The sequence below is a fragment of the Armigeres subalbatus genome, chromosome 1 (assembly GCF_024139115.2).
Source record: "Armigeres subalbatus isolate Guangzhou_Male chromosome 1, GZ_Asu_2, whole genome shotgun sequence".
Classification (NCBI taxonomy): Eukaryota; Metazoa; Arthropoda; class Insecta; order Diptera; family Culicidae; genus Armigeres; species Armigeres subalbatus.
In genome coordinates this window covers 122,098,466-122,161,240 of record NC_085139.1, presented here as the reverse complement: position 1 = coordinate 122,161,240, position 62,775 = coordinate 122,098,466, and the positions used below count along the sequence as shown (strand labels likewise).

At 41.3% G+C, this 62,775-nt stretch overlaps 5 protein-coding genes across 9 annotated transcripts; 4 read left to right on the top strand and 1 right to left on the bottom strand.

Annotated features, from left to right (window-relative positions):
- The first annotated feature begins 3,247 nt into the window (after nt 1-3,247).
- On the top strand, nt 3,248-8,189 carry LOC134205074 (sphingosine-1-phosphate lyase). Of its 4 annotated transcripts, none has more exons than XM_062679967.1 (6): nt 3,248-3,389; nt 3,709-3,891; nt 6,422-7,284; nt 7,344-7,582; nt 7,654-7,800; nt 7,859-8,189. In XM_062679967.1, exons 2-6 carry the CDS (start codon nt 3,750-3,752, stop codon nt 8,082-8,084), a joined length of 1,617 nt encoding a protein of 538 aa, XP_062535951.1. In that variant the 5' UTR covers nt 3,248-3,389; nt 3,709-3,749; the 3' UTR covers nt 8,085-8,189. The 4 variants fall into 4 exon arrangements, with proteins under 4 accessions (XP_062535951.1, XP_062535953.1, XP_062535952.1 ...); XM_062679969.1 differs by having other exon boundaries at nt 3,376-3,398; XM_062679968.1 differs by lacking the exon at nt 3,248-3,389 and adding an exon at nt 3,398-3,535.
- A 13,675-nt stretch (nt 8,190-21,864) lies between these two features.
- On the top strand, nt 21,865-42,578 carry LOC134205069 (esterase E4-like). 2 transcript variants are annotated; one of them, XM_062679963.1, is made up of 2 exons: nt 21,865-21,963; nt 40,890-42,578. In XM_062679963.1, exons 1-2 carry the CDS (start codon nt 21,940-21,942, stop codon nt 42,519-42,521), a joined length of 1,656 nt encoding a protein of 551 aa, XP_062535947.1. In that variant the 5' UTR covers nt 21,865-21,939; the 3' UTR covers nt 42,522-42,578. The 2 variants fall into 2 exon arrangements, with proteins under 2 accessions (XP_062535947.1, XP_062535946.1); XM_062679962.1 differs by lacking the exon at nt 21,865-21,963 and adding an exon at nt 31,778-31,851.
- Nucleotides 24,161-25,917, bottom strand: LOC134205071 (carboxylesterase 4A-like). The gene is made up of 2 exons (XM_062679965.1): nt 24,434-25,917; nt 24,161-24,378 (listed from the first exon to the last, which is right to left on the bottom strand). The coding sequence occupies exons 1-2, from the start codon at nt 25,915-25,917 to the stop codon at nt 24,192-24,194; spliced, it is 1,671 nt and encodes a 556-aa protein (XP_062535949.1). The 3' UTR covers nt 24,161-24,191.
- Nucleotides 24,910-31,589, top strand: LOC134205070 (acylcarnitine hydrolase-like). The gene is made up of 3 exons (XM_062679964.1): nt 24,910-25,027; nt 29,590-29,685; nt 29,747-31,589. Exons 2-3 carry the CDS (start codon nt 29,629-29,631, stop codon nt 31,376-31,378), a joined length of 1,689 nt encoding a protein of 562 aa, XP_062535948.1. The 5' UTR covers nt 24,910-25,027; nt 29,590-29,628; the 3' UTR covers nt 31,379-31,589.
- A 135-nt stretch (nt 42,579-42,713) lies between the features above and the next one.
- Nucleotides 42,714-44,452, top strand: LOC134205908 (juvenile hormone esterase-like). Its single transcript, XM_062681619.1, has 2 exons — nt 42,714-42,773; nt 42,833-44,452. Exons 1-2 carry the CDS (start codon nt 42,714-42,716, stop codon nt 44,450-44,452), a joined length of 1,680 nt encoding a protein of 559 aa, XP_062537603.1.
- Nucleotides 44,453-62,775: the final 18,323 nt, after the last annotated feature.

Here is a 62,775-nt window from a genome sequence, read left to right as displayed (position 1 = left end):
TATGGGAGTCGATCCATGGAGCGGTGAGCACAACAGCACGAGAAGTTGTAGGCACTGCACAGAGGCGACCCAGGACGGGTTGGTTCGATGTGAAGTGTCAGAGAGTGACAGACGAGAAGAACGTTGCCAGAAGCCGGATGTTGGTGTCGGATACCCGATCGAATAGAGATCGGCACAAGGAAGCAAGAGCAGCCGAAAAACGAACCCACCGCAGGAAGAAAAAATAGTACGAATTTATTAGTGAGGCGCAGGAAAAAATGGAGCAGAACGATATGCGGAGGTTTTATGAGTCAGTCAATGGCGTGCGGAGAAAGACAGCGCCATCTCCCGTCATGTGCAACGACCAACAAGGTAATTTGCTGACAGATAAAACTGAAGTGGCTGCCAGGTGGAAGCAACACTTCGAGACTTTGTTGAATGGAGGAAGTGACGGTGCATCGGTGAACAGAATAAATATTAGCGACGATGGACAAGCTGAGGAGTCACCTACACTAGATGAGGTTAAAAAAGCTGTTAAAGAGCTGAAAAACAATAAGGCTGCGGGGAAGGACAGCTCCCGGCTGAACTTCTCAAAAATGGCAGTGAGCAGCTTTATGAAGTTCTGCACCATATTATGTCGAAAATATGAGAAGACGAGGAAATGCCTGCTAGCTGGTTGGACGGCCTCATTTGCCCTCTCTTTAAGAAAGGGTACAGGCTGGAGTGCGCCAATTACCGAGGAATAACCCTCCTTAATTCGGCGTACAAAATTATGTCCCGTATTCTGTTCAACAGATTGAGACCGATTGAAGAGTCCTTCGTCGGTGAATACCAAGCAGGTTTTCGTGAGGGCCGATCAACGACGGATCAAATGATTACCCTAAGACATATACTTGATAAATTCCGGGAGTACAACTTGCAGACACATCATCTGCTTATTGATTTCAAGGAGGCGTACTATTCAGTGAAACGGAATGAATTATGGCAAATTAGACAAAATCGGGGAGTGACAAAATCGGGTCAACACTGTACTAATATTGTCCGTTTACACAGATTAGTTCATGTATTTTGTTGATTGATATGATGATTCGGAAAAAAATAATAAAAATGCGTTTTCCCAACATCGATGGTGCTGGTTGTTATGTCAACTATGAAATCATGGGCAGTGTACTGTCACACAATCTTAGACCCCCTCCCCCTCTGAAACCTGTGACGTCATTTTGGAATGACCCCTTAGCTAATCTGTCTAAACAGAATAGCAGTGTCTTAGTCAAGGCCTTGACAGATCACTGCCGACTCAACTATCACATGGCAAATATTCAACGTGTTGAATCATTTGTCTGTGATGGTTGTGAATCCAATTATGGAACTTATTGTCGGCGTAGCACCAACTTAGAATTCGGAAGTCGGGACTCCCGAAGTTTTATCTGTCAAACTAATTGATGCGTTGTTTAGCGTATCTTTAGGCGAATCTAGCGCACTACTTCCGACTTCGGTATAAAAAGCGTTCTAACTTTTTTTGGATAGACAATATCATCTGATATGTAACTGCCCAGTTTATGCGCAACTGCGTTTCCAAATATTTGGTAAACTTACTAACTAAGGAGCTATGACCTTTTGTACGTGTTGTATACGTTGTATGCCCTCTTCAAGGGTCCCTTTCCCAAACTTCCCATTTTTCTCCCATCCACATTCCTTTCCTTTTGGTTCACTTCCTTTTCCGTCAGGTGCGTGATGAGAAAGGCTGTGAAGGCGGTTGCACAAATCTACCAAATTGAAGTGAACGTGTCCCTGGAGCCGACGTTCTGATACCTGCCCTGTCAAAACGTAGCATAACATAAGGGTTTGGAGCAGGATTGCGACACTCGCATGGAATCTTTATAATAATACTAGGCTGACGATTCATTTTGTCGATGGTAGTTGAAAAATAAAGACTGTAAGTTAGCCTGTTATCCAACATGATGCCAAAATCTTTAACATGATTAGGCACCACTGCTAATCGAAATCCACAGTATCGGCAGTACCATGAAAGCCTATTACAAAGCACTTCGGAACGAATCCGCATAACATAGAAAGGAGCGATTCAAATATGACGTCTGCTACTTTTTGAGATTTCAAGACCCACCCTCCCCCTCTGTCACGCTTTTTTGTGTACCTAGTATATGTACTGTCACAAAATTGCATACACCCTCCCCCTAAAACCTGTGACGTCATTTTTGAACGACCCCAAACGGCTGAATGGATTTGCTTCATTCCTTCAGCAAGTCTGTTGCATATAATCTCTGATGGGTTTATAGAATGTTTCTCATGTAAAAATTACGAGTAAAATTGAGATAATTGTAAGAAGTTAAAATTAAGATTTGTATGGGGATTTTGCATGAACAGTTCACAACGTACATTCTCGCGTACTATGCAGAATAACGTCTGTCGGACCAACTGGTTACAGTCGACACTCTACATCTCGATGCACCGTATCTCGATATCTCTCCCTATTTCGGTGGTTCCCTCTGTCCCTTCAGTCTACGTACATTTGGGCATTCTACATCTCGATAACCTCCCTATCTCGATATCTCTCTATCTTGATGTGTTCTGATCATATTTTGTTCTGGATTTACTCTCCTTATGTCGATATGTTAAAATTTTTAGGCTACTAGACCATCTTTGGAAAATATCGAACATATCAACAATCAGATGATGACATTTGGTGTGTATTTTTTATTTAATAAAAATATGACATCCCAAATTGTACGTCGGCGAAGCCTTTATACATCAATCCAAAGAGGTTGTACCTACCTACTTTATTTTGTGCAGTAATCACCATCGGGTGTTCAGTACCACCACAGCACTCAACAGCTTGTGTGTATTTGAACCATGGGGCGTTTCCTTCATCAGTGCTGCCACCTGGAAAAGTCTCAAGAAAAAGTAGAATCATGGAAATATGGCATGGCATGATATAGAAAATGAGAATTAAAATGCCACTAGAACGTTATAAAAAAAATAAGTCAAACCATTTTTAGTTTGTGGGGTTAGAAATTCAACAATCTTAAGCATTAACTGCTTATTCGAATAAAAATATAAAAATCGAGATATCATGTCTATTTTGTGTGCTTTTAAAATTCTAACCCCTTAAACCAATATTTTTTTGAAAAACATCTTTAATTTTTGTTTGATAACAAAAATATACTTCATTTCCTATACCACACCGTGTAAATTTCAATGATTCTACTTTTTTTCTCGATTACAGCTGGCGGTCTTCTCCCCTATTTGAACACACAAAAGCGACTGCCAGTAATGTGTTCGTGCATGAGGATTTGTTTATCATCAAAATTCCGAAGGTGCAGTCTGTCCAGTTAGTAATTTTGACAGTCGTTGTTCACTCGTTCCATTGCACATTGCCGAAAAGTTGAAAGGTAATAGCTGTAAGTGATACAACAGCTGACTGGTACACTACCCTCTATTACACTACGTTTTTAAAAATATTTTCAAAAAATAATTGAAAATGTGATGTGCCTTTGTACTAGGAGAACAAAGAATTTTATACTCGTGATATTTTAAGGTCAGGTAAATTCCAGCATCATATAGAGACGGTAGTCAAATAAGTTATAAACAGTTCAGTTATCGCACACCAAACTCTGCTTATCAATCAGCCCACACTGAAGAACGGCTATCTTCTATCGCGACATGAAGGCGTAGGTATTTAATTCAGTTTTATTTTTGTTCTCTTCGTAGGAAGACCATTTTACGCATTCCAAGGTGCTCCTTTGTTTGTCATGTTGAAGGCGCATTTACAACTGGTGACTGCACCAGTGGATCGTGCATTTGCCGGCAAAGCACCCTGGCAGATTGTGGCCATTACAACTAGCTCCGTGCTGGGGGTAATCTGGTTGTGGGAATTACTGAGTGAGGATGAAAGTAAGTAGAATCATTAAGTGATTGTGGTCATGTCGATAAGATAAACTTGCTAAAAATGCTTATCATTGCAAGTTGAGGGCTTTGGATTAAATAGCTTATGGCGTTAGTCGTTAGGCAGACATTCCAAAACATTTTATACAAAATCTATCATAACAAATTATGATAACTTTTAGTTTCATACAGTGATGTTCGGAATAATAGTAGCAAAACAATATGTTTTGTTTTAAGAATATCTAAAAAAAAACAATTGAGTAAACAGCAACTACATTCTTCTCATTTTTCAACCAGCTGTTCAAAAAAATGGTATGCCAATAAAATAATATGTCAATTTTAATATATGTTTAGTTTAGTGCTAAAATTTCAGCTCAATTGGTCATAGGGGAACAAAGTTACAGCCTTTCAAAGTTAGGTATTTTATATGAAAATCTTCCTGTTATTTCGGTTATTATTTCGAACACCACTGTACATAAATACGAGAGGTGATTTTTGTCTATTTGACAAGCGTTGAGAAATAATCGCCAAATAGGCAGGGCTGGTAGCGATCAATGTCGTTCAAAATAGTGACTTTAATTTATTTATTTTATTTCGTCAACCAACGTAGACTAGTACATATACATATACATGTTTGTTTTTGTAATGCTATAGTTTAATTAAATAATAAGTTTTTTTTTAGTAAAGTGGTGTATAATTTTGATTTTGAATTTATATTGCTGAATTTGTAATGTTTGTTCTTTGAAAATACTGTCTAATGTTATGCCGAGACATTGTTAAGTCAATATATAGTTTCGCAGTGTTGATTGTTAACAGCCATCATTCGGTTGAGAGGCCCAAATTTGGCGTAATTTGTTCGGCAGTGGTTGGTTAAAAATAATGTTCTATGTCGAAGTAGCCGAGAAGGTATGTAAAAGTTAAATTTCGATAAAATTTCAGTTGAATCAACACGTTGAGAAACTATATCGTTAACAAATGAAACCGTTGCACATTCTCGACGTTCTTTCAAAGTTTGTATATTTATAAGCATGCAACGTGCTTCATAAGATGGAAGAGGAAATGACGTCCAACCTAATTTACGAAGAGCGTATAATAAAAATTGTTTTTGTACTGACTCTATTCTTTCTTCATGTGTGGTTGTATAAGGCGACCATACAATGCTACATATATAGTGTTTTGATTGTGTAGGGATCCTGAAAGTTGAAGCAAAAACGCTTGATAAAGCCTAGCATATTATTAGCTTTGTGGATGATTGTGTTATAGTGATCAACAAGAGTTAGTTTCGAATCTAAAATCACTCCTAAATCCCTAAATTTTTCATTTCTTTCTACAGTATTGTTCCCTAATACAATTTGTGTACTTGGTGTTATTCTTTTTCTGCTGAATGATATTATGTTGCATTTCTTAACATTCAGTGACCGATGACCCACGTGGATGAAAAAAGAACCAAAGTAGGGGAAGAGTACCGGTTTTAGTCACCTTAGTGCCTAATTTGGCGAACCCTGAAAAATGCATGTTTTCCTAAAAATATCGATCAGTTTCAACAGCGAAGAAAGATAAGGGATATATCTCTGTGTGTTACCCTAGTGACTTTCAGTTGCAGAAAAAGTGACCATATAGTGACTTTCAGTCAGTGTTGAGAGAAACTCAAAAATCATGTATGATTTGAATCAAAGCAAATTCTTGCATTATTCGAAACATCCAGTTGACAAGGATTTTCTAATAAATGAGTGAAACTAAGCGATTTTGCATTGACCTCTCAAGCGCAATGCTTTCCAAATAAGTGCTCGTGTGAGGACATGATGATTTAGATTTGGAATGATTTTACCATTATTACATGTGTTACAAACTGTACAACAAAATGTTTGTAATTAAAATCATAATTTTGAAGTAAGCTCAACAGCATTACGGGGAATAACGTTTAGTATAAGATCGAGATTATTCCTTCAACCCCTGTATATAATAATAATATTTTAATAGCTTATTGAATACAGCACGCAAACCTTTTATAATATTTGTTTCAGTGAGGTCAAAGAAGTATATAAAAATGATATTTTTTGTTTGTGAAAATGAAATACATACGAAAGTGTAATGGTTGTTACGTCAACTATGAAATCTCGGGCAGCATGGGCCTATTCTACTTATCTTTCAACAAAATTCATGAACCCCTCCAACAAGCTTCTGTTGAAATGGTAATATAACACCGAGTGTGAAGGTTAAACGGTTTTAGCGGAAACATGCAGGCTCGAAGAAGTTAAGACTTTCGGGCCAACAAACTCTAAGCGTTCATTCTATCTAGATCCACCATTTCACTATTAAGCGACGGGTACATAAACTTTACATAATCTTTTCCTATGCCAGAACGATTCAATTTACGAAGCTTGGATTTTGATCGACACTTGGTTCTTTATTTTATACAACCTAAGTTTGTAGTCATGACTTGCATGGCGTAGCATTGTTACTGCATTCTTGGACAAGACTAACACAAAAATTATAAAACATGTGATAACTACTATAACTAATGTGATTTTCATTATAGGTCTTTATTCTCGCCTGAAGCGACGATTTTTCCGACTAGCGCGCCTGGTTCCTTCGGTTCGTCAGAAAATCGACACAGAAATAGCCAAAATAAATGCTAGTTTCACAAAGGACGCTGCCCAGTATGGGCAGTTTACCACTGTCCTACCACAAGATGGGCTCCGATCAGAACAAATCTTGGAAAAAGTCGACGAATACCTTGCGCTTGGTCACTACCAATGGAAGGAAGGCTTTATTTCAGGGGCGGTATATTATTTCAATCCGGAACTGGTAAAACTGGTAACGGAAGTGTATGGAAAGGCTTCCTACACGAACCCCCTGCATGTGGATGTATTTCCCGGTATTTGCAAAATGGAAGCCGAGGTGATACGCATGACAGCTACGCTGTTCAATGGTAGTGCAAAGGCATGTGGAACCATGACCACTGGGGGAACGGAATCTATTATGATGGCTTGCAAAGCGTACCGGGACTACGGGCGAGACGTGAAAGGCATCACGAAACCCAACATCGTTTTACCAGTAACAGCTCATACTGCCTTCGATAAGTCAGCTAAGTATTTTTCGATGTTTTCCAAAACAGTGAAAGTCGATCCTGTAACCAGAAAAGTTGATATTGAGGCTATGGAACGGGCCATCAATGGTAATACAGTTATGTTGGTCGGCTCAGCTCCTAACTACCCATATGGTACCATGGATGATATCGAGGCGATCGCCAAGCTTGGCAAGAAATACAACATCCCAGTTCACGTGGACGCCTGCCTGGGCGGATTTTTAATAATCTTCATGAAACGAGCTGGTTATCACGTTCCACCGTTTGATTTCAGCGTAGATGGAGTTACTAGTATTTCCGCGGATACTCACAAAGTACATCGCGCAACTAAGCATGTTGACATATGCATCATCCACTCTTTTATTTCTTTTAGTATGGCTTCAGTCCCAAGGGATCGTCGGTGATTTTGTACTCGGAGAAAAAGTATCGTCACTATCAGTACACGGTGACGACAGAATGGCCTGGAGGGGTCTACGGTTCGCCGACAGTCAATGGATCTCGTGCCGGTGGAATTATTGCAGCTACTTGGGCCACTATGATGAATTTTGGCCTGGATGGTTATGTAGAAGCCACTAAACGGATAATTGACACTTCCAGATACATTGAAACACAGTGAGTAAACGATTGCTGACTTTAAGATCGAATAAACCTTCCACATATGTTATCGCTTGCTATATTTTCAGGCTCCGAACAATTGATAATATTTTTATCTTCGGTACTCCAGCCACTAGCGTGGTTGCTATTGGATCAAAGGACTTCGATATTTTCCGTCTATCTGCTGAATTAAGTACTCTAGGATGGAATCTGAATTCTCTGCAGTTCCCTTCGGGGTAAAAGCTTGTAAATATTCTAGACATATGCAAGTTATTGAAAACATGATTATTACAGGATTCACATATGTGTAACGCACATGCACACCCGAGACGGAATTGCGGATAAGTTTGTCAATGATGTTCGAACAAAGGTCGCCCTGGTTATGAAAAATCCCGAAAAGCCAGTTGAAGGGAAAATGGCTATCTATGGGGTAGCGCAGACTGTGCCGGATCGGGAAGTGATCGGAGATTTCACCAAATGTTTTATTGACTCAATGTACTATACACCAGAGAGCGAATGAGCAGCTCTTGACGAATGTAAAATTTTGTTGCATAATGTGTGAATAATTTCAATTGGCTAACAAATATATTTATAAAAGTTGCAGATATAGACAACACTGCTGTAATAGATTCTATATCATTCCCTAAAAATCAAAACATTATTATTGGCATTCCGAAATTTCGTTGAATTCAAATTCTCCATGACAGTGTCGCTCAGTAAAACGGAATTAGAACAGACGTGGCGCAACACAATGCTGTGACAGATTGTCTGAACATGGTTTTCCGGTAAAACTGATTAGGCTGATACGTGCAACGCTTGATGGCTCTAAATCAAGTATTCGGATTGCAGACGAAGTGTCAACCTTGTTTGTGACTTTATATGATCTGATCGTGCAGAGCTTAGGTCCCGCAGCATGCAGACGGAAAGGAAATTTACTTTGCATTTAACTACCAGTGGCCCTTTACGGACATGAAACGTGAACATTAAAAGAAGCGAACCGGATAGATTTCGGTGTGATCGATAGTTTTATTCCGCCAACGACACTCGGCATCGAAGAATAAAGTGAAGCGCTGACGTCGAGGAAACAAGCAAGCGTGAAGAGTACGTCGCGGAAAAAAAAGAGAAAGCCGCAGCAATGATGGCTCTAAGATATCTCACGACACCTAAGCGAGCAGAACATGAATGCAACTAGAAAGACGCAACTGACCAGCTGAAACGCTGGTCAGAGCACTTTGAACTACTTTTCCAAGTATCAGCCAGGACAAGTCCTTGTAAAAATCATTGGTCACATCGATTCCATCCTTATCGTAGCAGTTAACAATGTATATATTTTCATAACTAAGATTCCACATCATTCGATGATCATGAACCGAACCTATAATAACCATGAGGCCAGTACTGCAAAAGGTTGGTATGGAAGGCAGTGATGAAAGGATGTTGTGCTATGCTTTAAAACTAAAATGTCTAAATTATTTTAATAGATATATGCAAATCAATAATGATTGATCGATAAATTAATTATATTACTTTCATCCACCGAGTTGAAAGTGGTAATAGACACAAAAATAAGGTAGATGTTGCACACTTTCATGCCCTGTCATGGAATAAAAATTGTTGAGAGTTTTGTAGCATACCTTTTCTCCTTCGCATTTCTATAGAGATTGATAGAGGGCAGATATGTAAACATCGCATGACATCTCTAACTGAAATTGAGAAATGACTGTTCTGTATGGGGCCCTCAACGACTTCGAATTCTGAATACGTTGCACTCGTAGCTTAGCGTGATTGACTGTACACTTCGTAATTGCTAGCCGTGATTGGCCGAGAAGGGCTACGAAATGGTGAATTGAAATCTGGGAAGGGGCAGCAAACTTAGCCATGGCCTCACAAGTTCCAATTCTCACGCTTCTATGAGTCTGCCAATGACAATAGACCACCAGTTAAGGGCTGTGTACTTCGCTGCTAATGAAACATGGGCACCGTTGTCCTTCTGGCATCAGCTAAAGTTAGAGTGCGACCCGCGGGCTGCCTAGTATGTGGTGGGGTTTGACAGTGGAGTCTGTTTAACTTCTATAAAAAGCTGCAAGTGTCTGCAAAAGCAGGCCTTATCAGAGCGACCGTGTGCCGCTCAAATCGCACTAGCCTAGTGCTTGATAAATCACGTTAATAAAGATATTAAAAAAAAAAATAAAAAATAGCCTAGTGCTGGAGGGACTTTAATAAACCCTGCATGAGCGTTTATTCCCCATGTTAGGAGCGGCCCAAAACAGCGTCTGACCCGTATCGGGTGGCGCAACAAAAAATGCGGTCTCACGTCTGATATTCCTAAGATGGCTGCCCCATCACTTGGAACCTGTACGAATTGCCCAACTTGCTAGAGACCTGCAAAAAGTGAAGGTGGAGGTTGCACCACTTCAGGAGGTTCAATGGCTAGGAGAACGGTAATTCCGCGCAGTTGATCCAATTGTGGGTACCCCATTTAAGTATCACATCTACTACAGCGGGGGCGAGAAGGCGGATCATGGAATTGGTCTCGTAGTGCTTGGTAAGCAGCAGCGTCGAATCACTAGATGCAGGCCGGTAAGTGATCGCATCTGCGTATTGAGAATTAAGGGCAAGTTCTTCAACTATTGAGAATTAAGGGCATGTTCTTCAACTACAGCTTATTTAATGCATACGCACCAACTAACGACAAGATGCCATAGATGTGAGGACCTTCCGAGGCCCAAATATCGACTCTGACCACTATCTGGTGATATGTAAGATATGTGCAAGGCTGTCCCGTATCACCGGTTCTAGGCGTTAGAGAACCATGCGGCTGAACATACAGCGACTGTCGGGCGAGGGCGTTGCGGAGAAATTCACTCATAAACTCGACGAAAGATTCGAAGGACACCCAACTGGAGAAAATTTGAACGCATTGTCTCAACAAGTCCACGAGGCGGTCAGTACAATAACCATAGAGGTGCTCGGAACCACATAAGGGAACCAACGGAAAGGCTTGTTTGATGTGGAGTGCCAAAAAGCGACAGATGAGAATAACCAGGCCAGGAGCATATAGAAAACGATATAAATAACTAAGGGCAGCAGATAAAAAAACACCCAGCGTAAGAAACGGAAGTATGACGAAAAAGTACTCTCGGAAGCAGAAGCTTTGTCAGAAACAAGACACGGAGGTTCTTCAAAACATGCGCAAAAAAGCACACCGGCGCCAGCCATAATTAATGACTGCTCCAGAAATCTGTTGACCGACCGAGCATGGGTGGCTGCTAAGTGGAAGGAGCACTTTGAGTTATTGTGAGGGTTTGAATCAAAAGTAGGATGAGAAAATCTCTCACTTATCATGTCCGTATACCATCTCGATAGGTAGCATACCGTGAGAGACGTTTTTCGGTAGCTGTTACGATAATGAACTGATTCGGGGGGCTACATACAACCCATGATAAATTTCTTTTAAGGTCACTCCTGACGGAATCCAAAAAAGTGCTCGCGTTTTTGGGGGCACACCACTCGATACGGAAACAACGGACAACTGTCATTTTTATTATTTCACGCATGCTGCGACGCAGTAAGGCTAAATCAACAAAAATGACAGTTGTGCGCCGCCTCTGAACCAAGTGGTGTGCCCCCGAAAACGCGAGCACTTTGGAACTTGGATTCCGTCAGGAGTGACCTTAATGAGCTCCAATTGCGGGGGGCATCGGTTCTGATGATGCATTTCAACTTGGTGGGGTGGGGACCGCCTATCCGAATCAGTTTATTTTTCAACTTGTATACAAGTGCGATAGTTTTGTTTTCATGGCTTGTTATGATTCGAAGAGGTTTTTGCCTCTTTTTTATCGTTGTTTGTTATCTATTGAGAGCGATTTCTGCAATCCCTGGTTATTGTTAATTGGACAATCGGACAGAGAAAGCACAAACAAAATCAGGATTGGGAATAATGGTCAGCATTGAAGCCACCAACGCTAGAGAGTGGAAAGTGAGAAAAGCTGATCGAGAGCTAAAGAACGGTGCTGTTGCTGGGAAGAACGGAATCCCGGCCGAGCTTCAAAAACTTGGGTGTGACCGGCTGAATGAAAATTGTACCAAGTGATTAGAATGATTTAGGAGGAAGAAGAAATGCCTTCGAGATGGCTTGATGGCCTCATCTACAAGAAATGGCACATACTCTATTAGCGTTAGCGTTGTTACGGTATTCTTCGTAGATTGGACACTAGTGATACTCATGTGTCTTTTGAAATCCTTATCCAGATTGCTATCAGAAATCAAGGTGGGGAGTAATCCTTGATTTCAATCGATAAAAATAACAAAAGCATGAGGATTACTACTCCCGGCCACGCCCATCTTTACCGTAACTAGAGACAGGGAAGGAAATGTTGATGCAGAACTTTCTTAGCGAGGGGCTCCGACTTGGCGACGCGCTCATAAGATCTACGGAGTTTGTTGTTGGGTAGGGTTAGGTAGGCCAAGGACGTTTGCCCCAAGCTGACAACTCGACCCATTACATATGTTGTTTATGTGTTTATAATTAAAACTCTTGCCAGCCGACTGTCGAAATAGTTTATAGTAATCTTTATTTTATTTATATTTTTGTTCTTTAAATGTTCATGAACCGAATACTCCTTAGTTTGAAACGCGCGCAACGATAACGAGCTAACTAAGCAAGACGAATAGACAACACCAACGCTCTGGGGTGATGGTACCACGCCGGTGAAGAAATCGCGCCCCTACTTTTCAGCACGGCCGCACACTGAACTCGACAGTCGGTAAACGAAAACAAAAAAAATGGGAAAATTTTCACCGCACTTGCTATGTACTGGGACCGGTCAGCCGAATGACGTCACCATCCGGAACGAAAAATCCGGATCTCCAGTCACCTCGGACCGAAAGGGCTGATTCTTTGGCCACATGATAAGGGTCCCCACCCTGGATGCACTGTCCAGAAGCACCAAACGCTACGGGAAGTCCACTTTTCGCGCACTAAAAAAAAAACGCCTTACCCGCCGACTGAACGATCCTAAAAAATATCCGAATCTAGGGCAAATCGGGGCTGTTTTCACTGTACGGTCCTGTACGGAAACCTGGTCCCTGACGCACTGGCCAAATATCACCCAACGGACGCTAGAAAATGGCAGGTAACTTTTTGGCCGAAAATCCACTAAAGGACTGACTACCAGCCGAAACTAGGAAAACACGCGACCGAAAAGTAAAACACGTCCGAACTAGTTGCTTGTTTGATCTGAACTCAAGAAATGGCACATACTCTATTCTGCTAATTATCGAGATATAACACCCCTCAATACCGATTACAAGGTAATTTCCATAAGTCTGTTTTGCAATCTGCGTCCTTTTGCGGAGACCTTTGTCGGCGAATATCAAAACGGTTTTCGAAAAGGACGATCAACAACGGACCAGATGTCTGACAAATCCTTGATAAATTTCGGGAATACAACTTACAAACTTATCATTTGTTTGTAGATTTCAAGGCAGCGTATGACTCGGTGAAACGGAATGAACTGTGGCATATAATGCTTGAACATGGATTTCCGGCAAAGCTTATTAAGCTCATTCGTGCGACGCTGGATGGGATCCAAATCGAGAGTCAGTTAGATGGATTGAAGCAGGGCTATGCGCACTCTAAGCTGCTATTCAACATAGCTCTGGGAGGTGCAGTTCGAAATTCTGGTGTGCAAAGAAACGGAACCGTCATCAACAAGTCTTACATGCTCCTTGGTTTCGCGAATGACATCGATATCATTGGTGAGCGATTCCAAGCAACAGCATCAAAATTTAAGAAAATTTTTAATTCATGATTTTCTATTGAGTTGAAACTTTGCACAGTTTTTCAATTTCATCTAAATCGTCATTTTTCGATATCAAATCTTCATATTGAGTCACGACTAACTTTTCAAAAGGGTGTATGTGAAAATGGTTCAAAAATATTTAAAAAGCTGCACAGCAAAAACGGAATGTTCGATTGTTATGATTTTTCAGCAAAGTTAGACAACTAAATGGTGATTCTTAAGAAAATGTGCACAGTAAAAAAATTTTTTGCCTTTAAAAATATCATTTTGTCACAAAACTCAAATATCTCAAAACCCTATCTTTTTTCGAACGTAATTTTTTAGGGAAAACGGTCCATTATATTAGCTATCTACCATAGAAATTTGGTGATGGTAAACTAAAAAACAAATAAGTTATGACATTTCAAACATTTCACAATTTTCACATATAGTAAACAAAAAAAAATTTCCGTGTATTTTTTTTTTTTTTCAAGAATCGCAGTTTGATGCTGATTTTATTGTTAAGGGCCTTGCGTGAGTTAAACAAGTTGTTTGTATGATATTCCATATTTATGTATTCATCGATATTATGTATATTATATGTATAAATATTATATGTATAAATAAATAAAAATGAATTAATATTATCCTAAGTATTAAATTAAATGTGGCAGTTACACAATGTTGTTATAGAAACTCTAAGAGTTTTGGGTTTGAATTTTGGTATGGGTTATGATATCATGAAAACAGTTTATTAATACTTATTTTTTATTTATTTTTATTCAAATGTTTTAAAATATCGAACACTTTTGAATTATTATCAGCACAGTTTGAGTATAGTTTTGCTTTAATTTTATTTTCCGACAATGGAATGAAACAGTGAAATTCTTGGGTTCCTTGGATCGTTTTCGCGTTATTAAATTGCTCGCTGAGCTCTGAAGCCTTTATTTCGTACTCTTCAGTAGTAGTAAAACAAAATGATAATTTGGTTAAATCTTTTTCTTTTCTACGATTTGCCCAATCAAAAAGTTCTTTCGCAGTTTTAATTGGATGCTCACGTTCTTTGGCTAAACTTGCTCTTGTGGCCATGCGCTTTATTGTTCCTCCAATAGCATCACAAGGACCTTTGCCATGTGATGTAGCAAAAAAATACCATTCTGCATCAATTCCGTACATTGATTTAAATTGACATAGGCTCAAAAAATTCTTACGATTTTTGTACTGCGACGCTGCTCCATCAGACATGAAATATATCTTTTTGACTTCTTTATGCTTATCAACGCGTAAAAAGTTAATCATTTTTTCAATGAACAAGTTTACGGATACTGAATCGTGTCTTAAATCTTCGGAAATTATAATAAAACTTAAGTGTTCAATTTGCGTACTTCCATTAAAATAAATAACGAATGGATGAATTGTAGCTTGTTGTACGTTCCAGTGATGGGACTGCACTTCATCTTGCAATACAAAGCTGTAATTTTCAGAAAAATCACAAATGACTAAAAATTCACCATTTTGTAATGTATTTTTCGTATTTTTTAAAAAGCTGGATTGTTCTGTTTTAATGAAATCGTGAGGGATTAAACTTTCTAATTTCAAGCAAAAATATGACACAAACTCATCTACAGGTTTTACAATAGTTTCTATGTCACACCTATCCGTGGTCACCCATTGCTCAAATGATAACTGATCAATATATTTTTCTTCAAACTCAGCGAATAAAGTATTTTCCAATGATGAAGAATCTGGACAATCCGAACAAGATCGTAGATAGCAATTTGATGTTGTATTTTCACACAAAAGACTACCAGTAAACATTTTAATATCCTTTGTTAAATTGATTCTTTTCAAACTACACAGGATTTTGTTTTTACACGATTTTTTTTCGCTCGTATTTTTGATCGTGTGACTTCAATTTGTCACCAAACTCTTCGCAACATGTTTCAAAAAATCCAGAATAAATCAAAGAAAAATCACATGATAATTAATATAGGTACGTTAAACATTTAGGATGAGTGAAAAATTGAGAAAATGTAAATCGTGTAAAAACAAAATCCAGTGTATGTAAAATAAGATTAATATTCTCATGGGTTGTGCACACACACACATTATGTGTTCCTGAATTGGAAAGAAGCTTACATTGCCTTGGCCGAAGGCTTGCAAATGAGGAAAAACCTATTTTAATATTATCGTGAATTTCCTTGAAGCGTGTGTACGCTTCTTTCAAAGTCGTCATCATTAATCGTTTTTGGATTGCTTGACGCTTTCCATCTTTTTTTACTGATACATAATCTTTTTGACCAGGCATAGCTCGACTTACTTCATCATCTTCAAAATATTGAACTACTATTTCTTTTGTCTCATCTGTTAATGCAGTACTAGACCTAGTATTTTTGGTTGAAAGACAGTTATTCTTCAATTGTTTTGCCTCTTTTACTGTATTTCTATTGGTTTTGAACTCATCAATGGCATCCTGAATAGACCACGAACTTGGCAGCATCGACAAAATCAATAATTTTTCTTTTCTTGTCGTGGCTGCATTCGAGAACCTTTCCTTCATATTTATAATTACCTCATCGTAGTCTGTATTTTCCACATCATCAGGTCCTAATTTGAAGAGGTTTCTTCGTACAGCTTCGTTTATTTCACGGTATTTTTTCTCCAGGTAATATACGTAGTCCATCTTACTCCATTTAATCGGAGTCACTTTTATCCCAGCTATGCCCTCGTTAAAGCGTTCGATGTTGACCTTTGGGATACACTCATCTTCCGATTGATTTGTTGAAACAGATTTCGCTGATGGTACGGTGGCAAGGCTCTCAGCACTTAATACTTCTGGTAATTCCTCAGTTGTTGTCGATACATCTGGCAATTCCTCAGTTGCTGTCGTTTTCAAACTTCCTGCGCTCTGCTCAACCGATGATATACAGATTGCTCTTTTGTCAACGTTTAGACGGCAGGACGTGCAAATGAGTAAATTTGTATTCAATGTGGACATTGGAGCATAACCAGTCGCTTTCAGTTTATCGATGGTGCTTTCGGTGAGATTTCGTAACTCTTTTGAACACTTTTTTCCATCAAACGGCCTACAACAGTTGAGAAAGCGGCTACTCATGTTGTTCGTAATATTTCAATAAACAAAATCACTTTTAAGTTTTTACTGACTAGTTTGGTGTCATTTGCTTGACTGAAGAAAAAAATTACTATAAGATCTTTAACAACCTTAGTAGTAGTAATTTTTTGCTTTTTTCGTGAGCATTGTCATGGTATGTACCTATCATGCATTTGTTGTTGTTGAAGATACCCGTTTCCTCCCGATCATAAAGTCTATTCTCTAAGAGGTATATTTTTGCAGGTAAACTATAGACGTACACGTGTATATAAATCTTTGATTTTGCAGCTTTTGTCTTAAAATAACATTTCTGTTATGTTTCTATCAACGTTATTATCAACAGGTTTCAACACTATTAAAAGAATTTTTCGCCAGTCACGTGCAATGAAAATTATGACACTATCAATACTTTTGATCACAACACTGGATCGTGTCTAAGTTTCTTATAGATGCTATGAATAATTAAATCAAAATATCATGAAAACAACTTGTTTAAATCACGTCCCTTAACAATAAAATCTGCATCAAACTGCAATTCTCGAAATAACTTACACAGAAAAAATTTTTTTTACTAAATGTGAAAATTGTGAAATGTTTGAAATGTCATAACTTTTTGTTTATTAGTTTACCATCACCAAATTTTTATGGTAGATAGCTAATATAATGGACCGTTTTCCCTAAAAAATTACGTTCGAAAAAAGATAGGGTTTTGAGATATTTGAGTTTTGTGACAAAATGATATTTTTAAAGGCAAAAAATTTTTTTTACTGTGCACATTTTCTTAAGAATCACCATTTAGTTGTCTAACTTTGCTGAAAAAATCATAACAATCGAACATTCCGTTTTTGCTGTGCAGCTTTTTAAATATTTTTGAACCATTTTCACATACACCCTTTTGAAAAGTTAGTCGTGACTCAATATGAAGATTTGATATCGAAAAATGACGATTTAGATGAAATTGAAAAACTGTGCAGAGTTTCAAATATTTTCGAAATGGTCGCTCAGGATCGACTGACATGCCCCCGTGGAATGCCTCTGGTGTAGATAGGCGATCAGTGGAAGAGGCTTTCTCGCCTTTCAAACGGAAGACTGTTACAATAGGACTGATCATAAACTCTGTTAAAACTAAGTACCTGGTGGCTTACAGAGACCGTGGCAGTCCAAACGGTGCTGGTCCAGAGGTGGAAATGGATGAAGGTTGTCAACGAATTCATATATTTTGAAACACATGTGATAATGACGTTAGCCGCGAGTCGAAAAGACGTGTTGCGACTGCAAGTAGGACTTTTGACGGCTTGCGTAGTCCGCTAAAGTCTCGTAGCAATTGGCGGCGCCAGCTATTGTTATTTGATGAGGCACCACATAGCGCAAGAACAATAGCCTATGAGAACAAAGGTGTGATTGCATTATGTGGTCTCCACCTCTGTCTCCGCCAGTGCTCGTAGCCTACAGGCACAGACAAAATTAGCTCTGTACACGTAGTTAATTCATCCTGTCGCCCTGTACAGCCATGAAGCATGGACGTTAAAAGATGCAGACTGTCGAATTCTCGGAAAAAAATACTCGTGGAAAATATTCTGTTCAATACTAGGCGGCGTGGTGGAAAATGGTGAATGGTCCAGACGCAAGAAACACGAGTTGTACCAAGTGTACAAAACTGCAGAGATGAGCAGTCTAATAAAACACGACAGATTACAGTGGGCTGGACATGTAGTGCGTATCCCGATAGAGACCTACAAAAGTCATGTTTAGCAGAGAACCTGGAAGACGCCGTCGGCTCCGGAGTAGATCCCGCTCTAGCTGGCTGTGTGCAATCGAGGAAGATGCGCGTGCGGCCGGAGTGCGGAGAAACAAAACATTACATCCGGTATTGCTCCGGACAACACGAAGTTGTACGACCATCATAAGTATAAGTAGGTAGGTAGGATTGGCCGAGAAACAACAAATTTGCGCAACTCACCAATTGTTTATTTGTTTGTTACATTTACACTGATTGTTACAAGTGACCGAGGAATCCTCTGCATTTCCGTGAGCGCCATGGAAAGGGATAGTTAGTTAGATGAGAAGGTAATCTATAGGAAGTCGCCTAGGAAAGCGACTAAATAAACATTTTTAACGAAGTGTCAAAGTGATTTACCGATCCGCACAATCTGGTTATATATGAGTAATATAAACTTTATTACAACACGTATGCTGCTCTGGAAAAGCGAACCAATTACTTCGATGATCCCGCGATCGTTCCACGTCTCAAAACACGAACAAACGCGCACTGAAGCCTCTACTTTCTTGTTGCTCACCCGGCAGTTACGAGAAGGCGTGGAGCGCAGCGAGCGAGAAGGTCTGGTCAGATTTTTTTTTTTATAATAAGATTTATTGATCTAGTGTGGATAAAAGCTATTTACATAATTGTTTTAATTTTCACAATTTAAATGAAATTCTAGTGCTGCAATATCAATTACATAATTACAGGTATCAATATAGGAGATATAAAGAGTAAACAATTTTAGCAATTTTATTCTGTTATGAGAACTGATGTTTTGAAGAACCGGTCTCAGTAGGTCATTGAAGCTGAGCTGTCGCCAGCCATTTAAGATCGCTGATATTTTGTTCTGCAAAAAGGTCCATGCATCCACAACTCTTGGACACTCGCTGAATTTGTGAACTAAAGTCTCAACAGCCGCTCCGCAATGGTTGCAATTTTCTGTATCCGCTCGCCCGATGTGATGGTATAGTTGACGATGTTCTGATTTTTCATTCACGATCAGGAATAGTTCACTCCGTATTGCAGTGGTTAATTTGCCTGTAGATACGTTAAGCCAGATCGATTCCAGTTGGTGTTTGGACTGTTCCGTTCCACTCTGGGTGTATCCGTTTGTTCTAGGAAGAACCGATGAATTTGTTCATTTGATGGACTACGAAGAATTTGTACTGGGAGTAATCTGTGTTGTTGTTTTATCAATTTGAGGTCTGGAAGATCTGCAGGAATTGGTGTCTGGATATTGTTAACCGGAAAAATGTACGATTTGTAGAACGGAAGAGATTCAATATCCTGTAGATGTCGATTCAGGATCAATGAACGACATTTTATAGCAGGGATCTGCAATTTTAAACCACCTTTGGAAGAATCACGTGCTAGCTGGAGAATCGGCATGCGTGCTGGGATTCTACACCATAGAAATGTACCTATTGTTGAGGTTATTTTTGCAGTGTGGGCCGCAAATGGACTCAAATTGGAGGCAACATACCATATTCTTGATGAAATGAAAGTGTTCAGTAGGATCACTTTTTGGCAAAGATTTAGAGATCGCATAGAGTGGAGCCAAGTGAGTTGAGCGAATTTTCTTACCACTTCATTCCAGTTTAACGTTACCATCAGTCGAATGGAATTTGAAAAAACCACTCCTAGAACCTTCGCTGTATTGGTAGTGCTGAGCCATGGGATGTTCATTGGGTTCCCGTCGATGTATCCAACGTCAAGAGAGTGTGTCTTTTGTATGTTGAGCTTTGCACCGGACACGTGCTCAAAGCGATCGAACAGTTCTTTCATGGTGTGAATCCTTGGTATCGATGTGCTGATTACGGTAATGTCGTCTGCGTAGGCAACGACGAGATCTTCTCTACACATTCTCTCGAGCCTACTAAGTTGTGGATGTAAGTAGAGCACGAAGAGCAGCATGCTCAAGGGGCACCCTTGACGAACAGACCGTTGGATCGGAAAGGTAGATGAAAGATGACCGTTGACTAGTAACCGAGAAGTGGAGAGAGTAGCTATTCGCGAGAGTAGCTTTACCAGTCCACGATTTATTCCGAGCGAGCACATGGTTTGATGAAGGAAAGGGCGATGAACACGATCGAAGGCTTGTTCCAGGTCGAAGGAAATGAATTTGCCTCTTTGCTTTCTCTGTTTTAGTTGAGCTATTCTATCTTTTAGAGAAAGAGTGGCTTGGAATATGTTCCGATTCGGGTTGGCACATTTCTGACTGTCACTCAAAATCTGGTGGACTCGTACTACGTTTTCCAATCGCGCCTTCTGTATCCGTGAGAGTATTTTATAGTCAAAATTTAATAGTGAAATCGGACGGTACGAGTGGGGAGAGTCGTCCGAACCTTTTTTTTTGACTAACACCACAACTCCGTTAACGAATTCTTGAGGAAAGTTGCCTGCAAGTGCTTCGTTTAGTAATAGATTCAGCTCCCTGTGAATAATATTAAAGGTTATTTGGTAGAATTCCTTAGGTATTCCATCTGATCCCGGAGATTTTCTCGAAGCGCTGGTTCTGATAGCATTCAGTATTTCCGATGTATTTATTTCATTCATGCATTCGTCGTTAACTTCGTCATTCTCGGGAATGATTCGATCACAATCGAAGCTTCTCTCGCCGTTTCCATCTAACCTGTCATCAGCTGAGTAGAGTTCGCGGTAGTAGTGTAGCATGTGTTGTTCGATGTCTGATGAGTTGTCCAGAGTTTCATTTCCCACCCGTAGACGCGTGATTGTTGTTCGCTTTCTCCTTCGCTCGCCCAGCTGGAAGGTCGATAATGCTTCTCCTGCAACGTAGGTTTCGTTGATGCGAACAAACATTTGAGTGAAGCTACGTTGCAAGGTCAGCATTTGTCCTTTGATGCGATTGATCGTCGTCAATACTGCTGCATTTGCGTAATACTGGTCATACGCAGTCCGAAGCTGTGCGTATAGGTGTTGATACTGGTCGTGGAAGTGGTCAAAAGCTAGTTTTGTTTTCCATCTAAAAAAAGATTTTATTTTTGGCTTTACAAATGTTATCCGCCATGAGATCCACGACGGAAAGTTTTGCCGTTGTCGAGTCCATCTTTGCCAGTGTTGTTGGAACTCATTGATGTGATCAGCTGTTAGCAAGTGAGGACGTAGGCTCCAAAATCCACGGCCGGGCTCTCTTCCGAGATTTGGTAAAAATAATCGTGTTGTTACAGCTTTGTGGTCTGTAAAAGAACATACATGTGTGTCTGCCGATTGAATATGCTGTTGCAGATTTGTGTTGACGTAGATGCGGTCGATTCTTGACATTGAATTTGAGGTGATGTATGTATGACCAGGCGTACGTGGATGTAGTTTCTCCCATACATCGCAAAGTTGCAACTGTTGAACAACCGCCCGAAGGGCAGGACTAGAGTTAGTACCAGTAGCATCGACTTGCCGTATGACACAGTTGAAGTCACCAGCAAGGATCGTGTTCTGGGTGTCATATCGGAGGTAGTATGCGAGTGTGTTATTGAACAGTCTTTCTCTCTCGCTGCGCAGTTGTGTTCCGCTGTGTGCGTAGATGCTAACAAGTGTGGTGTTATTGATTCGAACCGCTACTATTCGACCATCAAGGCTTTTCTCTACATGGGAGAATTTGATGTATTCTTTTAGTGCAATTGCAGTGCCTCTACGTGCTTGATCTACGTTGCTGACGATGTTGTAGCCCGGGATACTGAGATGTTCGTTTTCAACCTCTTGGATGAAGATAATATCCAGGTCCATGGTACGCGCAAAAGAGCGAAGTGCATTTATTTTAGTCTCGTTTGATATTGTGTTGATGTTTATAGTTGCAAGGTTATAGCTAGTGTTCTCCATTATTTATTTTGAGTCAGTGCAACCGTCTTCGGGTAAATGCCGCATTTTTGCCTTTCTCGTACAACTAAGTTGTACCGAAAGGCTATCATTTCACTCCAAATTCGAACTTTTGATAGAAGTCCCGGAGACCCATAGTGTTATATACCATTCGACTCAGCTCGATGAGCTGAACAAATGTCTGTCTGTCCGTGTGTGCGTGTGTGTGTGTGTATGTGTGTGCGTGTGTGTGTGCACAAAATGCCATAAAAAACATTAGCCAAATTTTCACATAGAAACTCTTAACCGATTTTCTTGCAACAAGTTGCATCCGACAGAGACTAAAACGCTGTTGATCATTATTGAATTTCATAATAATTGAAAATTGCAAAAAATAGATAATATTAAAATAGTGATAAGGCATAGTCACATAGAACAATAATGTGTTATGAAAAATGCCTTGCATCTATGAATATTTTTAAAGTTTATCCGTGGCTTGCTCCCATTAAGAGTTTCATCGTACTATAAAGATGCTCGTGTTGCACGCATTTAGGCGTAGGTATGCTCTTCGTTCAGTTCCATAGTACTATGAAATTGTCCGAAAGTCAAAATTCGAACATAGGAAATTCGAGAAACTTTTGGCAGCGCCATCTGTCGTCTACTAGTGTAAATTTTCTATCATAACATTAGACGGTGTAACTGTTTTGCCTTTCTTGTACATCATCGAGGTGTAGACGTAAAGGCTACATTTATTACCTTTTTGCGCGAGAAAGGCGCCATCACCGCTAGGTGGATTAATCTGGGTTTTTTTTGCGTGAGGTCGCCCACGGGTACGCCTGCTGGATGTCGTTGAATCGTCCGTATCGTGACCGTCGCCACGCTGAGAGTCTTCAGGTCGTGTTTGTTGGAGTCGATGTTGTTGATGTTGATTTGTTGATTCAGGTAGGAGTGTTGTGGAAGGCATCTTGCTTGATGATGGGAACGCCGGCGGGGGCATTAGAAAAGCTTTCGGTTCTGTTCTGGATGTAGAAGTGGTTGTGTTGCCGTGAGTTTGCATCTCATTTGCCGGTGGAGCCGGGTCATTGTTAAGTGGTAATGCCGATGTGTTAGTTGCAGAAGATGATGTTGCTGATATCGAGGGTAGTGGAGCTGAGCCGCCGCTTTTTGGGAAATTGGATGTGTGTTTTCTTGCAGGTGCTGACTGCTTCGCAACGTTTGCGTAAGACGGATTTGCTTGATCAGCTGCCAGTTTCTGAATAAGTAGCTTATTATTCTGAATGCAGGATATGCCATTGTGGGTGGACTCACTGCAGTGACGACACGTGGTAATCTGGCCATTGAAAGACAAGCATGTGGTTTCACCGTCAATAGTGACGAAAGATGGAATGTTTCGTTTCACTATCATTCTTGCCACGCGAACTCCGGATGATACTCCCATGAACAAGTATTTATCGTCCCATGGTTGGTCACGAATCTATAGTACATCGCCGAAGCTTGATAGGAAATCGATAATTGCCTGGTCTTGTATGTCCTCGGATAGGTCGTACAATTTAACGTCAATGTCTCTATCTTCCATCTGAATGCGGATTGGATAGCGCTTATTGTCGATAACAAGTTCGTGTTTACCATCGTGATTGTCCACAATTCGTTGGGCAATTGAAATTCCATTAGTTTTTACAAACACACAGCCAAGGTATTTGCTACACTGAATGCGTTGTATTTCTTCTCGCTTCAAGCCTAGCTGTTCACCGATGAAATTATGTAGCTCCTCGAAGGATGGTTTTTTTGGTACATTGGCGTACTCGATGCGAAAAGTATTCTCGCGGCGGTTCATCGAGATGCCGGAGCCGTTATTAAACGAACACGCGGGCGCGAAATGGATAAACTTCTCGAAGAACTCGTGAAAAGAAGCCGACTTTTGAGTTTGTATATAAACGCGTCTTCCTCGCTCAGAAGTTGAGCGCTAACTTCGTCAGATAGAGAACGACTTGACGCGCAACCAATGGAGAGATGTGACCTCAAACCGTGTATTGTGGCGTCAAATGGTTGATTCTGTGTTATCTGTTTAGATGTTAACTAAGTAAATGAAATGATAGGCACTATAAAAAGTTCGGTCTTTCTAAATTAGTTCCTAAAATATATTGCATTACTATTCGACTGTTACAAGAATGGATTCGTTGCATATTGATCTTGAAGTTGGTGCCACAGCATGAATACATCTGATTTTGATGCATCCGTTATCACCAGATTCTGTCCAATGTCCAACATTGTAACCCCATTAGCACCTTCCTGTATCGTAGGCCAGATCGTGTTCTGCAATAGGGAATCCGAACTAGGCGTGGGATTACTGCAAAGAAAGAAGTTTAATTTACCAACCAAACAGTTTAGTTTATAACTCTTACCCGTGCTTTGCAAAATTAGTCCACATTCGAATCATTCGATCACTGACAGTGCGTGCATGACTGTTCGACGGTATATCGGCACCCATTTGATATGCCATCTCAAAGAAATATGGTAACTCGTCGGTGTGAGTCGCTCCGGGGTCTGTTATGGCGAGCAGTTTTTTAAACAAGTTCAAATCTCCATCGTACGAAAACTGGTAGTAGTAAACCGGTGCCTGACCCTGGGCATGAATTTGAGCTGTGTAGTGAATCGGGAATAGGAATAAATGATCCCCGTAGTAATGACTCCATTCGAAGAACAGGTTAAGAGACAATGGCTGATAATTGAAATAATGTCGACTGAATGCATTGCTCACTGCCGCAGAAGTTGGTGATCCGGCGTTGATGTTCCAGTAAAATGGTACAAACAAATCAGTATTTGCATTGAACTGATTAAGAACGGTTTGGTCAACCAAAAACTCCACTACAGTGAAGAAGGAACCTTCAAAGTCGTTATATCCAACGAGGAAGGGGACAGTGTGCTGTCGTGATCGCATTAAAGTCATTGGATCTGTTGTCAATGCCCTTGGTTCAGGAGCGCTGGCAGGTTCGGCTGTAGGTGCAAAATCCAAAGGTCGTAAATATCTCGGAACAGGAATTGTGTACAAGAGCTCTTGAAATGGAACAAAACTTTCTGCTGGCAGGCTTCTCAGCTGGTCTACGTAAACTGCACTGTCACTCGAGAAGCCGAAAATATTTGCCATCCTTTGCGCATAGAACTTGGGGTTAGCTTGGAAAGCAAACGTGGCCAATGCGGTTCCACTTTGAGATATCGCTTTGTGAAATAATCCATCTGCCATATTAGAAAGATACAGGAAGTGTACCAATGAACCTCCAGCGGAGTTTCCAAATATGGTCACTTCGCTTGGGTTGCCACCATATGCAGCAATGTTTTTTTGCACCCAACGCAATGCTTCAATGCAATCCTTTAGACCCCAATTTCCTTGAGCATGTTCATCGCCAGTACTGAGAAAACCTAATGCTCCAAGCCTGTAGTTAATGGTCACAACAACTACACCTTCTCTGACCAGTTTCTGTGGATCGAAAACATCAGAGTCACCAAACCCAGAACTATAGGCACCACCATGAATCCAAAACATCACCGGACGTTGTCCAATCAATTCCTGCGTATACACATTCAGGAACAGGCAGTCTTCTTCCCCGACTGTGGTGAAGGTCTGTTGATCGAAATGGAGGCAAAAAGAGCCGTGCTTGCTCGCATCGCGCACTCCGCTCCATCCTGGGTGCGCAACTGGGTTCCGGAAACGAAGAGCTCCCACAGGTGGGCTCGCGTAGGGAATACCTTTGAAGGAATAGTACGAACAAAATGTACCGCACGACTCTACAGTGCCTTGTATCTGACCGGAGGGAGTAGTTAAGGTTGGCCGAGTTTGAGCGGTTACTCCCGTGAGGAATATTAAGCAAAACAACAGAAACGCGTTCATTTTTCGGTCAATTTGAAGCTAAACTAAAACAGTAATCATCAGATATGGCTTAGACACAGATAAGACAATGAAATCGATTTTCGGGTGCGTATGAAAAGGATTATCATTGATTTGAGGCGTTCCTTATTTAGTGATTTGATTAGCTGTGCTTGCTACCGTCATCATCGCGCGACTTCCAGCTTATGATATTTTCAAACCGTATAATAAATTTGCTCGATAAGATTTCTACCCTTGGAAATCCCAAATCATGTACCACCGTGGTTGATGGTCACTTACCCCCTACATACGGCATTCGAATCAAAATAAAATTTCTCTGTTGTTGACCAACTTATCTCAGATGTCATGGTGCAACAAAATTTTTGCATTTCTATAGTTATTTTTTTTTTACTTAAAAGTCATAATTCCCTGAATTAAATGCTTATTTTTGCAAGCGCGATTTTCAAGTGGAGGTTGATTGTGTGCGATTTTTTACAAACAGCAGATATCTTCGAATTTTCTTTGGAACATTTTTTTACTTATTCTGCATATAGGTTTGTCACTGTTTTCAAAACCAGTAAATAAGCATTTAGACTATAAACCAGTAACGTGTCCACTAAAAAGATTACTTGAGAACAGCGATTGTGACGGTCATTGATAATTTGAACATGTAGATCGCTCAAAACTTCGCCTTAATCGATCAAAAGAGAGCAGAATAACACCATGTTGAAGTTGGTCATTTTGTATGATAAAATCCGCTTTAACTGCTATTGTTCCAAACACAGGTGTACATTTAGATTCCCCATGTCCGATATTTGTTGCTGGATTATATTATCTAGCTTTAAGGCACAGGTGGAGCTGGAGGATTGTAGAACAATCAAGCGATGATTATGCGATAGGGATTTTGGCGATATAGCAGAAACTTAGTGTAAATAAAAAATGGAAAGTGCACGTAAGCTGGATATTACAATCTTCTATAGACATTTCAGATGTTCCAGTGAATTATTCGCCCCTTATTTCGAAGATGGACCATACCAAAACCAAATAGAGCATTGGACTCGAATCCAGTAAGTTGGAACGCCATTCTATTTAGGTCAAAAAGTTCACAAAAGGTTTAGGAAACAACTTTAATGTTTATTTTCTCTTAAGCAGGCGCTTAAAATCCATTTTTTACTTATTAATTACTGACTAATCGGACCCTGCGTTGCCTAGACTGGCTGTTTTGCTTTTCAAATGTCAAATATTGCAGCACCACACTCTCTATATCGATTTATGCACAATCGTTTTAAATTTCTTTACTACTCACCAACTTTTTTGCATTTTCGATATTTTTCAACTATTCCAGGGAAATTTTATGTATTTTTCTATTGTAAATTATTTTATTGGACATTTGTTACAGTGTCTCAATATTAGAATTTCTATGAAGTTCGTTGGTACTATGCCAGGGAGGCAATTTCAGAATCATTACAAAAAAGTTCATTTTACGAGACGAGCCAGCCTTGGGCTGAACTGAAAGTCTCGTTTATGAAAATAAAAAAAAGTTTATTTTGAGTCCTACGGAGGGCAAAAATTTGTTTGTAAATAAAAAATGTGTTCTTAGGGCGTAGTTTTGATTTTTTGATTATAAGTGGATATAGACAAATCATGAGATGAGCTCGGTGGTCTAATGGTTACCGCTTCTGCCTTATCAGCAGAAGGTCGTGGGTTCAATTCCAGACTAGTATCATTCATACTTTGCAGTTATATCTTAGTTCTTTTTTGTCTATCATGTTGTACCAAAACTATTCCTACTGTTATTAACTTTCCACACTAACAATTCCAAAAACCTCCGGTGGCACCTTATAAGAGGTCGTATAGTTCTCGGCATCTTTCTTAAATAGGTGTCCAACAAAACATCCTTTCCTTTTCTCAGCACTCGCAACCAAGTGGCCAGAACGGAACCTCGACTATTGCAGAGTACATTGCTTCCATCTGAAACAGCGGTTTTCAACTTTTTTCTTGAGAGGTACCCCATCGAACTGTCTGCAATTTTCGTTATTCCGTGGAACTTTCGAATTAAAAATTATGTTTATACATAAAGCTTCCCACAAGACTTTGTGGAATTTTGGAGGCTTCCGAGCCTTTTAAAAGCAAGATTCCGAGTCTTTTGAGAAGGAGGTTTCTAAGCGTCTTGAAAGGAGACATATGACCCACTTCCGAGCCACTTGAAAGGAGGCTTCCGGGCCTCTTGAAAGGAGGCTTCCGGGCCTCTTGAAAGGAGGCTTCCGGGCCTCTTGAAAGGAGGCTTCCGGGCCTCTTGAAAGGAGGCTTCCGGGCCTCTTGAAAGGAGGCTTCCGGGCCTCTTGAAAGGAGGCTTCCGGGCCTCTTGAAAGGAGGCTTCCGGGCCTCTTGAAAGGAGGCTTCCGGGCCTCTTGAAAGGAGGCTTTCGGGCCTCTTGAAAGGAGGCTTCCTGGCCTCTTGAAAGGAGGCTTCCTGGCCTCTTGAAAGGAGGCTTCCGGGCCTCTTGAAAGGAGGCTTCCGGGCCTCTTGAAAGGAGGCTTCCGGGCCTCTTGAAAGGAGGCTTCCGGCCTCTTGAAAGGAGGCTTCCGGGCCTCTTGAAAGGAGGCTTCCGGGCCTCTTGAAAGGAGGCTTCCGGGCCTCTTGAAAGGAGGCTTCCGGGCCTCTTGAAAGGAGGCTTCCGGGCCTCTTGAAAGGAGGCTTCCGGGCCTCTTGAAAGGAGGCTTCCGGGCCTCTTGAAAGGAGGCTTCCGGGCCTCTTGAAAGGAGGCTTCTGAGCCTCTTGAAAGGAGGCTTCCGAGCCTCTTGAAAGGAGGCTTCCGAGCCTCTTGAAAGGAGGCTTCCGGGCCTCTTGAAAGGAGGCTTCCGGGCCTCTTGAAAGGAGGCTCCTGGCCTCTTGAAAGGAGGCTTCCGGGCCTCTTGAAAGGAGGCTTCCGGGCCTCTTGAAAGGAGGCTTCCGGGCCTCTTGAAAGGAGGCTTCCGGGCCTCTTGAAAGGAGGCTTCCGGGCCTCTTGAAAGGAGGCTTCCGGGCCTCTTGAAAGGAGGCTTCCGGGCCTCTTGAAAGGAGGCTTCCGGGCCTCTTGAAAGGAGGCTTCCGGGCCTCTTGAAAGGAGGCTTCCGGGCCTCTTGAAAGGAGGCTTCCGGGCCTCTTGAAAGGAGGCTTTCGGGCCTCTTGAAAGAAGGCTTTCGGACCTCTTGAAAGGAGGCTTCCGGGCATGAGGCAATATGATTTTGAGGGAAATTTCAATTCTGATCCATCTCATACCTAATTATGTATGAAAATAAAAATAAGTCATATCCATGTTTGTTCATTAACAAACTACACCCAGGTTTTTTTACACGGTTTGGATTAAGTCCTTTAGCGTCAATAAAACAATGAAACAAAAAAAAACGAAACAAAATTAAAAAATTTTAAAAACAATTTGGGTGGTATTTAAAAAGCGGTGAAAGTTGAGGTTGACCAGACCTTAGAAAATCCAAGATTACAACTGTGGAAGTGCTCAATGAGTTATACAACTGAGAGCAGAAATGTCCGAAATATCAAACTCTAAGCTGTAAAATTCCAATTACACACTTTGTATGTAACGAATTTAATCAAATAATTCCAGATTAGAAACTGGACTATTTATTTTTGTCGCACCGTGTATTCAGTTGATTGCAAATACCGATTACTTGAAGCCTATAAATACTGATTTCGCAGCGGAATCTCACCTTAGTTGCATTTTCAACACCTAAGAAAATGCTGAAGATTATTACGCTACTAGTCTTGGCAGTGGCAGCCTCAAGGGCTGACACGGTAATCCCCAGAGGAAATGTAGATTCTGCTAGAGATTTTTGACGCTTTATTTTTTTTACAGTCCCGACCTATTATCACGACCCGGGGTGGTCAAATTCAGGGCGTCACATCAAGCTGTGGCCTATTCTGTAGCTACTTCTCATTTATGGGCATTCCATACGGCGAACCACCAGTTGACGAGCTACGCTTCCGGAACACCGTACCGCATCGTGGATGGACAGGAATCAAGGATGGCAGTGATCATCGTGCTTCGTGCCCATCCGGCTCCTTGGTTGGAGACGGTTATTCAGGCGATGAAGATTGCTTGTTCTTGAACGTCTACACCCAAAATATCATCGGTTCACGGCCGGTCATGGTTTGGATACATGGCGGATCGTTCACTGGAGGCTCTGGAGATGCGTGGATCTATGGTCCAGATCACCTTGTGCAAGAAAATGTAGTGATTGTGACTATCAACTACCGATTGGGAATCCTTGGATTCTTCAGTACTGGTGACGAACACGCTCAAGGAAACTGGGGTATGAAGGATTGCGTTGAAGCCCTGCGATGGGTGCGTGATAATATCGCTGCCTTTGGTGGTGACCCTAACAATGTGACCGTTTTCGGTGAAAGTGCTGGAGGCGCAGCTGCTCACTATTTAGTTTTGTCACCAATGGCAACCGGTCTCTTCCACAAAGCCATTATACAATCCGGAACCTCTCTATCCCCATGGGCATTCCAATATAACCCACGTGAAATGGCGCGTCACGTAGCCGACACTTACGGTTACCCAACCAACAACAATGCTGAACTGGTGCGCCTTCTCCGTTATACTCCCAAAGGAGAATTTGTAAGACTACAGCAAGGATGGACGGATATTCCTATCCCTCGTGGATTCAAACCGTTTGAATTTGTGCCTACGGCGGAACCTGTGAACGCTCCAGAAACTACGTTCCTCACCCAGCGGCCCATCGATGCGTTGAATTCAGGAAATTTCAATAAGATGCCAATGGTCTTTGGGTACACGGATGCGGAGTCATTGTTCATGATCCTCGAACACACGATCGATTCCACGGTGTGGAACGAATTCACCCGTAATCCTCAGTTCTTTGTTCCCCACTATTGGAGTATATCACCTGGAACTGCAGCCTCAAATGCTGTAAGTCAAGGATTCCGTGATTTCTATTGGCAAGATCGTTCCCTTGGACCAGACATAATGCTCGAGTGGACAAGATTCCACACGGATCAGCAATTCATCTATCCTATCGATAAAACTATCCGACTGACCGCCCAACACAACACGGCTTCAACTTTCTACTACCAGTTCAGCTTCGACGGAGACTTGAACTTGGTCAAACGCCTAATTCTACTCAGCAGCTGGCCCGGAGCAGTTCACGCAGATGAACTACCGTACTTGTTCTCCATGACTAACCTTCCGGTGACTCCAATTCTACCTGGTAACCCGGCCTTGACCGTTCGCAGTCGTATGGTTCGATTGTGGACAAACTTTGCGCTGCACAGCAACCCAACGCCAAATTCGGACAACAATCTGCAGAACATCAATTGGGCACCTATTCAGAATCAAAATATGGCATTCCTTGACATTAATGAGAATCTGGTTCCTGGCAATTATCCAAACCAAGCCCGCTTGCAAACTTGGTACAACTTAGAGGGCAGTTATGCGAACAACCCATTCCAGTATCCCATGACGTAAACGCGATATCGTCTATACATATGTACACAATAAAGAAATTAAGCTATTTATTTCAATTAATCTGTCTGAAGGAATTAGCTCCCGCACCAGCAATGGAGCCGATAAGATAAACCAATTTCTATTTGCAGTATATTTTAAGATTGTAAACACTTGTTTTAGATACTAGACGCAATTTGAATCGAAACCTACCCCCCGGAAATATCGATAAGAAGGATTATCGTAGCAATTAAATAAAAAAAAAGTAAGCCACACCGACGCACAAGCACTAATCTTTCATGTTTTGTAAATTTATGCCCATCAATTTTGGGCAGTCTAATCTGTGGGAATAATGATAGACTGCTGGGTACAATATAAATAGGCAGTCACTGGGTGTGACCTGTTGTAGCTTTTTTTTTTCAATCTATCCAAGCAGGATGTTCAAGATTGTGACGATCCTGGCACTGGCATCAGTCGCAGCCGTGCAGGCTGACCCGGTAAGTAGTTTTATTCAACTGAATTTATATCAACCGAGATCGATAGCAAGGCGTTCGTTGAGTTCTTCGTAAATTCACTTGGATACTATTTTGAATTTTACCCACGTCTATTGTATAATCCGTAAAAACGGATTTAATCCGCCATTATTCATTTTGAGAGAAACTAGATATTTTTTTACAAAATTACTCAACACTTGTGTTGGGTCCTTGTAGCAATGCTCGAAGTGTCCTTTGTAAAAGTAGTGGGTGCACTCGTTATGAATTTCAGTGAATTTTAATGCTGCGGCATAACCTGTTTCAGCAGAAAAGATCCGTGTACTCGAAACTACTGTTAAGACCATTTGAAGGCTTATGTAAAGTTATCCTGTAGATTTCTGTGGATAGCCTTCCACAGCTTAGCGATGAGACATTTTTTCTTTGGGACATGGGGTATTTGTGCGAGCCGCGTGATATACAAACGCTAAAAACTTGCCTTAGAAAATGAAGCAAATTACTGAAGAAATGCTTCGCCTTCTGCGATTCGCATGGTGTGCTGGATCACTCACAAAACCCCGTCCCTGCTGTGCACAACTACTGCTATGCTGCCAAACGGCAACGGTAACGATAATATCAACTCTTATCATACATTCTATTGGGCCAAGGCTTGCTATCTACGAATAGGTCACATTCTTAGGGTTATATCAAGCGCTTACTGTTAATGGAGGAATTATGGAACTCTTACCTAAGTAAGAAGAGTTTTAAAAAATTTGCCAAAAAACTGCTTTATACATATAGTTCCAATTGGAAGAATTTACTGTTATTGAAAAATAAGACCCAAACAAACATAAAATACTTTTAAATTGAACGCCAACAAATGAAAAAAATAAAAACTAGTTGATCATTTGGGCAAAATAGATGAAAATTGTAAATATATAACTTCATCTGCTTAAAGATTATTTACCAACGTATCAAACTAAACAGCAGATCCTTCGCGTGTCTTGATTATTCAACTGGTAAAGATGTGTCGATCTGAGAAAATTTGATCATTCTGATTTATAATAATAACAATTTTCTTGTGGGCGTCCCACTAACACATCAGATGGAACACATGAATGTAGGCGTCCCACCACGCAGAATTATGATCATTCCGATCCACAATAACACCATTCTTCTTGCGGGCGTCCCACTAACGGAGAAGAAGAATCTATTGAGTGCGAGCGTCCCACTACGCAAAATTGTGATAATTCCGATCCACAATAACACCACTCCTGGTCCTGTACACATCCCGTGGTGCAAAGGGTCAACTTGAAATATCTTCATCCTGAGCGTTATCCAGCTTTCGCTTTAACCTGTTGCCAGGTTAGATTTCGGTCGACTTCTTTTATTTCTTTATTGAGGATTCGCCACCATGAACCTCTGGGTCTGCTTTTGCTGCGATGTCGCTTGTTTACAGATTTCGTTTCCCCCCTACGTAGATTGTGGCCGATCCATCCCCACTTACGATCCCGATTTTCTGTTGCTATTGGCCTCTGATGACAACGACGATGGAACTCGTTGTCTGAGATCCAGTTGTGAGATGGGAATTGGAAATATATTAACACCTCACTTCAGCAGACATCGCATCTGCACAAACATTATTTACCAACGAATCAAATTCAACAGCAGATCCTTTGCGTGTCTTAATTATTCATCTGGTAAGGATGTGTCGATCTGAGACAATTTGATCATTCTGGTTTATAATAATAACAATTTTCTTGCGGGCGTCCCACCAACATGTCATATGGAACACATGAATGTAGGCGTCCCACCACGCAGGATTGTGATCATTCCGATCCACAATAACACTGTTTTTCTTGCGGGCGTCCCACTAAAGCAGAGAAATTCATTCATTCATTTATTTAGTTAACATCTAAACAGATAACACTGAATCAACAAGCAGAGAAAGGGACTCTTGAATACGGGCGTCCCACCACGCAAAATTGTCATCATTCCGATCCACAATAACTCCATTCTTCTTACGGGGTCCCCCTAACGCAGAACAAGAATCTATTGAGTGCGGGCGTCCCACCACGCAAAGTTGTGATCATTCCGATGCACAATAACACTATTCTTTTTGCCACCAACGCAAAGGAAGAATCTATTAAATGCGGGCGTCACACCAGGCAAAGTTGTGATCATTCCGATTCACAATAACACCACTCCTGGCCCTGTACATATCCGGTGATGCAAAGGGCCGACTTGAAAGATCTCCATTCTGAGCGATGTCCAGCTTTCGCTTTAACCTGTTGCCAGGTTATATTTCAATCGACTTCTTTTATTTCTTTATTGAGGCTTCGCCGTGATGAGCCTCTAGGTCCGCCTCTGCTGCGATGTCCCGTTGGGTTCGAGTCTAATGCGTGTTTACGGATTTCGTTTCCATCCCCCCGGCGAATACTGTGGCCGATCCAGCCTCACTTCCGATCCCGAATTTTGGTTGCAATCGGCCGCTGGTGATGACAACGACGATGGAGTTCGTTGCTTGAGATCCAGTTGTGAGGCCACCAGCCCCGAATTATATATAGCAGTCATCTGTTGATGAACACCTGCAACCGTTGAGTGTTCTTCACTGATACACACCATGTTTCGCTAGCGCATAACAGCACATATTTCACGTTAGAGTTAAAAAATTGTATTTTGGTGCGTTCACTTATCAGCCTGTTTTTCCAGATATTCCATAAACTCGCAAAGACAGCCCTTGCTTTCATGATCCGTACGCCTATGTCGATCTTGGTACCGCCGTCTGACACCATTTGACTACCAAGCTATTGGAAGCTTTCAACATTCTCCACTGATTTCCCGGATACTGTGAACCTAGAAGGGGTCACCGTGTTTACATCCAACGTTTTGTTGACGTTGATGACTAAACCAGCCGAAGAGGAGCGCACGGCAAGGTCGTTAAGCTTTCTCTGCATATCAAGAGCGAGAAGTGCAACGTCATCAGCCAATTCGAAGTCGTGTAGGTGCTCCATGGTATGCAGGACTCTGCACATGAAAACTTCGTACTGCGCTTCGATGAGGCCAACGTTTTTGTCTGGAACTTACTACCGTATAAAGGAGCACCCCACAGATTTCCGTGGATCAGAAGATCAAACGCATTTCCGTAGTCATTATTTATTTATTACTATTTATTCAGACTAAGGCCGAAGTGGCCTGTGCGGTATATAAGAGTCTTCTCCATTCGGCTCGGTCCATGGCTACACGTCGCCAACCACGCAGTCTACGGAGGGTCCGCAAGTCATCTTCCACCTGATAGCTGCGCACCTCGCCTTCTTGTACCCGTCGGAACGTTGTCGAGAACCATTTTCACCGGATAACTGTCCGACATTCTGGCTACGTGCCCGGCCCACCGCAGTCGTCCGATTTTCGCGGTGTGAACGATGGATGGTTCTCCCAACAGCTGATGCAACTCGTGGTTCATTCGCCTCCTCCACGTACCGTTCGCCATCTGCACCTCACCATAGATGGTACGCAGCACTTTCCTTTCGAAAACTCCGAGTGCGCGTTGGTCCTCCACGAGCATCTCCAGGTCTCGTGTCCGTAGAGGACTACCGGTCTAATGAGCGTTTTGTAGATTGTCAGTTTGGTACAGCGGCGAACTCTATTCGATCGGAGCGTCCTGCGGAGTCCAAAGTATGTACGATTTCCAGCCACTATGCGTCTCCGAATTTCTCTGCTGGTATCATTTTCGGCAGTCAGCCCAAGTACACAAGTTCTTCTACCACCTCGATTTCGTCACCACCGATGCCAACTCGCGGTGGGTGGCTCACATTGTCTTCTCTTGAACCTCTTCCTATCATGTACTTCGTCTTCGACGTGTTGATGACTAGTCCGATCCGCTTGGCTTGAGATGATATGTGGGCACGTTGTATTCGCGGCATTTCTGCAGTACTTGGCAAATGGTGAACACCTGGTCCGTGGTGGAGTGTTTGTCAATAAAACCCGCTTGGAACTGCCCCACGAACTCCCTTGCAATTGGTGCTAGTCGACGGCATAAAATTTGGGAAAGTACCTTGTAGGCGGCGTTCAGCAATGTGATTGCGCGGTAGTTGCTACAATCTAGTTTATCGCCCTTTTTGTAGATGGGACACACGACACCTTCCATCCACTCCTGCGGCAAAACTTCCTCCTCCCAAATCTTGGTAATGACCCAGTGCAGCGCTCCAGCCAGTGCCTCACCACCGTGTTTAAATAGCTCTCCTGGTAGTTGGTCAACCCCAGGGGCTTTGTTGTTCTTCAGCCGGCCAATCTCCTCCTGGATTTCCTGAAGATCCGGAGCCGGTAAAATTATGTCCTGCGTAAAATTATGTCCATCACCATACCGCCATCTTCGTCTGCCACATTGCCATTCAGGTGTTCTTCGTAGTGCTACCGTCACCTTTGGATCACCTCACGCTCGTTCGTAAGAATGTTCCCGTTTATGTCCTTACACATATCAGCCTGTGGCACGTGGCCCTTACGTGAGCGGTTCAACTTCTCATAGAACATTCGTGTGTTATTAGCGCGGTACAGTTGCTCCGTCTCTTCACGGTCTCGATCTTCCTGCTGACGCTTTTTCCTCCGGAAAATCGAGTTTTGTCTGTTCCGCGCCTGTTTATATCGTGCCTCGTTCGCCCTCGTGCGGTGTTGCAGCAATCTCGCCCATGCTGCATTCTTCTCTTCTACTAACTGCTCACATTCGCCGTCATACCAGTCGTTTCTCTGATCCGGGGGCAGCGTGCCAAGTGCAGCGGTTGCGATGCTGCCAATGGCGGATCGAAAATCTCTCCAGCCATCTTCAAGAGACGCTGCGCCTAGCTGCTCTTCCGTTGGGAGTGCCACTTCCAGCTGCTGTGCCTATTATTGGGCTAGTCTACCGTCTTGTAGCCGCCCAATGTTAAGCCGCGGCGTCCGACTTCGACGCGTGTTGTACACCGTCGAGAGTTTTGAGCGCAGGGATACTGCAACGAGGTAGTGGTCGGATTCAATATTCGCACTGCGGTAAGTGCGGACGTTCGTGATGTCGGAGAAGAATTTACCGTCGATTAGAACGATTAGGTTTTCCGTTTCTTGATTAGGTGATCTCCATGTGGCCTTGTGGATATTTTTGCGGGGAAAGAAGGTGCTTCGGACTACCATTTCCGTAGTCAATGAATACCAAATAGAGGGACTCTTGGGATTAGTTGATCTGCTCCAGGATGATACGGAGCGTGGCAATATGGTTTACACAAGATCCTCCGAGGCAGAATCCTGCCTGCTGTTGTAGGAGAGTCGTATCTATTTTCTCCTGCATTCGATTTTGGATAACTTTACGCAGAAGTTCGTTAATAATGAATCCCCTTTATTCAGGTCGAGATCAGCTTTGAACATCTTTACTAATATGTGATCAACCCCAGGAGCCTTATTGGATATCATGCTTTGCATGGCTGTTTCAATCTCCTGCAGTGACGGGGCTTCGGAGTAATGCGTAACAATGGCTCATGCCGAAATATTGATGGTTGATCGGACCTCAAAGCTAGGAGAAGTTGCTCGAAGTACTCGAACCAACGTTTAAGCAGACCAGTTAGGTCGATGAGCAACTGACCTGTCGCTTCTTTCACTGGCATACTTGACGAAGAGAATCAATCTCGGACACTACAATGTTTATTCATTTCTTAAATAAACAATCTTTTTTGAACTATCAGAACTATCTAGATATTCGTAATATTGTTTCATAGTTATAATAACTCCTTCTTTGAAAACTGCTCATTCTTCAACTTTGATTGATGAGATGAATGTATTACTTTCACAAATTCCATTTGAAATACACCAAACATGTTATCAACTTGTTCTTGATCGATCTTTTGTCCCTGTCGACCTTTTGTTCCTTTCGACCTTTTGTCTTTTTCGACCTTTTGTTCCTTTCAACGTTTTGTCCTTTCGACCTTTTGTCTTTCGACTTTTTGTTATAGTTTCCACCCAGAATGCTCTCGATAGTTTCGATGTAGGCATTGTTGATGGCCCTCCACTGCTCTTCAACGATGGCATCATCCGCTGCTCGAATTCCAAGAGTCCCACCCAACATAAGGACTGGGCTACTACGCTTTGAGCGGAGCACGATCGCTCGGAGCACACGCAGCTTTTGATTAAAGTTTAACAAAGCGCACTGTTAAACCCTACCATATCCTAGACATACCCCTCGAGTGCAACGTTGAACATCAAATTCGGAAGCGCATCACCCGACTTCTGTCCATCTAAGGTAACGAGCAAAATTGAAGCTTCGTCTCCCATCCGAATCCATAATTTCGAGCCATCAAGCGATGCTCGAATCAGCCTAATCACTTTCGCCGGAAAACCATGTTCAGGCATTATCCCACAGCTCATTCCTTCGAAATTGATGAACAGATGATAAGTCTGTAAGTTGTAACTATTCCCGGAATTTGTCAGCAGCCTAAATATCTGATCTGTCAACGATCAGCCATCATGGAAACCTGTCCGGTGTACACCAACAGAAGACTTCTCATTCAAATGCGGTATAAGTCTGATGAACATCTCCTTTTTCGTATGACAGTTTGCATGGTTTGCTCGTTTTGAGTCGAGGTGCGAAATGCCACCCCAGAATACGTGACACATTTTCACGCCGAGTTCAGGAGGGTAATCGCCACACGCAAGTCTGTGCTCTTTTTATTTTTATTTTATTTAACTAGTGAAATTGACACGAACACGGTTTTCCGGATAAACTGACACGGTTGATCAAAGCGACGATGGATCGGGTGATGTGCGTAGTTCGAGTTTCAGGGGCATTCTCGAGTCCCTTCGAAACCCGCAGAGGGTTACGGCAAGGTGATGGTCTCTCGTGTTTGCTATTCAACATCGCTTTGGAAGGGGTAATACGAAGAGCAGGGATTAACACGAGTGGTACAATTTTCAATAAGTCCGTCCAGCTATTTGGTTTCGCCGACGACATAGATATTATGGCACGTAACTTTGAGAAGATGGAGGAAGCCTACATCAGACTGAAGAGGGAAGCTAAGCGGATCGGACTAGTCATCAACACGTCGAAGACGAAGTACATGATAGGAAGAGGTTCAAGAGAAGACAATGTGAGCCACCCACCGCGAGTTTGCATCGGTGGTGACGAAATCGAGGTGGTAGAAGAATTTGTGTACTTGGGCTCACTGGTGACTGCCGAAAATGAAACCAGCAGAGAAATTCGGAGACGCATAGTGGCTGGAAATCGTACGTACTTTGGACTCCGCAAGACGCTCCGATCGAATAGAGTTCGCCGTCGTACCAAACTGACAATCTACAAAACGCTAATTAGACCGGTAGTCCTCTACGGACACGAGACATGGACGATGCTCGTGGAGGACCAACGCGCACTTGGAGTTTTCGAAAGGAAAGTGCTGCGTACCATCTATGGTGGGGTGCAGATGGCGGACGGTACGTGGAGGAGGCGAATGAACCACGAATTGCATCAGCTGTTGGGAGAACCATCCATCGTTCACACCGCGAAAATCGGACGACTGCGATGGGCCGGGCACGTAGCCAGAATGTCGGACAGTAACCCGGTGAAAATGGTTCTCGACAACGATCCGACGGGCACAAGAAGGCGAGGTGCGCAGCGGGCAAGGTGGATCGATCAGGTGGAAGATGACTTGCGGACCCTGCGTAGACTGCGTGGTTGGCGACGTGTAGCCATGGACCTAGCCGAATGGAGAAGACTCTTATATACCGCACAGGCCACTTCGGCCTTAGTCTGATTAAATAAAAATAAATAGTGAAATTGATAAAACACTATGAAACTAGAGTGGAAAAGCATTCCATTCGGTTAATTGAATGGCAAAGGGGGTTAGAGACAAAACGTCGAAAGACAAAAGGTTGAAATGACAAAAGGCCGATAGACAAAAGATCGAAGGGACAAATGGTCGAAAATGATAAAAGGTCGAAAGGGACAAAAGGTCGAAATGGACAAAAGGTCGAACTGAACAAAACGTCGAACTGGACAAAAGGTCGAAAGATGCAAAAGGTCGAAAAAAACAAAAGGTCGAAATAGAATAGAAACCGAAACGGAGAGAACCAATCTCGCACACTACAAGTTTTATTCATTTCTTAAATCAACATATTCTTCTTCTCTTTATTGGCATTACATACATATGCCCCACTGGGGCATCATTTGCGCCTCGCAGCTTAAGCACTTCCACAGTTGTTAACTGCGAGGTTTCTAAGCTGAGTTACCGAGTTCAGAGTTAGTTTTTTTATGTTACAGATCCGGGAGTTTAGAAAAATACGCAAACCGTGAATGACTGATCACGAGTATTGTAAACTATATGAATTCGTCGGCAATCTCGGTCTTTTGTCTTTGTTCATACGTTCTTAGTCATCTATTTCCTTGTTTTATGATCTAACTATGTTGATGCCATCAAAAAAAAAACAAAAAGCACGAAAGACTTCCTTTTGCTGTCACTTCCTTCTCACATCAGATCTTTTAGAAGTATCTTGAAGAATGATTTTGAAGAACACATGGTACTGCTTCAATCCACATATAGCCGCCATGGGCGAATATGATGGCATTTTCGGTTAACTTTAGGAAAAACATGTTAAATCTCTATCTACTACATATATCATGACACTTGCAAACAGATGATGAGCCGCAAATGAAATAATTCGAAAACATATTATGAGTCTGCAAATATTATTCTCGGAATATTTCAAATTATTGCCGCAATATTTCAGTTACCACAATTGAATCGGTGGTCTATCTTTATGAGGTCATTCAGTTAGTTCGAAGCCATTTCCAAACATATTAGTTTCGATGGATTTTTGGTCGGGATTCAATCATTACATCACAAATCCAAATCTGGGGATCTCTAATGAGAATCAACTTCCATCATGGCCAAAGATTTCAGTAAGGCGATGGACTTTTTGAATTATTATCCAGTAGGTGCGATTCGGAATAAATAAATATACAACATATTTATAAAAATGATACTCGACGTCAACTTCAGTTTAACCTCAGTTAGTCAAACAAAATGATTCATGGATACAATTTCTAACGATTGCAGGCTCGTCCCATCGTTACCACCCGCGGAGGTCAGATTCAGGGAGCGACCTCGAGCTGTGGTTTATTCTGCAGTTACTTCTCCTTTATGGGAATTCCATATGCCGAGCCACCGGTCGGGGACCTCCGGTTCCGCAATACCGTTCCTCATCGCGGGTGGGCCGGTATCAAGGACGGAAGTGAGCACAGGCCCCAGTGCCCATCGAGCAGCTTCTTCGGCGATGGGTACTCCGGGGACGAAGATTGTTTGTTCTTAAATGTTTACACCCAGCAAATCGTTGGATCCCGCCCGGTCATGGTTTGGATTCATGGAGGATCCTTCTCCGGTGGATCGGGTGATTCCTTCATCTACGGTCCAGATCATTTGGTGCAGCAAAATGTAGTTATTGTCACGATCAACTATCGTCTGGGACTTTTGGGATTCTTCAGCACTGGGGACGAGCATGCACAAGGAAATTGGGGCATGAAGGATTGTGTAGAAGCCTTGCGTTGGATACGGGACAACATTGCTGCGTTCGGTGGCGATCCGAACAATGTGACCATCTTCGGCGAAAGTGCTGGCGCTGCCGCTGTACATTACCTTGTATTATCGAGAATGGCTGCTGGCCTGTTCCACAAAGCTATTGCTCAATCCGGTACCGCACTTGTCCCATGGGGTTTCCAATATAATCCAGAAGAAATGAAGCGCTACATTGCAAATGCTTTCGGATACCCAACGAACGATAATGCTGAACTTGTACAACGTTTACGATACACTCCGAAGGGTGAATTCGTAAATCTCCAAGAAGGTTGGTCAGACATTGCCATTCCTCGTGGTTTCCGACCGTTTGATTTCGTTCCCACCGCTGAGCCTATCAACTCGCCAGAACCAACCTTCCTAACACAGCGACCTATTGATATTCTGAAGGCTGGAACCTTTAATCACGTCCCATTCATCATTGGATACAACGATGCTGAATCGCTTTTCATGGTTCACGAGCATCGTATTGATACAACTGTTTGGAATGAGTTCACAAGAAATCCCCATTTCTTCGTCCCACACTACTGGAATATCCCGGCCAACACAGCTGCGTCAACGGCCGTTAGCCAAGCCTTCCGAAATCTCTATTGGCAGGACCGCGCACTTGGACCAGATATCATGCTAGAATGGACTAAATTCCATACCGACCAACAATTCACCTATGCTTGTGATAAAGCAGCTCGTTTAACTGCACAGCATAATACGGCACCGACGTACTATTACAAATTCAGCTTTGACGGTGACCTCAATCTGGTAAAACGCGTTACCCTGCTTACTGCCTGGCCGGGGGCAATGCATGCCGATGAACTGCCCTATTTGTGGTCGATGACCAACTTCGCAATCTCACCCATTCTGCCCACCAATCCAGCCGTTACTGTTCGTAACCGCATGATTCGGCTGTGGACAAACTTTGCCATTACTGGAAATCCTACTCCCAACTCCGATACCGTTCTACAGAATGTCAACTGGGCGCCTTTCACCACGCAAAACAAGGCGTTCCTCGAAATCAATGGATCTTTGCTCCCGGGGACCAACCCAAACAGTGATAGGTTGGACACATGGTATCGGTTGGAAGAGCAATACGCTAATGATCCTTTTTATTATCCATGGCAGTAAAATATAATCTTGGAAATAAATCAATATATAATACCGTGGAAATAAATCAAAACTCAACATCATCGTCTATTTTCTCCCATTTGATGACATTTGAAAAATTAATCTTATCTTGAAAACAGTCCAAACTGCATAGAAATTCCCCCCCAGGAATATATAAAAATCAACAGCAACATGAGAATGGCATTCAGAACAATGTTGAAGTTAGTTTTCCTAATTTCTGTCGCTATATCCGTGTCTTCGGGTCAGGATGCGGTAAGTAGAGTTGTTTCGATTACGGATCGTTTCTCATAGAATTTCTAATTGCCTTATAGTCCCGTCCTATTATAACAACAACTGGAGGTCAAGTGCAGGGAGTGACGGCCAGCTGTGGTCTGTTTTGCAGTTACTTCCAATTCAACGGCATTCCATATGTTGAAGCTCCAGTTGGCGATCTACGATTCCGAAATCCAGTGCCACATCGAGGATGGAGCGGTGTTCGCGATGCTAGTGAACATGGGAATAACTGTCCATCACTAGGTATCATCAGTGAGCACTTAGGCGATGAAGATTGTTTGTATCTCAATGTTTACACGCAGAACATAGTCGGCTCTCGGCCAGTTATGGTATGGATACATGGAGGTGCTTTTGTGTTGGGATCCGGCGATTCCAGTATGTACGGTCCTGATCATCTGGTTCAAGAAAATGTGGTGATTGTTTCTTTCAACTATCGTTTGGGAATTCTCGGATTCTTCAGTACCGGTGACACACACGCTCAAGGAAACTGGGGTGTGAAGGACTGCGTGGAGGCTTTGAGGTGGGTTCGCGATAATATTGCGGCCTTTGGCGGAGACCCCAACAATGTTACGATTTTTGGAGAGAGTGCAGGAGGTGTACTCGTACACTTTTTGATGCTATCCCCAATGGCCACAGGATTGTTCCACAAGGCAATTGCTCAATCTGGAACCGCTTTAGTTCCGTGGGGATTCCAGTACAACGCACGAGAATTGGCTCACAATATTGCAGATGCCTTTGGCTATCCACACGACAGTGCGGAGCTAACTCGGCTTCTGCGATACACGCCGATTGCAGACTTCATCGCTCTTCAAAGGTCAATAACAGACATACCAATTCCACGTGGATTCAAGCCCTTCGAGTACGTGCCGAGCGTTGAGCCTGTCAACTCTCCAGAGCCTACCTTCCTCACTCAACGTCCAATTGAAGTTCTACAATCTGGTGCATACAATCATGTCCCGTTGATGATTGGTTACACAAGCGCCGAAAGTCTTTTCATGGTTCGAGAACACCTACTGGATTCCACTGTTTGGAATGAATTTACTCGCAACCCGCACTTTTTCGTACCGCATTTCTGGAATATTCCTGCTAACACTCCGGAATCGAGTGCAGTCAGCCAAGGATTCCGCGATTTCTACTGGCAAGATCGTTCTCTTGGTCCGGATATTATGGCTGAGTGGGCCCAATTCCACACAGATCAACAATTCATCTATGCTGTAGATAAAACTATCGCCTTGACTGTCCAAAAAAGCACACAGCCAACTTTCTACTATCAATTCAGCTTTGACGGCGACCTTAATCTAATGAAACGAATGTTGCTGCTAACCGACTTCGCAGGAGCCGTCCACGCCGATGAGCTGGCCTATTTGTTCTCTATACTGCCAGTATCGCCTATTCTACCAAGTAACCATGCAAACGTCGTTCGACAGCGCATGGTTCGCTTGTGGACCAACTTTGCCATCACTGGAAACCCAACACCAATTTCCGATACACTTCTGCAACACATCAATTGGAGCCCGATACAAGGAAGTGCAATGGCCTATCTGGATATCGGAGAAGACTTGGTCATGTCCAGTAATCCAAATCAAGCGCGCATCAACCTTTGGAGATATTTGGAGGACCGGTATGCAAACGATCCATTTTTCTATCCATATTCGTAAGAACGTTGAAATAAACTTACCCAAAAACTATATCAAAAAATGACTGATTTATGTAACTACCGGTGTATTTCATCTTCGGTATTAATAAAATTTAAAAACATTTCCTAATAACCCAAAACTCTTGTTTACTTTTAACTGATCATTGACCGACCAATTTATCATGCCTTCCACTGAAAATCGTTCTGGTAAATCTGGTACATCAATTCCCTTCTACAATTTGTTATGGAGTTTTACAGTTCAGCGCATTCAGGTATTCACCGCTAGGAATACAAGTCAGGCAATACAATCTCTTCCCATCCGTACACCAAAGGGGCTGTTTATATACCACGTGGACAAGTTTTGATCAGTTTTAGAACCTCTCTTTCCCAGCGTGGACAACTGCTCATAAAACATGTTCAAGGCATTGTATGAACTGATGCCGGGTCATTAGGCCGAAGGCCGTTAGGCCGAAGGTCATTAGGCCGAATGAGAACTGGGGAGTGAGAAGTGAGTAGTGCGCAATGGGGAAGAAGTAGAAAGGAAGAAGGAAAAAGGAGGAAGAATCAGAAGGAACAAGGAAGAAGGAAGAAAGAATAAGGAATACGGAAGAAGCAAGAAGGAAGAAGGAAGAAGGAAGAAGCAAGAAGGAAGATGGAAGAGGAAAGAAGGAAGAAGGAAGAAGAAAGAAGGAAGAAGGAAAAAGAAAGAATAAGAAGAAAGAAGGAAGAGAGAAGAAAGAAGAAAGAAGGAAGAAGGAAGAAGTAAGAAGGAAGAAGGTAGATGGAAGAAGGAAGAAGGAAGAAGAAAAAGAAAGAAGAAAGAAGAAAGAAGGAAAAAGGAAGAAGCAAGAAGGAAGAAGGAAGAAAGAAGAAGAAATAAGGGAGAAGGAAGAAGAAAGAAGGAAGAAGAAAAAAGGAAGAAGGAAGAAGGAAAAAGTAAGAATGAAGAAAGAAAAAGGAAGAAGGAAAAAGAAAGAAGGAAGAAGAAAGAAGGAAGAAGAGAGACGAAAGAAGGAACGATGGAAAGGACGATGGAAAAAGCAAGAAGAAGGAAGAAGGAATAAGGAAGAAATAAGGAAGAAGGAAGGAAACGGAAGTAAGAAAGAAGAAAGAAGAAGGAAGAGGGAAGAAAGAAGAAGAAAGAAGGAAGAAGGATGATGGAAGAAGGAAGAAGAAAAGATGAAGAAGGAAGAAAACGGAAGGAAGAAGAAAGAATAAAAAAGAAGGAAGAAGAAAGAAGGAGGAAGGAAGAAGAAAGAAGGAGGAAGGAAGAAAAAAGAATTAAAAATAAGAAGAAGAAAGAAGGAAGAAGAAAGAAGGAAGAAGAAAGAAGGAAAAAAGAAGAAGGAAGAAGGAAAAAGGAAGAAGGAAAAAGGAAGAAAAAAGAAGGAAGAAGGTAGGAAGAAGAAGGAAGAAAGAAGAAGGAAGATTCAAGAAGGGTGAAGAAAGAAGTGGTGAGGTGAAGATAGAACTTCTCATTTTTCACTTCTTGCTTCTTTTTGTTAATTCGGCCTAATGTCCATTCGGCATAATGACCTTCGGCTAAATGGCCTTCGGCCTAATGGCCTGACACCGTATGAACTATGGATATTTGATCTATGTGGTATATGGACTGCTCCGTAATTGATTCTATAATAGGGCTATATTGTTTTTATACTCTTGTTAACAAATGTTACCCGAAGTGCATCCCGGTGGTCTCTAGACCACTGGAGCCTTTAGAATGAAATCAGCAGTGATTCAAATCGTTCGAGGTTGTCAGTTTGAATATGAATATGGAACATTAATTTTTCCAGCAGCTGTTCTAGATTCATTTTTTATTCCAGTCAACTGCCAAAAAAATAAAACTGATATAACGCTCCGTTCTATTTTCTGCAGATTTGAACCACGAATGAATCACGGGATTCAAATATTTTTCAATTGTTTTGGTTTATGAACGTGTCATTTTATATACGGATCAATCCACTTTGCAATTGCGGCGCCTTTCTTGACAGCAACATAATGATTTCATTTAATTGAAAATTTGAAAATCATGAATGGAACACTGCTGGAGAAATCAGCGAGTTTGTTCTATTTTGCTCCAGTTTCAAACTAGAATAGTGGTCGAAAATTTAGAATGAAACTGAATCACTACTGATTTCACTCTTAGCATCTCGCATAACAATGACAAAAAATGCCATATACAATGATTATGTCTTCTGGGTCATGCTCATGCGTTACATTCGAAATTTTAAATATATAATACATACATACACTTCCGGTCGTAAGTTCAGGGTTATTGTCTTATGTTATACAAAAAGGTAATTCTCCTTAGAGTGAAATCAGTAGTTATTCAGCTTCATTCCACATTTTCGACCACTACATATGCTAGTTTGAATTTGGAGCAAAGTAGAACAAACTCGCTGGTTTCCCCAGCAGTGTTACATTCATGTTTTTAAAATTTTCAATTTAATGAAATAATTATGTTGCTGCTAAGAAAGGCACCGTAATTGCAAAGTGGATTGAACCGTAGATAAAATTCAGCGAATTCATACACCATAACAATTGAAAAATATTTGAATTTCGTGATCTGCAAAAAATAGAACTGAGCGTTATACAAGTGTTAAGTTTTTGACAGTTGACTGGTATAAAAAATGAATCTAGAAAGAACCGATGCTGAGAGTGAAATCAATAGTGATTTAGTTTCATTCCAAATTTTCGACCGCTATTCTAGTTTGCATCTGGAGCAAAAAAGAACATGTTGGTTTCTCCATCAGTGTTCCATTCATGTTTTTCAAATTTTCAATTAAATGAAATCATGTTGCTGCCAAGAAAAGCGCCGTAATTGCAAAGTGGATTGATCCGTAGATAAAATGACGCATTCATACACCAAAACAATTGAAAAATATTTGAATCTCGTGATTTAATCGTGGTTCAAATCTGCAGAAAATAGAACGTAGCGTTATACCAGTTTTATTTTTTTGACATTTGACTGGTATAAAAAATGAATCTAGAACAGCTGCTGGGAAAATGAATGTTCCAGATTCATGTTCAAACTGGCAGCCCCGAACAATTTGAATCACTGCTGATTTTACTCTTATGTTAGACAAAAAGTTTGCGACAGGCAAAATTTGGTCGAAATTCAATTCCGGCACCTGCTCTCGAGAGCGCATCATTGCCGTCTTGCGTCCGAAACTCGACTGACCTCCTCATCGTTTATCGTACACCTTGTAGGCGACCACTCATGTAACTCAAAGACGCGTGCGTTGACCTATTGGCCGAGGGGCTTCTTAATAGCGCACTGATTGTAGGGTAGGATGGGGCAAAAAAGAAACATTTTAATTCAACTTTTTAACGTGGATCTATAAAAAATAGCTCATAATATGTAAGCCAAGGGAAATAATAAAAACTCCACTTTTTATTGCATTTTGAGTCATTAAAGTCTATTTTTCTGTCAATCAAAAAATGACGGGGTAAGATAAGTCACCTTTGAATTCTGCAATGAATATTGCTTTTATTCCAAATATTGAATTACACACAGATAGATAGCTTTATTGCCATTGATTTTATTGAATAAAAAAGAATTTTTAAGCCTTGGATGAAGAAATGGCTCTACATTTAAAAATGTCTGCAAATTCTTATGATAACAAGTCGTCTGAGTATTGCTTTCTTAAAGACAAAAAACAGACATGTTCAATAAACAAATTAACATCATTATGTCAAAAGTAACCTTAAAAAGATTAAACCAGCAATGGAAAATATGTTTTGAATACGAACTATGCCATTCAGTATGTGCTGACCCATCTTGCCCCATTTGTAAGTTCATGTTAGAATGTCTAATTTTCGATCAAATTTAATTATTTCAACGCAGTTAGTACAACATCACCTACATTACGTATAATACTTTCGCAATGTTACTAAACATGTTTAAATGCTACATTGCTCGACAAGATTACACGTTTTATAGAAAGTGTGTTTCGCATAAGAAACAGTCCAGAAAAATATTTTACCTTGCCATACTCTACCAAAATAAAATTTTATCGTCAAATCGAGTGACAATAAAGTATGTATCATGGATAAGCTACTTCGTGAAAGAAAATCGCTCGACGCGCGGATGGAACGAGCAGTGAAACAAGTCCAAAAACTGTTGAAAAGTGAAAATTTAGACGATGTCGATGTCGAAACTGAGCTCGACAACCTTCTTGAAATATGGACCGCATATCTCTCGGTCCATAAGCGTATGGTGGACAGCTGCAAGGATGACGAAATGAATGAAATTCATCAGCATCAATCAACCTTCGAAGAAAGCTTCGTCAGGATAAAGGGCACCCTTTTGAGGCTCCGGAAAAGATTCGTCGGTTCATCGTCTCGTAGTGAGGATATAGCAACACAAGATGGCGCCAATGCTATCAATCAATTGGCCCAACAACAAGCAGAATTCATTCGCTTGATATCACAAAGCTACAACATGTCTAATATGGGCTCAAGTGGCAGTACAACGACCGTCGCAACTACTTCTATGCCACACACTGATGTTAAACTTCCTCGCATGAACCTCCCTAGCTTCAACGGAAATATTCTTGAATGGCCTTCGTTTTACGATCTGTTCTATAGTGCTGTGCTGTGCTGTGCTGTTCTATAGTAGGATTGTCAGACAGTCAGAAGCTCTACTTCCTCAAGACAAATCTATCCGGTGAAGCTGCTGGCTTGCTATCACATATTCGAATATAGGATGCCAATTATATTCCCGCTCTAGAGAAACTTAAAAGTAGGTATAACAAACCCCTCGAAATCGCCACTCAACACATCCAACGATTCCTAAGTCTGCCGTCTTTGACGATATCATCTGCTGCTGGTCTACGCTCTCTACATGACGTGTCCGATGAGGCAATTCGAGCACTGAAGGCCATGAATCAAGAGGGAAGAGACATATGGCTCATACACATAATTGTTGATAAATTAGACAGCGAAAGCAAGCAATTGTGGTGCCAGAAATGAGAGATGAATAGGGTTACTGCTCCTGGACTTCATCTCATAGCTCCGATATTGGTCCTACGAAAAACAAAGCAATGAAAAGGTATTTGATTTGTTTATTATTTTTCTGATTTTTTTTCAGCAGTGAGCATGCATGTTAGCAAAAAGAAGCGACGAAATTGGTGCCGCATTTCTTTGTTTCACGATGAGATGAATATATGTACAGTGAGATTGAAAACGGAACAGTTCCCCTATATCACTTTGGAAAGGCTTCTTAGATTCATCGATGCACAGAGTTGTGCATTAAAGACCGCGCAACCAACTCGCATAAAAAAACCTGCGTTCTTCCCATCATCAAGCAAGACGTTCACCAATAGAGGACCAACAGCTCTCGTTGCTATGGGGCACTCTACCTTGCCACCAACATGCAGCTTCTACACCAAGTCACCACATCAGTTGTATCAGTGCAATGATCGACTTTGTTTCATACAAAAGCAGAAACTGTGTGAGAACTGCCTCTTCATGAAGCCTTCCAACCACCAGCTTTGCCGTCGACTACAGATAGGACAATCGAAGATGCTGCTTCTACTACTTCGTCTGCGACATCACAAATACTGATATCACCCCTCAATCTGGCAAATGACTTAACAGATACAAATGTGATACTTCTCACCGCCACCGTTCATGTCTTCGACAAACTTGGTCGACCACACATTTGTCGTGCAGTACTGGATTGTGCTTCTCACACAAGCTACATCACCGAAGAGCTGTGCGACCAGCTGGGATTGTCAACTACCGAGGTGGACTTTGAGTACGGTGGAATTTCTGGCACATGTGGACATGCAGATCGTGGAACTTTAGTATCATTCGCATCACGTTGCTCCAGTTATCGGAACGTAGTGCCATGCATTGTGTTGAAGCGACTTACCTCAGAGCTTCCACTCAAGCACATTAACATCGAGGAATGGCCTATTCCTCAATTGATCCAGTTAGCCGACCCCCAATATCACCATCCAAGGAAAATAAGCATGCTGCTTAGGAATAAGCTGTTTTTCCAGCTGCTAGAACCAGGAACTATTCACCTCGGTTCAGATGATTCCCTTCCTGTGCTCCAAAACACAAAACTCGGATGGGTTGTATCTGGTGGATACAAAGACAATATTCAACAATCAGACTCCAATATTCCATCGTGCTTACTGGTAGCTCCTACCGACATACTATCCGAGCAATTGCAAAAATTTTGGGAAATCGAAGAATATTCTAATACACGGCCCCACCTTAGTGAAGAAGAGATGCGATGTGAAGAGCATTTTGCGAATCACACGACTCGTGATAGTTCGGGTCGGTTCATCGTTCACCTTCCATTTTCCGAGAGCATCGCGTCTCTTGGACAATCCAGGGAAATAGCTGAGAAGAGAATGTTCCATATTGAGCGAAAACTAGGACGTTGTATTGAACTGCAACAACAATATCATGCGTTCATGCGAGAATACATTGACCTTGGTCACATGAGCCGCGCTACTACTGTAGCGTCCAATGAATGTGTTTTTCTTCCACACCATTGTGTCATTAAGGAGGACAGCTCTACAACAAAGTGCCGAATTGTCTTCGATGCTTCTGCTAAAACCAGCAATGGAAAGTCACTCAATGACATCCTAATGGCTGGGCCAGTATTACAGGACTCCTTGATGAATATACTGTTGCGGTTTCGATTCCCTTCCGTTGTGCTAGCAGGAGATGTGAAGCAGACGTATAGGATGGTGCAGGTCAGCGACGAAGATAGGAATGATATTCGAATTCTATGGCGTTGGACAAAGGATGAGCAGGTTCAGGAGTACTGTTTGAATACCGTTACTTATGGTACTAAAAGTGCATCGTACTTGGCGACAAAATGTGTACAGGAACTCCTTCTTTCGCATCGAAATCAATACCAAATTTCTGTTGGCAGAGCTATAAAGGGAATTTATGTCGACGATGTTTTAATAGGCGCTGAAACTTGTGAAGAAGCATAAAGACTCCGACAATAATTATGCAACATTTTCTCTGCCGGTGGTTTCCATGTGCGGAAATGGGCATCAAACTCCGCAGAAGTCATCGAAGAAATTCCAGAAGAAGATCGAGAGATGAAGGGTCCCATTGATCTCAACGAACCGAGCACTATCAAGACACTCGGAATCCACTGGCAGCCGTGCAGTGACAAATTCCTGTTCAGCGTTCAACACGTCAAGATCTTTCAGCCCACAAAGCGCAGCATTCTGTCCAACATCGCTAGCCTTTTTTTTGACCCTCTGGGATTATTGGCACCAATCATCATCGAGGCCAAGTTACTAATGCAGCGACTGTGGGAACTGAAGGTGGACTGGGATACTATCCCCCCTGGTGAGTTGATCATTATCTGGCAAAATTTTGTGCAAAGTCTGGCCCTTCTGAACTCTTTTCAGGTTCCAAGACGAGTAATTTCGGTAAACAGGATTTGTCAAATTTTCCTGCACGGCTACAGTGACGCTTCCGAGAAAGCTACCCTAATAAAAATTCCCAAAAGAATTACAATAGAAATTATTGTGACAGTACGCTGAAATTAATAGTAATTACATTAAACTCTATTGTGGCTCACAATAGAATTACATTGAAGCCTATTGTTTTCCACCATAAAGTCTATTGTAAATGGCAGTTTTACAATAGAAAATAGGGGTTGTTATGTATCTTTACAATAAAAAAATCGATTTTTTCTCGAACAAATTTTTGCCATTACAATTGAATTTATTGTAATTCTATTGCCGAAATTTCACTGGCAATAGAATTTATTGTACGTCTATTTATTAAATTTATTTATTTATTTCACACGCAGCATAAGATTATACATCTTTTTAACGCTACAAAGTTGCTATGGAGTGCGTCACAGTAACATTAATTTACATTGAAAACTTACTTACTTACTTACAAAAAAAATACCTAAAGTATACTTTGCATTGATTTTTGAACAAACTAATTGAATCGATTTCCTTGAGAAAATTAGGTAGGGAATTCCAGATGTTGACACCTCTTACGAAAAATGAGTTTGCGTATTGAGTAGTGAGATGCGCGGGAACTAAATAGTTTCTAATTCTATTGCTGCGAAAAGGTTTTAGTTTAGAATGTAAATATGATGGTTGTTTTGTTGAAACCGTTTTGTGTAACAAAATACAAATTCGTGCTCGGTAAAAACTGATAAAAGAGTTTCCTAATAACGTGTGTTGTAGGTGCGAAACGTGATCTTGGAATTTAAGACGATATACAAAACGAATGCAAGAGTTTAAAGCTACTCTCAATCTCTGTTGAGTCCGAGAGGTAGTACTAAAGAGTAAAAAATCACACAAGATAAAATATGGTAAAATGAATGTCTTAAAAAGTTTAATTTTTAATTCTGTACTTAGCAAATTAGCTTTTGAATGTAGGGATCGCAGGGCACCATATATTTTCCCACATTGACATAACACGAACCTGTCCCATTTAAAATTACTCTCAACAGTTATACAGCTAGTTGTTGCATGCTAAGCTAGTTGCATGATCCACAAATTGTATCGAATCAGACCCAATTCTTATATCAGGAAAGTTATTAGCATTATTTCGATTTATCAATAAAGCACTAGTTTTCTTGGCGTTAAGTTTAAGATAATTTATCTCTGACCATATTCGAATTGACTCTAGATCTTCATTAATTTTATTGCTGATTGTAACGATGTCTAAACTATTGCAGTCCAGATATAGCTGGACATCATCAGCGAATAAATGCACTCGGCAATGGCTTATAATAGTTGGCAGATCATTTATATATAAACTAAACAAAATATGGCCTAGGACTGATCCCTGAGGCACTCCAGAGGAAACATTAAGAAATGATGATAAAACATTATTGGAAAAAACAGCTTGCTTGCGATTACATAGATAAGATGAAATTAATTCAACGGCGGTTCTACTAAAATTGAAATTTAGGGCAAGTTTTCTACAGAGAATCGAATGGGATATGGTATCGAAAGCTTTTGAGAAGTCCAAAAAAATCATCACTACTTTACCTCCTTTGTCCAGTACAAGTCCAACATCGTCACAAACTTTCATCATGGCAGTTTTCGTACTATGGCCCGGACGATAACCCGACTGAAAATCAGTCAATAACTGATTTTTATGTACATGATCACATATCTGTTTTTTTTTTTTAAATCCGTTCGAATGCTTTAGATAAGGAACTTAGAATACTAATTGGGCGAAGGTTGTCTAAAGAACTACAGTTATTTTTCTTTTTTAATGGAATAATTTTTGATAACTTCCATGCTACCGGATAAACACGCGAGTCAATTATGCAGTTGAATAGATGACTGCATTTGAACTTACTTCATAAATAGCATTAATTGTGTCATACTCATGAATATTACGAAAGCGAAAACTATTTTGAGCACGAAATTCAATTTGAACATTTATATTACTTGCCCTAGAGAAACGTTTATGGAATGAGTTATTTATTTCATCTGCCTTGAAGTTTTGTTCAACATTGGAAGATCGAGTAGAAAATCCTAACCCGCGCAGCTTCTTCCAAAGCTCTTTGGATGGCAAGTTGATATCCAAATGACTGTTATAATATTCTCGTTTTGCCTTAAAGATAAGAGTATTCGTAGCATTCCTCAGTCGTTTGAAAATTCTAAAATCATTATCGTTTTAAGTATATTTCCATTTTTTATACGCACGATCACGATCTATCATTGATTTTTGAATTTGGGGGTTAAACCATACATTGCGTTGTCCTTCGATATGTTTTATTTTTCGTAAAGGACTGCATTCATCGTGGAGTGATTTAATATACTGGTTGAACAAATTGACTAGGAAGTCAGGGTTATCACTCATAAAGAATGTGCTCCAGTCTAATCTGTTGTACTTATCAATGATAAGGTTGGGATCGACATGTTTGTAGTCACGGTAGTAAATTTCATGAGCTAAAGATACGTTTGTGAGGTCAAGAGACATAAACATTAAATCATGATGAGAAATATTGGGAACACTGATCTGTCCAAATTTAAGAATGTTCTCGATACTATTCGTAATAACCAAGTCAAGCTGAGAGCAGCCTTGCGAATAGAAAAATGTCGGCTCTTGTCCAACGTTTTTTAAACCATGAGCATCTAATGTTTCCAAAAACCGCTCAGTTTTCAAGCTTTTCCTGCAAAGGTTGGTGTTAAAATCGCCTAGCAATAAAAATTCATCATAGTTAGAACCATATTCAATCATTTTTTGTCTAAAACAGAGGAGCAATCCAAATCAGGATGATTGTAGCCTATTAGCAGTCGTTTATCCTGAATCACTAATTCTAAGAACATGAATTCGATCGAATGGTTATTAATTGTGACACAAGATGTTTCTATAATCTTGTATGTAAAATTCTTTTTCAAATAAATTAGCAAACCACCACCTATTTTACCAACGCGATCGCTCCTTATTGTGTGGTAGCCTGCAATTTGAACAGTGTATGTATCGATCCTGTTATTTAACCAAGTTTCATTCACACATGCAACATCGACTTTCGAAACATTCATAATCTGACTCAACTCGTCAAATTTTACCATATTTCTTGCACACAAGCTTTGCACATTGAGACACAATACGGATATCTTCTCAGCTACGAATGCAGATCTCAAGACTATACCTGGTAAACAAATATTCGTAAGGGCGTCTAAACTACTTCGATCAGCCATAATCAAGAGAAAAAATGTTCTTAAAACAATGCAAAGTATTGAAGCTAACTACAAACGACAACATATTGAAAAGAAAACAAAAATAAATCTTTTTTGACGCAAATAATAACTCAAAAGTGCCTATATGACATAACAGTCTTCTGATAATTTACATAGAAATATGAAACGATTTAATGTAGCTCAAGTTCCAATTATCAATTGAGGTAACCATCCAGTAGTACACATCTTCAGTAGCAGCCCCAGCCAGCAGCAGCCCAACAGCGTCATAGCAGCCACGAATCCGATGATAACTTTCAGGAGAAGGATGCATAGGATAACCGACAGGATGGATTGGAAGGATAGAGAGCGCTTATTAGGAAAAGGCATACAAACAGTAGATTGGCTTTTAGGAGGGAAGTCAAGGGATGAGCAAGGATGGATTGGAAGAAAAAAAGATGCTTTCAAGGTAAGGTTAAATTTGTTGAACTACGTTGACTAATTGTTTCTCAGATGATATGATTATCGGTTCGCCTCCCACGGATCTTTTGACAAATATCTCTCCATTTTTCGAAAACACAGAGTTGAGCTTTCCTTCTCTTTTTGCGGAGAGAGCCTTCGCCTTGATTCCCCTTGCAAGTGCTGTGAGATTCTCATTGATGAAAATCCTATCGGTACATTGAAATCCAATCTGGTCCAGTGCAAGTGAACGCGTACTCAGGTACTTGCGGTAGAAATCACATCGTTGATTCGTTATCGCGAACTGCAGCAATATTTTGTAATTTTACCCACATCCATTGGTAGCTTGGAGAGACGACGAATATCGACGAGGGACACTGATGCATATCCGAGATGTTTGCACCATGCATCGAAATAGGAGGACAAATTTTCGTCTTTAATATACGGCACTCCGCTCACTATCAAATCATTAGTGTTCTGGCAACGAGAGAGTGCTGCAACATTAGCCTGTATCGATTCCTTGTTAGTGTAAACGGTCTTGGCAAGATCACCTATCGACTTCTCCAATTGAGTGCGCATATGGTCCAACTCGGTTTTGATCTCAGCTTTTACACTCTGCATCTGCTCATTTATTTTGGTTGCCAGTTCTTCCTTTGTAGAGTCGAGTTTGGAAGAAATCCACTGAGCCAGTTGGGATACAGACATATCCTCACTGTTGTTGACAGCATCCTCTGGCTTGTTACGTCTGCTGCTTAGATCTCTCCTGGTACTCATTTCACGGAATTACACCGCCACCGCCGGTTCGTACAGTTTAACAAATGGTGGAGATTGAAAGCATCAATCAACGCAGCGGAATAGACCACTTATTGTTGGTTAATAACCAGTTTTTTCTTCAAATAACACTTTTGACGGGTATATTGGCACTTATACAACGGTTAACGATTGCACTACGGATTTCTGGAGAATTATTTTAGCAACTTTTGAGTATATTCGCGCCAGCACTACGTTACTACAACTGCTCCATACGACAGTGATTCTCAAGAATTCTCAAGTTCCCTGGAAACAAATCCAAGACCATCCAGTTGCCTACCCCAACAATTGGTACTTGAATCACGGGCAAGCAACGTAGACAAAATGTTCAGAACGGCTCATCTTTCAGCCGACGAGAAGGACAAATTATTCGAGGTGATTGAACGGCATCAAGAAGTGTTTCATCAGCCCGATGCAAAACTGACTTGCAGTACCGTAATTGAGTGTGCTATAAACACCGCGGATGATATTCCAATCCACCAAAAAGTTTATCCATACCCTGCTGCATATGCAACAGAGGTAAATAAACAAGTTAAAAAACTTCTCGATGATGGAATTATAAGGCCATCACTCTCCGCTTCGACATCCCCCGTATGGATTGTTCCAAAGAACTCCGATGAAAAGAGTTCGAATGGTCGTACACTACCGAAAATTAAATGAAAAAACTTTATCAGACAGGTACCCGATGCCTGAAATAAACTATGTTATTGACCAATTAAAAGGTCAACAATATTTTATCACCCTCGATTTGGCATCTGGTTTTCACCAGATAAAGATGAAAGAGATTGACATCGAGAAAACTGCTTTCTCGATTAATAATGGCAAATACGAGTTTACTCGTATGCCATTTGGACTCAAGAATGCTCCCGCGATATTTCAACGTGCAATCGATGATATATTAAGGGAACATATTGGGAAAATATGTTACGTCTATATTGATGACGTAATCATATTTGGCAAAACACTCGAAGAAGCACTTAAGAATCTCGAGATAATTTTAAAGGCGCTGAATGATGCTAATCTGAAAATTCAATTGGATAAGTCAGAATTCTTACATAAAGAAATTGAGTTTCTCGGTTATGTCATCACATCTAAGGGTCTTAAACCAAACATAAAAAATTGAAGCGATAGAGAAGTATCCTGAACCATCAACAATCAAAGAGCTGAGATCATTCTTAGGAATGATGGGCTATTACAGACGGTTCGTAAAGGACTTTGCGAAAATCGCAAAACCCCTTACAAGCCTTCTGAGAGGGGAGGGATGTACCTCAAATAAAAAGATCAAATTTAACGAAGTGGAATCAAACTGTTTTAGGAAAATGAAAAGTATTTTATCTTCCTCAGACATTTTAATTTATCCCGACTATAGCAAGCCTTTCATTCTCACAACCGATGCATCTGATTTCGCCATCGGAGCCGTCTTGTCGCAAGGTGAGGCAGGTAAAGATAAGCCTATCCATTTCGCCTCCAGAACTCTCTCGAAATCCGAAGAAGGATTCTCAGTACCAGAAAAGGAGATGTTAGCCATATTTTGGGCACTACAAACGTTTAGGAACTATTTATACGGTTCCAAATTCAAAATTCTCACAGATCATCAACCTTTAACTTTTCTCTATCAGCAAAAAATACAAATGCAAAGCTTAAGCGTCGGAAGGCATATTTGGAAGAACACGATTATACCATTGAATACAAGCCAGGCAAAAGCAATGTGGTTGCTGATGCTTTGAGTCGAATAGTGTGTTCCATGACTGCTACACAACACTCAGCAGAAAATAGCGATCATTTCTATATCAAATCTACGGAATCCTCTATTAATGTATTTAGACACCAGGTTATTTTGAACAAAGCTCCCGATAAAGTCAATACAGAACACCCCTTTGAAAATTTCACCAGAGTAAATGTTTTTATCAGTAATATTAACGACAATTCTCTATTGCAGGTATTGAAAAACCATTTTGATGTTAATAAGTTAAACGGACTCTTAACAACTGAGGAAATTATGGGTAAATTACAGGAAGTGTATAAAACTCACTTTGGAGATAAAAAGCTGTTAAAAATCCGTTTCACTCAACGTCAACTCCAGGATGTCCGAGAAGAGAACGAACAGTGGGATTTGATACACAAAGAACATTATCGTGCGCACCGCGGCGCAGATGAAAATAAATGGCAGCTTTTGAGGAAGTTTTATTTTCCAAAGCTTTCTCAAAAATTGCATGACTTTATAAAAAATTGCCGAATTTGTCATGAAAATAAATATGATAGAAGCCCTATTCACTTCCCTATCCAAAAAACCCCAATACCTAATCGACCGTTTCAAATAGCTCACATCGACATTCTTTTCATAGACAATCTTCAGTACTTAACTTATGTCGATAAATTCTCAAAGTATGCTCAAGCTCGTTTAATTGAATCGAGAGCCGCTGTAGACCTTATTCCGGCTGTAAAGGAAGTGTTATCAAAATTTAGGTTCCCTGAAACCTTGGTCATGGACCAGGAAAAGTCATTCATGACGGGTGAGCTAGTAAATTTTATAACACCAACAAAATCACGCCATATATAGTGGCTACTGGTCGAAGCGAGATGAATGGGATCGTAGAACGCTTCCATTCGACTTTACTAGAAATTTATCGAATAAGCAAAGCTGAGAATCCAAATCAAACCCTACAAGAAATCATAGACATTTCAATAATAAAGTACAACAACACCATTCACTCCACCACGAAACATACCCCATACGAAGTAGTCATTCCCAGCTCTCAAAGCTCGACAATATGTGAAACCGTTTATAGAAATTTGCTGGCGACACAGACTAAAGACCTGAAACGTCACAATCAAAAAGACAAAACATACAGAAATTGAAGCAGGAATTGACGCATACGAAAAGACAAGACGTAGAGTAAAACGACCCCACGATATAAAAAGATTAAAATAGCTAAGGTCAATAAAAGCACAATAAAAACAGATGACGGTAGACGTGTCCACAAAAACGACATAAAAATCAGACAAATTTGACTGACAAACTCCAACAAACTTTTCAGAATCTCATCCCTACTGACAGAAGCATGGACGTTACACATACAACGACTGGAACAACCTATTTTCGTCTTCGACCACGGAATGAGCAGATTAAAATATTCATCGTATCGTTACATCCACCACTTCAGCATAGAGTCATTAAGAACACATGTCGTAGATCTCAGGAATAGATTTGATGAAATAGATAAAACCAATTTTCGGAAATAATACTACAAAATTCGATGAAATTAATAAGTCTTTGGAAAGTATAATCCCTATTAGAAGGCAAAGAAGATGGGATGCTGTAGGAACTGTTTGGAAATTTATTGCTGGGTCACCTGATGCAAATGATTTAAAATTGATTAACAATAGCATTAACAATCTCATCTACAATAATAACAAGCAAGTCAAAATTAACAGAGAAATGACTCTTCAGCTAAAGGAATCCGTTTTCAAGACTAAAGAAGCTATCCAGTTATTCAAGAACAAATCTTCAGAGCTATATTCAATAAACATTCTCTTTAACCTTAAAGATTTAAACGAGAAAATTGGAGATATAATAGATACGATAATGTTAGCTAAATTAGGGATTTTAAATGGGAAAATATTAACTAAAAATGAGAAGGAAATGTTTAGGAAAGATTTAGAGAGGGAAAATGTAACTGTCCATTCGTCAGCCGAAGTTGTCACCTATGCCACTACTTCAATAGCCACCAACAACCAGGAGATCATACTGTTCATCAAATTGCCGAAATTGGATCCTCGAGTTTTTCATAAGATCCTTGTTTGCCCAACCTTCCACAATCGACAACAAATACACACGACCAAGAAATATTTCTTAATCCACCCATCTGAAAAATTTACAGTCCACACGCTAGAACCAACAATTTACAATTTGGAAGATACTGAAGTAGCCGATTCCTCATGTATACCCAATCTCTTGGACGGAAAAACAGCTGTCTGCAACTATACATCAAACCCTATCCAACAAGAAGTCATTTCAATTGACACACACCATATACTTGTCAACACCGCCAAAACTTCACCTTTTCATCCGATTGCAGCGGTTCTGAGAGGATCCTCTCCGGATCGTATTTAATCCAGTACGAGAATTGCACCATACAGATCAATGGTGTCCCATACACAAGTAAAACCAGAAACATTGCCGGAAAACCGATATATCTCCCTTTGGACGGGATAACCATCTCTAAAAACGGAGACGTTTTGAACCTCAGCATGGAACATCTCCACAAACTCCAGTCAGAAACCCGAAAGGAGTTGGATCTACTTCGCTTGGAAACCAAAAGCCTACATTTTCCACATTGGCCACTGTTTGGAGGAATTGCAATCCTCCCCATCATAATCGGTATTGCTATTTTCTTCAGTATTCCAAGATCAAGCTGCAGACGGTACCAAGCAACAAGGAACATCATGGAGCAAAGGAGCCTAGGCAGGGCTTGGGAAATTTCAAAACCTTTTCCATAGTGGATACTATGAACCAGGAGGTTCATCTCTAAGGAAGGTCGAGTTAACGCCCGGCCACCCGGACTTAGCACATTCCATCAATGGCACCACCGACGTCAGCGATTTGGGTGCCCTCGGCAACGGCGACGGCATGGAGCTCGGTCAGCAGTATCATCGATTGGTATCGAGGCCAGGTGTAGGTTGCTGATATGGCATTATTAGGTTAGGTGGTAGGTTACATTAAGACAATAAATCAGTTTAAGTTTAGTAGTCAATCGACTTGGGTCTTTTTTAAAAAGAAATCCCAAACGCGAGAACGCGAACTCGCGCAGCAGCTGGAAGTGGCACTCCCAACGGAAGAGCAGCTAGGCGCAGCGTCTCTTGAAGATGGCTGGAGAGATTTTCGATCGGCCATTGGCAGCATCGCAACCGCTGCACTTGGCACGGTGCCCCGGATCAGAGAAACGACTGGTATGACGGCGAATGTGAGCAGTTAGTGGAAGAGAAGAATACAGCATGGGCGAGATTGCTGCAACACCGCACGAGGGCGAACGAGGCACGAAACAGACAAAACTCGATTTTCGAGAGGAAAAAGCGCCAGCAGGAAGATCGAGACCGTGAAGAGACGGAGGAACTGTACCGCGCTAATAACACACGAAAGTTCTATGAGAAGTTAAACCTTTCACGTAAGGGCCACGTGCCACAACCTGATATGTGTAAGGACATAAACGGGAACCTTCTTACGAACGAGCGTGAGGTGATCCAAGGGTGGCGGCAGCACTACGAAGAACACCTGAATGGCGATGTGGCAGACGAAGATGGCGGTATGGTGATGGACCTGGGAGAACGCGCGCAGAACATAATTTTACACATAATTTTACATAAGAACAACAAAGCCCCTGGGGTTGACCAACTACCAGGAGAGCTATTTAAACATGGTGGTGAGGCACTGGCTAGAGCGCAGCACTGGGTCATTACCAAGATTTGGGAGGAGGAAGTTTTGCCGCAGGAGTGGATGGAAGGTGTCGTGTGTCCCATCTACAAAAAGGGCGATAAGCTGGATTGTAGCAACTACCGCGCAATCACATTGCGGAACGTACTCTCCCAAATTTTATGCCGTCGACTAGCACCAATTGCAAGGGGCAGTACCAGGCGGGTTTTATGGGCGAACGCTCCACCACGGACCAGGTGTTCGCCATTCGCCAAGTACTACAGAAATGCTGATAAACTGACACGGTTGATCAAAGCGACGATGGATCGGGTGATGTGCGTAGTTCGAGTTTCAGGGGCATTCTCGAGTCCCTTCAAAACCCGCAGAGAATTACGGCAAGGTGATGGTCTTTCGTGCTTGCAACATCGCTTTGGAAGGGGTAATACGAAGAGCAAGGATTAACATGAGTGGTACGATTTCCAATAAGTCCGTCCAGCTATTTGGCTTCGCCGACGACATAGATATTATGACTTGCGAACCCTCCGTAGACTGCGTGGTTGGCGACGTGTAGCCATGGACCGAGCCGAATGGAGAAGACTCTTATATACCGCACAGGCCTGCATGTACCACCTACGAATTTGTCCGAATTGCTCAATTCTAATGCTAATGCTAATACGGAATTATACTGACTGACGCCAGGACAAATAAAACGTCACCTAGACTAACGTTGCTACGAACGAACGATGCTAGAGCAGAGGTTCTCAAACTGTGGGTCGCGACCCCCAAGGTGGTCGTGGACTGTTCAGTGGTGGGTCGCGAAAGACAAATCTTGATTCACAATTTTGTTACTATTTTGTCCCTCAAATCTATTCTATATTTTGAATTAGGATCTAAGTAATGATTTGATGATTAAAGAACAACAAACCTGACGAGGACAACGGCCTTTTTTTGTTATACGATATTTGGGCAAGTAGAAAGAAGTCCTATACAATCTATATCTAAACCCCGAAACCAATCCAA

What these genes read in the sequence shown, in the direction of transcription:
- LOC134205074 (XM_062679967.1), top strand. Translation starts at nt 3,750, where the DNA reads ATGTTGAAGGCGCATTTACAACTGGTGACTGCACCAGTGGATCGTGCA. An exon ending in ATTACTGAGTGAGGATGAAA is followed by an intron (nt 3,892 to 6,421) that starts GTAAGTAGAATC and finishes TTTTCATTATAG; the next exon opens with GTCTTTATTCTCGCCTGAAG. An exon ending in TTTCCGCGGATACTCACAAA is followed by an intron (nt 7,285 to 7,343) that starts GTACATCGCGCA and finishes TATTTCTTTTAG; the next exon opens with TATGGCTTCAGTCCCAAGGG.
- LOC134205069 (XM_062679962.1), top strand. Translation starts at nt 31,792, where the DNA reads ATGTTCAAGATTGTGACGATCCTGGCACTGGCATCAGTCGCAGCCGTG. An exon ending in CAGCCGTGCAGGCTGACCCG is followed by an intron (nt 31,852 to 40,889) that starts GTAAGTAGTTTT and finishes TAACGATTGCAG; the next exon opens with GCTCGTCCCATCGTTACCAC.
- LOC134205070 (XM_062679964.1), top strand. Translation starts at nt 29,629, where the DNA reads ATGCTGAAGATTATTACGCTACTAGTCTTGGCAGTGGCAGCCTCAAGG. An exon ending in CAGCCTCAAGGGCTGACACG is followed by an intron (nt 29,686 to 29,746) that starts GTAATCCCCAGA and finishes TTTTTTTTACAG; the next exon opens with TCCCGACCTATTATCACGAC.
- LOC134205071 (XM_062679965.1), bottom strand. Translation starts at nt 25,917, where the DNA reads ATGAACGCGTTTCTGTTGTTTTGCTTAATATTCCTCACGGGAGTAACC. An exon ending in ACTAATTTTGCAAAGCACGG is followed by an intron (nt 24,379 to 24,433) that starts GTAAGAGTTATA and finishes CTTTCTTTGCAG; the next exon opens with TAATCCCACGCCTAGTTCGG.
- LOC134205908 (XM_062681619.1), top strand. Translation starts at nt 42,714, where the DNA reads ATGTTGAAGTTAGTTTTCCTAATTTCTGTCGCTATATCCGTGTCTTCG. An exon ending in TGTCTTCGGGTCAGGATGCG is followed by an intron (nt 42,774 to 42,832) that starts GTAAGTAGAGTT and finishes ATTGCCTTATAG; the next exon opens with TCCCGTCCTATTATAACAAC.